Source organism: Lissotriton vulgaris, chromosome 7, assembly GCF_964263255.1.
Source record: "Lissotriton vulgaris chromosome 7, aLisVul1.2, whole genome shotgun sequence".
Classification (NCBI taxonomy): Eukaryota; Metazoa; Chordata; class Amphibia; order Caudata; family Salamandridae; genus Lissotriton; species Lissotriton vulgaris.
Genome location: NC_141695.1, coordinates 1,192,907,584 through 1,192,979,672, shown reverse-complemented (window position 1 = coordinate 1,192,979,672; position 72,089 = coordinate 1,192,907,584). Strand labels below are relative to the sequence as shown.

General features: G+C 45.7%; 1 protein-coding gene across 3 annotated transcripts; it reads right to left on the bottom strand.

Moving 5' to 3' along the window:
- Window positions 1-24,323: 24,323 nt before the first annotated feature.
- Window positions 24,324-42,552, bottom strand: TMEM265 (transmembrane protein 265). 3 transcript variants are annotated; one of them, XM_086931675.1, is made up of 3 exons: window positions 42,395-42,552; window positions 29,999-30,269; window positions 24,324-25,428 (listed from the first exon to the last, which is right to left on the bottom strand). In XM_086931675.1, the coding sequence occupies exons 2-3, from the start codon at window positions 30,209-30,211 to the stop codon at window positions 25,276-25,278; spliced, it is 366 nt and encodes a 121-aa protein (XP_086787801.1). In that variant the 5' UTR covers window positions 30,212-30,269; window positions 42,395-42,552; the 3' UTR covers window positions 24,324-25,275. The 3 variants fall into 3 exon arrangements, with proteins under 3 accessions (XP_086787801.1, XP_086787800.1, XP_086787802.1); XM_086931674.1 differs by lacking the exon at window positions 42,395-42,552 and adding an exon at window positions 41,413-42,114; XM_086931676.1 differs by lacking the exon at window positions 42,395-42,552 and adding an exon at window positions 40,761-40,984.
- Between the last annotated feature and the right edge of the window lie 29,537 nt (window positions 42,553-72,089).

Here is a 72,089-nt window from a genome sequence, read left to right as displayed (position 1 = left end):
AATATCTTCCTCCAAAACCATTTTTATAGCTTTGGGGACCTTCGAGTAGTCTGCATTGTCACACTTGTAGCACTGCCATGTCTAGTAGTTATGTATGTATTGTCAGTGGCAGCGCTGGCAGTTGCAATGGGTGGTGCAAGCTGGGGTGGCCTCCTGACTAGGGAACAATGAAATAATATCGAGAGACCATCAAGAATATCGTTGACAAAATATCGACTGACAAAATATCGAGTTTCTATCTACAAACAGGTAAGTACAAAAATATCGAGTTAAAAATATCGTTTACAAAAATATAGTTTTAAAAAATATCGACTTTACTAAAAACAATGTTAAATTAAATTAATATTAAAAATTAATTACTAAAATACCTTAAAAATACTTAAATTAACTTAAATTAACTTATAATAATTAAATAATTAATGAAAGTATAAAAAAAAATTGTTATTCATATTTCTTAAAACATATATATATATATAGTAACAAAATATAATTAAATAATAGCCAATATTATTAACGTACAATAACAAAAGTGTAAAAATTACTATTTCCACTCCAAAGAGTGCAAACATAGGGTAAGCGTTGGATAGCGTAGCGGTTAAAATTACTATTCCCACTCCCATGGGTGCAACAGTAGGGAAAGCGTTGGATAGCGTAGAGGTAAAAATTACTATTCCCACTCCAAAGAGTGCAACAGTAGGGAAAGCGTTGGATAGCGTAGGGGTTAAAATTACTATTCCCACTCCAGTGAGTGCAACAGTAGGAAAAGGATTGGATAGCGTAGGGGTTTAAATTACTATTCCCACTCCAGTGGGTGCAACAGTAGGGAAAGCGTTGGATAGCGTAGGGGTTAAAATTACTATTCCCACTCCAGTGAGTGCAACAGTGGGGAAAGTGTTGGATAGCGTAGGGGTTAAAATTACTATTCCCATTCCAGTGGGTCCAACAGTAGGGAAAGCTTTGGATAGCGTAGGGGTTAAAATTACTATTCCTACTCCAGTGGTTGCAACAGTAGGGAAAGCGTTGGATAGCGTAAGGGTAAAAATTACTATTCCCACCCCAAAGAGTGCAATAGTAGGGAAAGCGTTGTATAGCGTAAGGGTAATAATTACAATTCCCATCCCAAAGTGTGCAACAGTAGAGAAAGCATTGGATAGCGTAGGGGTAAAAATTACTATTCCCACTCCAATGGGTGCAACAGTAGGGAAAGCGTTGGATAGCGTAGGGGTTAAAATTACTATTCCCACTCCAGTGGGTGCAACAGTAGGGAATGCGTTGGATAGCGTAGGGGTTAAAATTACTATTCCCACTCCAGTGGGTGCAACAGTAGGGAAAGCGTTGGATAGCGTAGGGGTTAAAATTACTATTCCCACTCCAGAGGGTGCAACAGTAGGGAAAGTGTTGGATAGCGTGGGGGTAAAAATTACTATTTCCACTCCAGTGGGTGCAACAGTAGGGAAAGTGTTGGATAGCGTAGGGGTTAAAATTACTATTCCCACTCCAAAGAGTGCAACAGTAGGGAAAGCGTTGGATAGCGTAGGGGTAAAAATTACTATTCCCACTCCAGTGGATGCAACAGTAGGGAAAGCGTTGGATAGCGTAGGGGTTAAAATTACTATTCCCACTCCAGAGAATACAACATTAGGGAAAGTAAATATTTCATATATTATTCAAAAATCTAAAAATGAATATCTATTAATAATTAATTAAATATAAATAAAAATGTTATGTAATATAATAATTAATATTTTGAAATTACTAATTAACAATCATTATTTCAATTAATCACCTATTAATACAAATTAATTTAACATTAACAATTAATTATTTAATAATTAAAAATTATTTTACAATTATTTCCAAATAAATACTTTAATTCATTTTATTATTTAATTAATATTAATAAATTACTTCCCACCCTATTCCCCTATAAACCCACAACCCGCTACAGAAATTAAATTAGTAAAATCTACATAATTACCAATTAATCAATTAATTAAAATTAATTAACAATTATAATTACATTAATTAACAAATATAAATTAATTAACAAGTAATTACTAATTACTATCAATAAATACATTTACATATTTAATTATAATTAAATGACTTCCCACCCTATTCCCCTATAAACCCACAGCCCGCTACAGAATTAAATTAGTAAAATTTACATAATTACCAATTAATCAATTATTAATAACTATTTTCCAATTACAATTAAATTAATTAACAATTAATTACTAATTACTATCAATAAATACATTTACATATTTAATTATAATTAAATTACTTACCACCCTATTCCCCTATAAACCCACAATCCGCTACAGAATTAAATTACGCAATAATTATAAAAACAAATTCATTAAATAAAATTATTTATAACATAAATACACACTTTTCACACATATTATAATATAAAAATACACTATAAAAAATTATATATTATTAAAAAATCGATATTTTTAACTATCTATATTATATACTTCGATATTTTAACTATCTATATTTTTAACAGTCGATATTACTTCACTTACCCTAAAAACGATATTTTTGTTATCTATATTCTGTCCTGTCGATATTTTGTCCAGTCTATATTAGAAACTCGATATTATGTCCAATCGATATTTTGGACTTGATATTATGTCTGTGCACCGCATTGACTAATAGAGGTTTCATAATGTACTATAGTGCATTTCCCACTGAGTAAGAACTTTTTTAGTTATTCATTTAAGCTGCACATTATTTAACCAGACTAAGAAATATCTCCCAACTATTGCCTCCGTCTTATACATTTTAAATATTTCCACAGGCTATATCGCACCCCTGTTCAGTTACACAAATTGGGACTCATACCTAACAATAATTGATGCGCTGCTCTTCCCCTGCTGCGGACTTCACGCATCTCGCTTGGTTGTGCCCCAAGGTGTCGGACTTCTGGCTGGAGGTCTGTGCCACCATCTCTGAGATTACCTCCTCTCGGGTTCTCCCCGGCTCACCGTTGTGCCTGTTGGGCTTTGTCAAGTTTTGTCCGGACTCCTCTCGCCGACTGACTGCAATGTTGCTAGTCCTCACGAGGCGTAAGGCGGCCATGTGTCAGCATCGCGGCCATGTGTCAGCATCGCAGACTGGCGCCCAGGTTCGCCCATTGATTTGAAGACGCTTCGAGATGCCAGACCCTACTATCTGAGTTCTGGGACCTGATGCCTGCAAGGTCATGCCCGCCGGACATCTGGGGCCCCCTAGTAACATACTAGGGGGCCCCACAATCGAGCAGAACTGCCTCTCCCGCGCTCCCTGCCGGCACTCTGCCCCTGCCGGTGTTGGACAGTGATTGCCTCCCTCCTGGACCATTTTCCTCCCCTGGCCGGGCCTTTCTTTTCCCTCGCAGGGTTATCACCATCTCCTGTGGCTTTTTTTATTTACGTTATGTCTGCCGTGCTGTACAGGATAATGTTATTGTCGGATTGGAATCTCCATATGTCTATTGTATTTTGTAGATTGCCTGATGTGTAAAATGCTCTGATTTGATGCAATAGTATACTGTGACCATGTTGAAGTAGTCAATAAAGGTTTTTAAAACTTTTTTTTAAAAAGCTGCACATTATTTTATATGTTGCTACCTGACCATGAAAGACCAAAAAAAGTACAAGATATTTTGTTTTTAGCCACACCTTCGACCGCGCCCCCACGCTCACTGACTCTGCCTCCATTGCATGCAGCATCCCAGTACACATGCGTTGTTTAATGCACTTCGACCGCTGCTGGGGATGGACAATGAACAACGAGTGTGCAGTGACACATGCACTTCAGGGTGACCAACCGTCCGTAAATTTCACGGACCATCCATAATTTGGACCTCACGTCCGTTGTTTGGTGAGGATCCTTTTTACGGACGCCTATTGTCTGTCATTTTGGGCATTGCAGGGAACATCACTGTTCCCTGCATGAAGCCTCAGCTTCCTGATGGGGCAGCCTCGCACTCTTCCTGGGAGCACAAGAGCAGCCCCACCCCACCCATTGTCATTTGGTCCGCGGCTGATTGCCACATACAGAATGACAATGGGACAGTTTGGAGTGAGTCTAGAGCAGTGCATTCTGTCAGAAGGAAGGAGTGTGCAAAAACCCAATGCTGCTAGGTGAGAATCCAGTTTATTCAAAGAAGCTGGTGAAACAAGTTGAAAAGACAGGGCTAAAGTTCTATCAGTCTCATTATTTTAGAAAAGTGCATTTTCAATATTATATTCAACGAAGCCATGGTTGCTGCATTTTTATTTTATGCAACTAATAACCATTGACAAAGCCAATAGTTCTGACTTGTTGTAGGTGTAACGTTACTTGTTGTATTATCTATCTGGATGCAATGACAGAAGAGGCAAAATACCAGTCCGGCGGCACACTATGCTAAGCACCGATTTTTTGCTTTTTTTTTTTAAGCCATGGCCTTAATTACATCAAACAGCCCCTTTGGAGACCCCCCCCCCCCCCTCCCACCCTTTGTTTTCATCCCGCTTAAAGCCCTGGAAACAACGCCATGTCACAGTCAACGCATGGCACTGTGCATCATGCATGACTCAGACTCATGACTTCCACTTTTTCAGACTGCCTATGTGCAGGGACATAGTGAACGCTACCCTCACCCCACCTCACCCAACCCCTTGCTTTAGGACCTACAGCAAGGGTGAAATTCTTGATGGGCCTCTTCTGTATGCAACGCTGCAGACAAAGGCTCAGCTCATAATTAATATGAAAAGGTGGGCGAGTGAGTGAGTGAAGAGATGGGATGGCTGGATGGCTGGATGGATTAGTGAAAAGGTGAATGGATGAATGAAAGGGTGAATGGATGAATGAAAGGGTGAATAGATGGATAATGAGCAAAAGGATGGATGGATGAGTGAAAGGGTGGATGATCGGTGAGTAAATGGGTGGATGGATGAGTGAAAGGATGGATGAATGATAGGGTCAATGGATAGATTCATGAGTGGATGAGTAGAAGGATGGGTGGATGGATGGGCGGAATGATGGCTAAGTGTGGGGTCCATGGAGAGAGAAAGGGAGGATGGATGGATGACTGAAAAGGTGAATGGGTGAAGGGATGAGTGACTGGGTGGATGGAGGAGTAAGTGAAAGGATGGCTGGATGGGTGAAAGGGTAAATGGCTGGATGGATGGTTGGGTGGAAGAGTGGATAGATGAGTGTACGGATAGATAGGGTGAAAAGGGTGGATGGATCGATGAGTGAAAGTGTGGATAGCGGGATGGATGAGTGAAATGATGGATGGAAGTATGCATGATGGATAGGTTTGCAAATGGATGAATATGTTTGGATATAGATGGGATTACTTATATACTATTGCGCGACCTCCTTTGATGTGTCTGTAATACGTATCTTTTGTCCCAAAGTTTTGTCTTGAATTTTGACTTCCTGTCCTGAATTTTTTACCTGAATTTTGACCCTTAGTCTTGAATTTTTACATTCACCGTCCTGAATTTGCACCCATGCCAGTTGGTCACCCTAATGCACTCTCCACAACCAAAGATTAAATGGCAAGTTTCCCCCCTTATCCAATCCTGACCATGGTGCAGTCTCTGAGCCCCAACAGCCAGTTAACAAACAATACTCTCCTAACCAAGCCAAGACCAACCGCTCTTTCGCAATTTTTGGATAGGTAACTACTGAAATGCGGGTAAATTGAGAGGTGTTGCTTTCTTTAAAAACCCTCTTCTAGAATGCTTAGGCAAGAATTCTGATCGGGCCAGATGGGTGAATGGCGTGGGAAATGCAAATGATAACAGATGGCAAAAGCACGGATGATTAGGGTTCCAATGGCGTGGTTTTAAAAGCGCGTTTGGGTGGGCTGCTTTCCGTGGTGGATGAGAGTGGTGGTGGTCGTGAGGGTTGGATGGAGAGGTGAGGGCGTGGCAGAGCCTGATAAGAAAATGGTGTGCGCAAATAATGCATTTTTCTTTGGGTGTATTCATAGCAGACGCTGAAAGAAGAAACGATTCTTCAGTAGAACTTTATATAAAATTGTCTGTTTTCATTTTTAACATGGCCTTTCTGTCTTTGTTTAATTATCAGTCTTTGGTAATGAAGGCAGCTGTAAAACATATATTAAGTATTTTTTTTCTAACGTTTTCAGTTTAAAACATGTTCCCATAAGGGAAAAAAATGCTGGCTTTAAGTGATATTTTTGACTTCTGTTCTGGGTGGAACAGTAAAATACTGGGCATGCCGCTATAAATCCGGCCAGGTTTCCACCCTAGTTACAGGGCAGCAGGTAGCTTTGAAGTACACAGCAGATGCAGTTGCACCGGAGTTCAGAGCTGTGACTGGCTCTCTACTAATCGATTACAGTTGTTTCTCACTGCCACACAGGTGGATATGGCCTCCATTTATCTTGCTTACATTAGGCCTGCCGTGCGCTTGCCACATCACTGTTGAGCCAGAGATTATTACAGGTCGCGAGCAGGCTTTATGTGCAGGCGGATGTGTAGAAGTGCACTGGCCGTTGGGGGCTGGGCTGCATAGGCGAGAAGTCAGAACGACAGAGGTACGTCCATTAGAGGGCAACAGGGTGGTGCAGTTACCATGTCAAAATATTACATTCAGTGAGACACTTGGCAATCCATGATTCCAATTCTAAAACGCGGAAAATAGTAACCGACATGGGGTATAAGTGTAACCAGTCCAATGTATCGCCTTTTTTTGCCTCTGTTTGTATGATGAAATGTTCTTTTTCATGCCATATGAACACTGCTGTATATTGAATCACTGGGTCTAGGGCCATTGCCCAATTGCAAAGAGTTTGCAAATTTCTTCACAGATAAGACCAGTAAGATTGAAACAGAACTACGATCGGCCTGCAAACACCTGTCGATCAGCCCACCTACTCCCCTATACCCTCCTAGTAGCGAGTACATGGTCACGGCGTCACCACACCTCCCCAAAAATAACGCCTCCTAGAATCTCTTCCAAACCTTGGATGAATGCACTATACGCAAAACGCTGGCGACTCTGAAAGCTTACGACCACTACAATGACCCATTGCCATCGATCCTTTTCCCGGATGTTAGATCCTCCCTATTAACATTGTGGACTACAATAGTCAATGCTTCACTGCGGCAAGGTGTTATTCCAGATTGCCTAAAAATGGGTCAAGTCACTCCGATTTTAAAGAAACCGACTGTGGATCCCTCGGACCTTCAAAACTTCTGCCCAATCTCCAACATCCCCACCTTCGCAATGCTCCTGGAGAAATGTGTGCTTGCCCAACTCTGCAACCACAACGACCATTTCCAACTCCTGGACCATTGCCAATCTGGTTTCCGCTCGGGCCATAGCACAGAGTCGGCCCTAACCCACATTGTTGATGACGCGTTAAGAATATTGGACCATAATAAGTCGTGCCTACTGATCGTTCTTGACCTTTCTTCAGCATTTGACACTGTCTAACATGATAATCTAATTGACCTCCTGGAACACAGGATGGGATTGTCAGAGCCTGTGCTTAATTGGTTCTCCTCAGCCCTCCTGAATAGATCCCAACGCTTCAAGGTGAACCAATCCCTGTCCCATCCTGCACCGGTTTCGCTGGGGTTTCCCGAAGGTTCAGCACTCACTCCCATGCTCTTTAATCAGTTCATGGAGCCTCTAACAGAAATGCTCAAATCATCCAGCATTCACTATCACATGTATGCGGATGATACTCAACTATACCTGAAGATCGCCTCCCCTGAGGACATTCAGTCCCTTAACTCAGTCATACTGGAAATGCAAAGCTGGCTGACATGTAACCACCTGAAACTAAATGCTCTGAAAACAGAACTCCTCCTTATCTCACCCCATAAGCAATTACCGGGCATTGAAAAATGATTGAATCAGCTTTCGGCTCTTAACTGCAGACCTCACCTCGTTGACTTGGCATCCTCGCTTGGTATCATACTAGACAAGAGTTTGAACATGCAAAAACACATCAGTTCCCTCACCAAAGGAGCGAACTTCCAACTCAGCAACCTTAGGAAGCTCAACCCTTATCTCCAGGCTCATGACCTAAAGGTTGCAGTTCAAGCATTGGTGATCGCAAAGCTGGACTATGGCAGTGCTGCGCTGTATGGCCTGCCTGGAGTGATAACGGCTCCCCTTAGGGTGACCTTCAATGCAGCAGCCAGGCTCGTTACGGGCACACAAAAAATTCAACCATATCTCTCCTGACTTGCTAGCTCTGAAATGGCTCCCCTATGAAGCTCGGATACAGCTGAAAATTGCATGCATGACTCACAAAGCCATCCACCTCAAGACCCCGATGTACCTCGCTCAGAAATTGGAGCTCTCATGGGGTTCAAGAGCCTCTTGAAGTGCCAGCACCCTATTATTCAAACCACAAAAATTCATGAAAAAAGAGACCTATAATCGATCATTTTCAGGTATGTCGCCAAGGATCTGGAACTCTCTCCCCCCGCCCGAAGTCAGGGTGATCCCTTCCTCTGTCCTGTTCAAATCAGAAGTTAAAGGGCTCTTGACGAAAAAATATCTGCTTCAGACCACCTTCCCCACTTGACTCTCGGACATTTGATGCTGCTCTGTGCCCTAGATGCTATGTTCTTGAGACTGTTGGACATTCTAAAAATGTGTACCTGTCGATTTGATGAGTATTTGTGTGTTCCATGTACTCGTCCTTTTGCATAATCTGTAAAGCGCTCTGATACCCTCTGTGGTCATGTTCGCCACTGGCGTAAGGAAAAGTGAGGGGGCCTCCCTGCATGGTTCTTAGAGGGGCCCCCTCCGAGCTCAATTAGGAGCTCTCCGGCCAGAGTGCAGTGCCGAGGGGGCAACTTGGAGCTAGGAGCCCACCGCGCTGCGTGGGCCTGATGTTCGCGCTATATAAAACTTTCAAAATAAATAAAATTGAATGAGATCATGAGCAAAGTTAATAAAAAGATTTTTTTTAAAAGAAGAAGAAAATAGTAACCGACGTCTAGTCAGGATAAAGTCCTTGGGAGAAAGGAAAATATGCTGATACAGGTGTACACCGATGATATCCCTGCAACTTCTAACAATTTCCTGCACTCTCGAGGCAGTGCAAACTTGGGGGGCAAAGGGCACGTTGCAACTGTCTGCAGAGTTGAGATATAGAATTCTGTGAAGAAGGGAGGGGAGCCCAGAGTAGATTCTCACAAGTGGAAGTGGCAAAGGAGGGCGAGAGAGCTCAGGGGGCTATGCCCAATTAGTGCAAGGAAAGAAAGAGAAGGAAATATCTTTGTAGTTAGAAACTCAGGACAGGTGGTAGACTCGGGCTGTCACTGTGCCATTGTGAGAGGCTGGGGGTTAATAAACTGCAAAATGCTAAAAAAACAAATTAAAAAAAACAGATATCACTCCTGGATCCTTCGATCAAAAAGATATACATCTGTGGTTATTTCAAAGCTGTGATTCAGTATAAGCAAGTAAAAGCGGAAAGGAAGTTTTGTTGGGGCAAAGAAAGGGGCCACAGTTTGGGATGTAAGCAGTGGTGGCTGGTACACTGAATAATTGGTGAGCCAAGCACTTCAGTTATTTTACCCAATGACCAGCAGTGCCTTTAGGGTCAGCGCCAAAGCTGTCAGTCATGGCTCGTTATAAACAGTGTTTATAACAAACCACGACTGAGAGGTCTGGCGTTGAGGCTGAAGGAAGTTAGAGTTTACAGTGGAGGTGAGTGGGTCCTAGATATAAAAATACAAATGTAATAACACATTGCATGCGCTGGCTCGCCTCTTCCGGTCTTCGTGCCTCCAGTCTGTCGGCGCTGATCTGAAGCAGTTCTACTCTCCAAATCCAGAAGCTGCTGTCATGCGGTTGATAATGTTAAGCAGCATAAGAGCAGTGCCAGGATTGGTTAATGCAAGCTGCCTCGACGCTCGACGGTCCTGTGCCTGCTCTCCACCCAGCTTTTCTAAGAAAGCTGGGTGGAGAGGTTTAAAGGGCCCATGTCAGGCTGGCTGTTGCAAGGCAGCTAGCCAAAGTGACATGCGCACTCTGAACTGGAGTGAACACCACTCCCTAGTTGCCAGTCAGCAGCCATGGCCCTGCCCCCAAACACGGCTCAGGCTGGGAGTAGTGAAAAATAAAATGGAAATAAATTCATTTTATTTGCTGTGCTTGCAAGGGGGGGCCCTAATGGAGGGACCGCCGCTGGATGTAAGGACCAACAAAAACTCTGCACCAACTTGGAACTATATGTCCAAGAGCAAGTTAGAGTTGTGGGTGGAGACAGACTAGTGGAAAGGCTGAATGGTATTTTCCTAAAGTTTTAACCAAGCATTGTTTAGCTCATTTATTGATAGGCGGTCAACAAGGGGTTGGCCTGAAAACTATGGCTGTGTACCTCAAAGTATGTGTGGTGCTGAGATCTGTGAGGAGGTAGACACATCATGAGATGCCGGCATGTGGTATTGTTGTTTGAGATGACTATTCAGATGCAGTAATGTACTCCAGAGCTATTATGGAAATAATATCTGTATCGCAGTGGATGATGCTTGTATTGTTTAACATAATAAAATGTGGTTATCAAACATCTGTGCGGAAAGATTTAAGCGTTATCATGATGGGGTATCCTCACAGAGGCAGTCCTCTCTGAATGGGCTTCTCCAGTGGTTTGGGACCGAAAGGGGCACAATAGATTATGATTCTGCATGCCCCTCGGATGAGTGAACAGTAACTCACCACTAGATGTACTCCCATTGCTCACCACTGATGAGATAGAGCATGCTGGGCTGACCCAGAGTTTTAGACTATGGGTCCCCACACATTATAGAACTGCTACCCACTTTTTAGAACGACAAACATTTGCGATCCACCAAGCTTTAATGGACATGAGGCAAGGGAAATATGTTATGTAAGTAAAGCATTGTGTGGTGGCCCACTGCCATTTACAGACAGCACGGTTTCCACAGAAATGGCCACTAAATTTAAACAGACATGCAGTTTTACGTATAAAACTATATTGCACACAAATTGATAATGTGTGGATATCGGGTTTCAGTGAATATTGCTACCCTGCGGAAGAATGGGAAGCGAAAGCAAGCAAGTGGGGGGTTACCTAAGAGCAAGAAAGCTAAAGGGGGCACAATAACCAGCACACAATCCCTGGCTATCTCTAAAGCTTCCAGAGTCTGTTCTGTTAATGCTCTAACCGATCCATCCTATCCACCATGGGCGCAGAAAATGATTAGAGACCTTTTGGCTCAATTTAGAGAAATTGTGAAGGAAGAAGTTGACCCCCTATTAGACTGCATATACAAACTAGAAACACTGGGGGGCATAGGCAAGCACACAGGGGGAACAATTCATCACAATCTATGTTGAGGTTCACCGATTTTAGTTGCCAGGTAGATACTTTAGGCTCGACAACCGCAGACAAGCTAGGGACCCAAAGGAGACAAGATCCCACCAGATTATCTGGCTCTAGACGGCCTAACAACCATGCCAGTAATAACGATCGACCTGATGGGCTGACTACGCGCAGGTACTCCGATTGCGAGGTCAGGCATGAAAAGACACCACCCATTGGACAGAGACTGGGTAAAAATACCATCATACAAACAGGGCCCATTGAGAGCAGAGAAGGGCTGGGGGGGTAGTGGATAGCCCAGAAGCAATTATCCAGCCCACCATAAATTTGCCTCCAGCCTCATCCCCCTATGTGGTCATCTTAACAGGGGTACCAGCACTCAAAAGAGGCCAGCGAGAGACACATTTGGATCTCAGGAACAAATGCCTGTTCTGGATGGTAAGGCGTAGACAGTTCCCCTATGACAGGGCAGGGGAACTTATAATGGTTTGTAGAGTTGGTTGGGTGGGAAATAGTCTAAAGACAAAGCAAGGAGACTGTGTAGTCATCAATTTTAATAACCCTCAGACCGTATGCTCGCTAATAAGCCAGAACCACAGTCTACCAGAGCCCCACACAGAGATCCAAGCACTACCACTAGACCACTTTTACCCCTGCTACACTACATTAGCCAGTACCAGCATCTCCTCAGATCCTAAATGGCCAATGAACTACCAGAATAATGGCCGTAGACACTGTACCTTCAGACCCCTATTTTTCAAAGTCCCTTTAAGGAATAGATTTGTGGCCCTTGAGGAAGCGGATTGACATGCAGAGAAATCGGGGAAGAGAATTGTAAGGCCCCCCGTAGAACTTGGGGAGACTGGGCATGTCCAATCAAGACAGCCCTTTGGCCTTGGGCTAGGCACAAACATACCGGCTCTTGACACACAAACTCAGCAGGTAGACGGTGAACCAACTAAGCCAGGGGTGGAGTCAGTCGACCAGCAAACCTTCCCAACTACCAATATTTTAAAACCGAGTGCTATGGTGACAAAACAACTCGCCTGCCCAACTGACACCCTCCCATTTTCCCTACCAGGGGGCACCCAAACCCTCAACTCCCACCCTCCAGAGGTCTCCATTGATAAACGGAACCAGGGCCGAAGCTTAAAGATCCTATCCTGCTCAAAAGCAAACTGCCTTGGGGCTTTTCGTGGACCAATTTGACATCTGTCTGGTCCAGGAAACACGGGCGCGGGAAGACTCTTTTAGGGTGGGGTTTGCGTCGTTTACCATTCCAGCGCCCTCTGGAGGCAGGGTAGACCTTCAGGGGGCTTATGCATCTGGGTCGGTTCACACTTGGTCTGTACAGCCAAACAATTAGATTCCTTGTCCAGCGACATTCTATGTGTAGCACTCAGTTTTCCTACCAAGCTGGAACTGGCCTTTGTTAACATTTATTCTCGTCCTGTGAGCACGAGTAAGGAATCCCCGACTTTCGACCAATTGAATTCCTTCATTTCTGCTTTCCCCCCTAATACAAGGTTGATAGTTGGGGGATAAATTAATTGTCAATTTGAGCCTCTACCAGATATGTCGGTACAATTCCCACTGAGGAGGATGTTCAATGGTTAATCCCAGAACCGCAAATTCCAGCAATCAAAGCTTGGTCCCCGCTGGCAATTCAGATCAATGCATTTACATTAATAGAGACCACTAGAACAGCAAAGGAGGCGTAGGAAATGGACAGATGCGATTCTTTAAAAACTGCTCTGTCCAACAAAAATTTAAAGGAGTTCTGGTGCATAGTGAGGGCAACCCAGCACTACAACCTAATATAGCAGTAGAAGCATAGGAAGTACACTTTCAGGCCCTATATGCTACAAAGAAAGACTTTGTCCCCCACAATAATGTACCCATGGTAGTGGGTAGTGCTGTCCATGAAGAAGCCTCAGAATTCACCCTCCTTGAAGTTGTAAATGCAATAAACAAGCTTGCACCCGGCAAAGCACCAGGCTTGGATAAGATTCCAGGGGATCTTTTCCGGGAAGAACCAGAAATGTGTGGACCTTATCTATAGGTTTTATTCAATACCATCATGAAGGGTTTGCTGATCCCCGAAACTTGGGCAGGGGCAGAAATAGTCTCAGTTTTCAAAAAAGGTTTGCCACTCCTGCCAACAAACAATAGACCGATGAGTTTCATTGATGTCTCACAAAATCTTTTTGCACTGGTAGTCCTTGACCGCCTGCAGGGGTGGATTGAAGAGCATGACATTTTAAGCCCTTACCAAGCAGGATTCAGGAAGAACATCTCCACCATGGACCAAATATTTAGACTTCAACTTGTGTTTTGGAAAACGGTGAGAATAGAGGGTGGCAGCCTCTATTTGATCTTATCTTCGTAGACCTGAAGACGGCTTTTGATTTGGTGCCCAGAATAAAGCTGTGGGGGTGCTCAGAGATATGGGGATTCCCCCTACCTTCTGAACATACTTATGAGATTGCATGAAGGTCATTTCGCCCAGGTAAGGTCTGGGAAAGGAGGTGACGTGACCCCCTGATTTACGGTTGACAGAGGAGTAAGGCAGGGGTGTGTGCTTGGCCCCACCCTGTTTTGCAACTTAGTCAATGCACTGGTTTCCCAACTTACAGAGGTGAAGGATATTGATGCCTCAAAATTGGCAGGTACCAGGGTGCCTGCAATGATGTATGCAGGGAACACCCTTCTACTGTCAAAATCTCTGTTGGGCATTCAGAGGGCTATAGACAGCTTTGCCACTTTCTGCGACAACAGGGGGTTAGAGATTAATACATGGAAGACAAAGTTTATGGTCTTCAATCCTACTAAGACTACCCGCCCTAACCCCAGTCTGGAGGGTATTATGTTGGAAAGGGTGCCGTTGTTTGAATATCAAGGGGTTACCCTGATGGAAAATATGGATGGGGCCCACAAATTGCCAAAGCCAAGCTCAGGCTAGCCCAGACCACTGGAGGAATTGCAAAATGATTGTGAAATTCATCCTCCAAACCTGCTGGGCCTATAGTGGAGATCTATAAGGTGCAGGCCAGGACTGCGGCAATGTATGGGGCGGAACTTTGGGGGCATTCCTGTTCTGGCACAGTGAGTAAAGTAGAAAATAATTTTATGAGGCAGATCTTGGGCCTCCCCACTAGTACCCTCCTCATTCCCCTGTGGCTGGACTTAGGTATTAGACTTATCGGTGAGGAGATGGGCCTCAGACAGCTAACTTTTTGGCGCAGATTGTGGGTGACCCCGGAACTGGCAGCTTACACAGCGGAATTAAAAGAGATATTGAGTTTTCCTGCAGTTGCAAAAATCTTCTAGTTTGCACAAATAAAAGAAGAATGCAATAGGGTGGGAAAACCAAAACTGTGGAGCAATCGAGAGGAGGCATGCCCCGTAATCTCACGCATAGAAGTGGTAAAAGCCTACCGACTGACCAAGCTAGCCTCAGTACAGGGGTGTTCTTCCACAGGCCAGTTGATTCTCCAATTCTTGCTCCTGAAAGATGACTACAGAATAGAATCCTTCTTGGATGACATCCAGCCATTTTTTGCAAGGAAACTTTATGTCCAGTTTCGACTGGGCACCTTGCCCCTCTGTGTCTTTTCATATAAACGGTCAAACTCTGCTCAGCGAGAGTGCCCAGCTTGTCATTGGGAGGAAGAGTCGGAGCTACATGTTTTTTTCTTTTGCCCTGGCTACAAGCCAGCAAGGAAGCGTTGGCTCTGCCAAATCTGTAGGAACCTAGGATTTGTTCACTGTGCAGAGGCATTTAGAGTTCTAAAGTCTGACACTCAAAAGCCCATTGTTTTTGCAGTTACACGAATTTTGATTTCAATGTGGCGTAGGCGCTAGTCCTTTGTAAAATCGTTAGTCCAGCCGTAAACAGCATATTATCCATAATCTCTCTAGGGCTCCAACTTTGTTTTATTGTTTTAACCTAAAGATGAAACTAGCTTTTATTCTTTTAACAAATGTACACATTCTCTATTTATTTGTAGTTTACGATGCATTTTTATCCAATCACCAATGTATGAGTAATCATAAGGTTTCTAATGCTGCTCAAAACGAATTAACTGCTTCTGTATTGACTTTATTGAAACTTTTTACACAGAGTTGTATCTATTGGCTGCCTTTTGCACAGTAAACAGATCGCACATGCACTTTATTGAGCCTATTGGATTTGGAACAGTATTGAATTCCAGGGCTGGATGTCATTTTACCATTTTACCTTTTTATTCTTCTATTTTAATGAATTGTAAGCTGTCTATTTTGTATACTTTTATCATGGTCGCAAAAGACCGAAATAAAGTTTTCTGACTGAATCTTTATCATTTGTGTACCAAGTACAATGTCTTGATTTGTTTTGATCCTATTAAAATATTCGTTTCCATCACTCTTCAGAATTACAAAACCATGTGCTTAATGTTTGCTTTCCTAACTGCTGAATGTGTGCAGTTCATTTGCAGGTATTTATATTTCGTTGTGTGTTGCAACAAATTACACCCTACACTCTTTCCCTTCACACACCTGTACACCAGCAAGACTGTGGCATAATTCGCTTTACTTTTCTTTCTCTGACTGCAAAGTAAGGTGAATTCGTGTTAATAAAAGCAGCACTTTGTCAAAGACTTAGCCTGACATGTGACCTCTGTTTATGAAGTGTAGCAAATGTGACAACTTAAATACAGAATTTAATTTGTTCTTTATTTATTGTTTGAACTTCGTGACCCACCAAAATTCGGCACAGGGCCCACCACTGTGTCGGGACCCGCAGTTTGGGAAACACAGTTCTAGACTCTTTATTTACACACAGACTTTCATAGAATGTGCTTGCCTACCCATTCATCTCCGTACAGACTTCGCCTCAAAATGAAAGGACTAGGAAGGGGAGGTCTACGAATCGGGGTAATGCAGATTATCAGTAAGTAATTGGAACACTGTGGTTACGCAGGATGGGAGAGGATGTAGCGTAATTAAATTGGGGATGGTTGATCAGAAGAGAAGTGTGGCTCATAGTGTGTTGAGGGATACGCGATCTTGGATTTGACAAGAACTGAAATGTTGGATTTAGCTCCCACACGGTCCTGTTTTGCAGGGAGTGGCACATCACGGTCATAATCAGATTACTGAATTTGACAGAAAGGAGCAGATTAGGGGCCTCCTTAAGAGGGCGGCAGGCAGGTGGGTAAATAAAAGACCACTCTATGTTTTTCTTTTGCCAAATTTGCTTCTGCTGCCATATCAGGCTCTGTTTCTCTGAAAACTGAGAATGCTAGCCAGTCTACCATTCTATTGGGGTATCGTGAGCCGACCAGGGAGTTTGATTTTTGAAAATAAAAATTCAGTGTCCTCAACACACTAGAAGTTTCTCCCAGTGAGTAGTCAGCATTGTTAATTTATCTAGGCTTGATATGGTACTGGACAGTAAATGAAATGACTGACAGTGCGTTTGAAATCTCTCGCTAGTGAGGGCAGGCCTTCTGGCGCAATAGCAGCGGGCGGCACTAAACTGTGCTTTCGACATTGGACCCTGCGCTTGAGTAGCGCCGCTGGAAATGTAGTGCATCCCCAGGCTCGAAATGAGTTGGGGGAACTATTAGGTCAGCAAAAAGCATACCCCCCAATGTTCACTTACCTCCTGTTATGAGCAGCCTCTAAATGAGGTCCTGCATCTGGAGTGAACAGTCTGGCCAGCTAAGAGGAGCGTAGAGCTTTGGGGTTGGACAGCTTGTGCTGCTTCCTTAGCTTGGACAGAATTTCGGTCTAGACAGCGTCTAGTATAGGTTTTGTGTTTGAATGATTGTGTTGTTTCTTGTAAAAGTTTGTATTTTATGTGGCATACCTTTGACTGTCATGTGGATGTACTAAGCAAGAGTGTCTTCAGGCATTTATCTAACTTAGATGAATTCCTTCTTCCTTTTTCTTGGTACTCCCTAATGTAAAACCTGTATTTGAGAACATGAATTCCTGCATTGGCGGTCGCGGCAAATGAGTGGGAAAGAAAACGATCTTATGACTGGACTGCATGGTTTTTGTAAAAGCATGTTAACATTCTCTGCTGCACGCCTATTTGCTGTAATGTACAATGGGGCAGATCTACAAGAAAGTGCTGCAGCGCGGCACCGCACACACTTTGGCTGCCCCAAGCTGCGGCACTTTCAGAGCTCAGGAATGCGACATATCTACAATGATATGTCGCATTCCTGTGCTCTCCCCTGTGCTGGTGCAGAGACAGCTGCCATGCGCCGGCGCAGGCACCCTTGCACCATGGTGCAAGGATGCCTGCGCCATGGGGAGATTGCTTTTGTTCAGGAAGGGGCCCCTTCCTGCACAAAAGCAATCACCACAGGCATTTTCCTCTTTCAATACATGCTGTAGAATGCAGCTCGCATTGAAAAAGGAAAAAACGAGGAGAAATGATAACATTTCTCCTCGTTTCGCTTGGCTACGCCAGCGAAGCAAACTGACGCATTTCCAGGTTTACGATTTCTCGTAAATCTGGAAATGCATCAGTGGACATGGGTGTTGCGTGGGAACACCCACAGCAACACCCATGTCCCGCCCCTAACACGCAAAGTGTTGCGTGAACACGGATGATATTTACAAGCACAGGTTAAGTCTCGCAGGGTAACTTTACCTGTGCTTGTAAATATCCCTTAGCAGGCTGCGCCACCGGTGCGTCACGCAACATGATGCACCAGCGGCGCACGGGGCTTTTAAATCTGCCCCAATAAGTTTTACCAGCCCCACCTAAGGGGCATTGCCAGGACTTTCTCCACCAATCCGGAGAGACAGTGAAGATCCATCGTCATCGTTGTCCTCAACCAATGAAGCTCCTAGTCTCTTGCTGGTGTTCCTGGTTACTGTGACATTTGTGACGTGAAACTATTTATTACACCAATGGCCCTTTTTTGAGAGCCTGGTATCCTGAAAAGCACCAGGGCCCATGAGTAGGCAGAGAATCCGTAGTCAATTTAGGTCAAAACGTCCAGAAACCATCCCCATACAGATTTTCCAGTCTCAACCATTCATATAATCAGAGAGAGAAGAACTAAAACGGAAACAAGCAGTGATCAGGTCCAGACACTGAGAGAAGGTGCATTTTTAATTCTATAGTGTTTTTTTCTGCCCCCCAAGCACCAAAACACTCGAGAAAAAAGTGCTAATTCTACCAGGGTGCACTGACCTCACCCGCACCAGCACCACACACCTGATAATATATCATACAAGTGGGACCATCACCCATGGAGTAATGGTACAGGGTCACTATATGGCATGCGTTAGATTCCATGGAAAAATATTTCAACCACAACATCGACCTAAGCACTCCATCACAAGGTAACTCTAGGGAGGAAAATGCAGAGGTAAGACTAATACTTGGACCATGACGGTGTAGCGGTAGGTGACATGACAGATCCAATACTTTTGTTGACCGAAATCTCCGACCTTGGTAGGTTCATGCAACCCCCAATTACACACCATGTTAACAACATTCATGTGCTAACGCCACTCATGCACTAACACCCCATACATGTGCTTATCGGGGTGAGCTTCAGCTGGGTCCTATTAGGCAGTCCCTGCCTTGTGAATTTTAAAGAGAGACTGCTGTCTGAGTACTAAATTGTTGTTGTATGACTTTACAAGACTCTCACTAGAGTGCCTGAGGGGTGTACCCACATTTATAAACATAGAAAAACACCCAGTGAGGAATCACATAAGCTAAAAAATTACTTTGTGCACCAAAATCCCCAGGAAAGTATTAATATAGAGTGGACTGTAGTGTGCATCATAACACATAGCACGCATCCGCGTCAGGTCAGTTACATGGTACATGGAAGTCCTTCATGTAGGACAAGGATTGCTGATACTAGCAGGTGGTTAGTAGACAGCTTTTTAAACTAGTCTTGAAGACAGAGAGGCACTTGGCCAGATACATCTTGGGTGGGGGATTGCACTATTTACAGACCACTCCACAGTAGTTATGTTATACATAATGCACCAGGTGCCCTGGCAGTGTTGTCAGGGGAAGACTTTCCAGCTGGTGGTAGCGAGTGCTGTTGGATGCTGTAAGGGCCTTGCCCACAATAGGTATGGTAAAGCAGAAGACCAACTAAGCAGGGAAATAAAAAAGGGAGAAAAGCAGGCAGTAACTACCGAAGGAAACCTGGCAAGGAGACATAATAACGTACTGAAGAAACTTACAATAGCACCACCAGTTGTCACTCCAGGTGTGGTAACAGCTAACAACCGCAAACACCACACCCGCCAATACTGCATCATCCACTTTACGTATACTCTAACCCACACTCTGCCAACAGTGCTGACCCTCTACAAAAACACAGAAGTTGAAATCAATCATAAGCTTGCATCACTCACATACTTGAGATACATACATGCCAACAGCACACATGCACTAACCCCACATGCAGGTCACCCCCACATCTATGCTAATGGTATATGTGCACAAATGAAAGGTATGTTAACATCACAGGCTCCAAAACACATTTACCCAAGCACAAGTATGCAACTACCACTTCCCAGGCTAAGACTCAGCCAGAAAATAAGGCAGGGCAGAAAAATTAAAGTGGCTCCTGTTAGCGAACCAGATAGCTAAAAAAGTGGGCCATGTTTACAAAGTGAGTCAGTTTTGAACTTGTAAAGACACGCTGTGCAGCTGTTTTGCAAGGTATGAGAGACTGCATGCATCTGTGCTTGCTGCAGGCAATATTTATGGTAATTCTCATTTGTACTGTTCCTAGAACTGCAAACAGACTTTCATATAAAGTGATTATCCTATTGTTCTTCCTACTCTGTAATCTAATTTTATTATTAGAATTTTGTGATTATGGGAACATCAAAAGTATCGATAACTTTTTATAATAAACAGATTAGATTTATGGCACCTGAAATGCCTTTTGCTGGTGAACCGATCAGGCCTACAGCTGTTAGAACTGGGTGGTCTCCGTTGTATTGAGCTACTGTTTTCCCACAAGGCAACCATCAGGCATACAGTCATAAAATTACAAAAGTATACACAAATACAGTTGGCAAATCACCTCTCCAAAGAGGGTCTTCCAAGGATTCTCACAATGCACATCTTCTATACCCACGGTATGGTAAAGGAGATAACCAAACACCAGTATCTTTGCGTACAACGGTAATCTGTGAGATTCCATGTAACGAAATACCTATCTGTTGGCTTTAATACAGAGTAATAACAATCCTTTATTAAACCCCTATTGGCTTTTCACAAACAATATGTCTGACTCACTCCTTTATCATAACTTTTCATAATAAACAATTAGACTTATAACCTTAATCATTGGCTTGTCGCCACAGCCAATTCAGGTGTACTGTGCTGGGCATAAGCTTTTCCACAAGGCAACCTTCAGGTATACTGCATTAAAATTACAACTGTATACACACTTTCTGTTTTCAAAACTATTTAAAATCCCTACTAATAGAGCCTAATATTGTTTGCCATAGTGCAACTCTATCTCCATGGTTACTCAGGTGAGTCACCAACACCAAACTCCTTGTGTACTAAGGTATAATCTGCAAAATAAATTCTGAGTAACAAAATACCCAACTAAAGGCTTTTGCAAATAAAAATCCTCTCTTAAAAGCATGTTGCCTTTGATTTCACAATTTGTAAGACAGACCTACTTGCTTAGTCATAACTTTTCATTATAAACAGATCACACCTAATGAATGTGACATAACCTTTACCAGTAAGCCGATAAGGCATATAACCTTGGCAGTATAACCAACACAGGCCGACTGTAGAGTGTATAAACTGGCAGCCATCATGCATACGGTTATAAAATGTAAAATGTGTCCAATATTACAGTTTGCAAACCAATATAAACCCCTCTCAATAGGGTCTAAAAAGAAACATAACAGTGAAAACTGTCTCTTAAAAGGGTTGTCATAGAAGGTACTCATGACTAAAACCCCTCACCAACTAGAGTAATATGTGAGATTGCATGTAAAAAATACATGCTGCAGTCTCTAGCGCAATATAATAACAATCCTTGGTTAAAAACCTATTTCCTTTAACACATGCCTGTCACAATAAGTAATTCCGGCCTACCTGCTTTCTCATAATGTTTCCTAATAAACTAATCAAACCTATGGGATCTGGCATTACTCGTCCCAATGAACCAATAAGGCCTTGAGGCTTTACTTTTGGCTTTTGGCTTGACCCAACAGCAGCACCGGCCTATTCAAATGCACATGAACTGGCAACTATCATGCATACAGTTATACAATTAGAAATATGTAGAAAAATACAGTTTTAAAAACAATATACAACCCCTTTCAATAGGGCCTAAAAAGAATGATTATAGTAAAATTCCCCAGGGTTGGTCAGAGTGTGTGGCCAGTTCTAAAACCTTTGCCCACTATGGTAATCTGTGAGATTATATGTAACAAATACCTATCTTCAGCCTGTAACAATATGATAACCCACTGTTAAGGCCAGCTGGTTTTAACATATGCTTTTCACAATAAATGAGCTGGGCCTACTGCCTTTGCCATGCCTTTTCATAATAGCAGATCAAACTAATTCCAACGGATATAACTTTTCCCAGCGCACCAATCCGGCCCACAGCTTGTCACCATCTCCCAATCAGGCCTGCTGTTTTAAGTGTAAGGTTCCCCGCAAGGCAAACATTAAGCAAACAAAGTTATATAAAATTACAGTTAGCTAAGCAAAATACTATCTCTCCTTAGAAAGCATAAGAAGAATTCTCAGAGAGCAAATTTTCTATATCCACGGTTTGTTACAAGTCAACACCAAACCCCCTGCCTACTACTGTAACCTGTGAGATTCCATGTAACAAAACCTTTTCTCCAGGCTTTCATACAGAGTAATAACAACCCATCCATAAATGGATTGATGCTACTGTATGCCTTGCGCTGTAAATACGTCACTCCCACAGACTTTATCATAACATTCCATAATAAATAGATCAGGCCTTTTGCCATTATTATAGGCTTGCCAGCAACACCAACTCAGTCCTGCCATTTTGGCTATAAGCTTTTCTACAGTCCCAAAAGTGCAATACAAGCACTCTTTTCGCTGGAAGAACAAAACGTTTGCTCAATCTAATGCTGCACTTAGAGAAACCAACATATGGGTGAAGATAAGCGCTTCTGTCGCTAGTACTCTGAAAGCTCATTCTAACCCTTCTAGCACTGCCTGATTTCCCTATAAACTAGTCCAACCCCCTGCCACTTCAAGGACAAAACTGCATGCCACACACACTGTTTTGCCTATTAGGGGTGGGTGTACAGCTGAACGCTGGAGTAAGAGCCAGATGCCTGGCTCAGTTCGAGGTCCTCTTGGACCCTCAAGCCCGAAGTAAGCTGAACCTTCATGTTGCGTCTGCCATGCCACCCACGCTCTAAGCTGATGCATCAGGAATTAAAAACAAAACATTAACCTTTGATGTAAAACAGGAAAGAAAGAGATACCTGTCTAGTGGCTAAATTGCACAACACGAAACCAGAAAACCTGGCCTCGATCCCACTGTCCCTGCTTGAATAAATTGTGTGATCCTAGGCACATATTATTTTACAGTGTCTTCTTTTTCTTAATAATTTTACACAAGAGCACCATAAATCCAGGAGTCCTGTATGTAGTCTGTACGTAAGACTTTTGTGTCTGATTTAAAAAAAAAACTATAAATATGGTCAATTTATAATAAGAATCTAAGCTACATGACAACTGACTTGTCTTTTACTTCACTTAGCTTTGTGATCAGGTCGGGGAGAAATTAAAATGTTTAAACCTGAATTTAGAAACAATCACTTTTAATAAATTCCTCTCAGTGGAGTGATATAGACTGATGTACTAAGGTGAAAGGCGTCGGCATGTTGAAGAAATACAGAAGAAACTATCATATTTTATATGATGTTTCTTGCATGATTTACATGCCAAATATTTTCAAGGCTCTTCCCGTCAAACGGCTCTTAGAGGCAGCTGGCTCTGGTTTGGCTCCCTGTGATAATTTGCTGGTTCACTCACCTCTTTGGTCTCCTGACTGATAGAGCTGAGTGAGCCACTGAAAGCTCCAGCCAGACTTGAGCTTGAATCATGGCTCTGTGTCAGCTCAAACTCCGGTTAGAACCTTGAGCTCATAACGAGCCGGGCTTCATGCAGCTTCTGCCTCCCTCCCCTCTACTTGAGATGTGGTGTTACAGTCAGAGCTGCTAACTTTGGAACTAGGGAATGAGGTTTGAGTCTCAGGGTGGGCTAAACATTCTGTGATTCTGGGCAAATAGTTAAAAAAATTAATGGGACCTTATGCAATGTAATTGGTGCTCACGTAAACAGGGCCGAACTGGCTGTAGCGGGCACCGGGCATTTCCCCAGTGGGCCGCCAGGGTGGGGGCCGGTTTGGACTCCTGGGGGGACGTTTTTGTTACTGGGTGCCGGTTTTGCAGTATAGCTGCAATATCACCACCGCCTGTAAAAAAGCAGCTTCTGTGAGAAGGGAGTGGTGCCTTCCACTAGCACCCCCCAAACTCCTCCCTCCGGCCGAGCTGTGCCAGGGCCGGTTTCGGTTCCCAGTCCAGCCCTGCAGGTAAAGCGCTCCAATACTTTCGGGTCAAAGTCACGGTATATAAAAACTGCAGAAAAATGCACAAAGAGGTCAAAACAAAGCATTAACATAAAACAAAGAAAGACAAATAGTTACCTATTTACTGTCTGTGTACAAAGTGAAACCAGAAAACCTGCATAACTATCACTCACACCGCCCCCCCTCCCTCAGCCCATGGCTCTTGTAGGTGGCTCAGCAAGCCCCAACGTGCCGCGCACATTTTTAACGTAAACCGGAAATGAGTTAAATATTATCCAAGCTTATTCCGAACGAACAGTGCCAGCTTGCCCAGCGACCTTTGAGCCAGACACTGATTTCAGAGAAATGCACGCTTTACTGCGTTCTTTCGAATAAAATGAGGCAAAGCACAGCTGTTCAAATTAAACAAAATAAATATATTAAAAACTGTACACTGTAAACTGAAAAAGAACCACTGAGTGAGCAAGTACATGAGCAGGTATCCCACGATACAAGGAGCTATTCACCCTCCTGTGAGCTACATTTGGTCGCTAGCAGTTCTTATTTTGGAAGCGGAGGGTAATCTATTTGGTAAACTTTTACCACTTGTGGTGTTTGCCTTTCATGTTTTTTTTGCACTTCACTCCATACAGTCAATTTCGTTTTAGTAATTTCCTTCAAAATCCCCACATTTGCCTCCAAATGTGACTGGAGTGTTCTGTGCCGACTGCTTGGGGCACATCTGGATATCGCGCACCAACAACGACAAAACGACAGATAGTGGGTCCAGAGTCAGTCTCCTCGGAGTCTATTGGTCTTGTGTAAAATGGAATAGAGAGGAGTGTGTGGTCATGTTTAAGCCTGTTGTTGGTTCAGACTATGTATAGGCCTTGATTCCAAAGAGTGGTATGTAACCCTTTGTGGGACTGGGGGCAGTTGGGGTACTGGGCATGAAATGGTTTGAAAGTGCATCTGGTTTGAGGTAGTCACTTCAGGCTCCGATGGCCAATCGTTCAAAGAAATCAGTTCTGCAAAAGTTTGGTCCTCCTCGGAGTCCTGGCACTTCAGGTCCCGCTCTATTGCCAACGCATCCAAGCAAGCATGGGCTCTGTTAAGCATGGATAGCATCCACCAGCCCAGGCAAAAATACTGCAAGGCATCAACAGCCAACTGACTGCCAGGAGTAAAAAGTCACTGCTGAGAACCTAGTTTGCTTAAACAGCCAAGGGAGGTCTGGAGGCTTTTCTGGCATGGAAGGGTTTGGAGCCATCAGTGGTGTAGTGAGATCAGTGGTACTCCACGGTAACACACCAGGACCTCCGCTGGCACCCACAAAGGAAGTGCTGATCAGCAATCATGGCACCAATCTCACTCGGCCTGCGCAACGACATAGGAGAGGAAGCCAAGAAAGAGCGGCAGAAAGATCAATGCGCCCACCCATAGGCTGATGCTGAGGATTGACAACCGACGGGATTTACGCCTCATGGTCCTAGCTGCTTCCAGATCACCGGTCCCCTCTGCCTGAAACAAAAAAAAATTAATAAGAAATTTGAGATCTTACAATGAACCCCCACAGCAAACAACAAAGAAAACTGTATAATAACATCAAGGATTCGCTCGCACAGCACCAAATGAATAAGCAGGTCTGCTGACAACCTGTGCAAGATTGGAAACCAAAATCTGTCATGTCAGAACTGTTATTTCATTTGAATACCCAGATATTTGAGAAAATATTGGAGTGACGCGCTTTCATTCTGGTTAATGGGCTGAGAAAACTGCCTATTGTGTGTCACCTTAATGAAACTCTCAAGCAAGCTGGCTGTGTGTGATATTTAGACACTTATGTACGGCCGCATCCAAAATGCAACCAAACCCAACAATGACTCAATGGAAAACAAAGTACAGCTCTACACACACAGTATGTATACTCAATAATATTGGTCCTCACTCTTGTGGACTTTCGTTGTCCTGGTGGCCCATTCGCACTAGTGAAGTAAGCACTCTCCCTCCCTGATCAGGAAAGGGCGTCTCAACCCTCCAAGAGGGCTGTTACATCCTAGAAGTGTCCTACACCTACTCTAGGTTGCAAACGCGGAGTAGGATTTTTTTCCCCTAATGTCATCTCGGTTCTGCCTATAATTTGGGCTTGGCCAACGATGCAACCCTGAGAAAAACAAGAGGCGAGGACAGATCCCAACCACTCATTCAGGGCAAGAAAGTCAGGACCCATGATTGCTGCTCCGGTCTCAGAGATCAGCTCTCCACTTGCCTGACACACTCCTTGAATGTGTCTCCAGTCAAAAACAAAAACACAATACATCTTCAGCTCTTGTATCATCCTTGATTTCTGGAGGTGAAAGCTCCAAACCAGTGGCGTAGCTTGGTCAGTAAGCCTGGGTGGGTGTGAGCTTCAGATATTGCGACAGTCAGACTATAATATCATGATAATTATATATGAAAAGCAGCGCTTGAGGGGTGCTTAAGACCCAAGGAAAAGGGAAAAGAGTGAGGATTGTGAGGGGTTCTTTAAACAGTACATAAGTGTTTTTGCCTGAGTGAGTATTTAAAAATTCCAGTTGAAACATCTTACCATACCAGACTGAAAGCTTCTGTACCCAACTATTTATTAAATAATACATTGTTTAGGGGGGTGTAACACCCCAAACACCCTCCCCAGGCCCGGACTGGCCGTTGCGGGCACCGGTCAATCCCCCGGTGCGCCGCATGGGTGGGGGGCCGCTTTGGGGCCCCTGGGGGCCGTTTTTGTTACAGGTCCGGTTTTTCAGCATAGCTGCAAAATCGGCCCTGTAACAAAATCGGCCGAAAACTGGCCCTGGCAACGAGCTCAGCCGCACCCCCGGACCCAATCGAGGGGGGAGGGGGGGGGGGGGGGGGCGAGCACTTTGCCAGGGCCCGTTTTGGTACCCAGTCCGGCCTGAACCTCCCTGAAGCTACGGCCCTGCTCCAAACACGTGGCTTGTCTGGTGCTCATCATACAATGCACATGCTACTGTTCTGAAGCACTACCACCCACTCATAGTTGTAGGAAGTGGGGCTTCCAGTCACAGCAACAACAAAAAAATAAAAGCAAAAGTTAGTTGAGGTGCTAGGCTGAAGCTCCTGGTGTATATAATTTATTTCTAAGAGCATAATAGAAGGCAGAGTAGATATGAGATTTGTAAGAGGCTCCAGTAGGCACAGGGACTTCAGGGAAGGATGGGATAGAGTCGGGGAGACATGAAAAGGGAAAACAGAGCATGTTTCACTTTCAACATACTTCTATTAAGCTTCCAAATCTGAAAGTCATAATTTAAACATAATGCAATCTGTTGAGGTATTTGACTTCTGCTCTAATATTTGGCCCCTTTCTGGAGTTTAAACCATAAAAAGACTTATCTGAGGGATTGCATCGGGATTCTGGGGTGACCTGTCCTTGTTTTGAATGAATCCACGCATCTGAACAGTTTCGCACAGCGATTCTCATCAAGTTAGACAGAAGCCCGTTTTTTGGGAGGTCCAGGTGTGCCTATTGTCTTTCACATCAAGGGGCAACTTCTCTCTCGAGGGTCACAGATGAGCTTGTTCCTTCGAGCACTAAGGCGGTGTCTGTCTCAGGGGTTCAAGGGTGACTGCGACCTCACTGGGCTAACAGTGACTCAGTATCTGGGGGTCAAGGGCCACCTTGATCTGAGAGGATCTAGTGTGAATATTGTCACATGGAATGGCTTGAAAATGCTTCTCGTGGGAATAGTGAAAACTGCATGTTTTTGAAGGGATAAACCCACGCATTCCCACAGAGACAGGTGAACCCGCCCACTCTCGCATGTTCAGGGGTGCAGCCAAGCCCACAGAGGCAGGAGTTCACCCGAGTTCACAGCACATGTACCCAAGCATACAGGGTCGGGTGAAGCCGTCTCTATCTAGTCAGCAGTGAAACTGTTCTCAAGGGCTCAGGTGAAAACCCGTGCTCACAAGGTCAAGAGTGAATTTGTCTTCGTGGGGTTAAAGGAGAAGTTCTTCCTGTAGGCTCGGACTTGAGGCTTCAAGATACTGCCACCCATAGATCAGCGTATTTAACAACAAGGGGTGGTGATGGACAGAGTTTCTGAATTAAGCAGAATACTCTCACCCAGTCAAGAGATCAGGGCTAGATCCAACACCGTTTTTTAGCTCAGTGCACCATCCCAGCTCAGAACCTGGCTATATGCAAATTAGTCTGTTCCTGTCCCAGTGCATGATGGGAACAGGGCAAACCAAACTACCAAGCCAATTCTTACACTGGGAAGGAAACAAGCTACCGGGGACCGGTTTCTGGCATTTCAGCCGTCGTCGACCCCCTTTTCTGAATCGTTTTTGGCCACTATAGGTGTGGCAGGGTATACTCAGACATGAGTCCCTTTCTCACTGCTCCATCAGGATTCAAGCAAGCCGGGCCGAAGACGGCTGAAATGCCAGAAACCGGTCCCCGGTAGCTTGTCTCCTCTCTGGTGAAGAATTGGCTTGGTAGTTTAGTCTGCCCTGTTCCCATGATGCACTGGGCCAGGGACAGACTGATTTGCATATAGCCAGGTTCTGAGCTGGGATGGGGCAGTGAGATAAATAACGGTGATGGATCAAGCCCTGATCTTTGGACTGGGTAAGAGTGGTCTGCTTAATTCAGACACTCTGTTCATCACCACCCCCTTTTCTGAATCGTTTTTGGCCACTATAGGTGTGGCAGGGTATACTCAGACATGAGTCCCTTTCTCACTGCTCCATCAGGATTCAAGCAAGCCGGGCCGAAGACGGCTGAAATGCCAGAAACCGGTCCCCGGTAGCTTGTCTCCTCTCTGGTGAAGAATTGGCTTGGTAGTTTAGTCTGCCCTGTTCCCATGATGCACTGGGCCAGGGACAGACTGATTTGCATATAGCCAGGTTCTGAGCTGGGATGGGGCAGTGAGATAAATAACGGTGATGGATCAAGCCCTGATCTTTGGACTGGGTAAGAGTGGTCTGCTTAATTCAGACACTCTGTTCATCACCACCCCCTTTTCTGAATCGTTTTTGGCCACTATAGGTGTGGCAGGGTATACTCAGACATGAGTCCCTTTCTCACTGCTCCATCAGGATTCAAGCAAGCCGGGCCGAAGACGGCTGAAATGCCAGAAACCGGTCCCCGGTAGCTTGTCTCCTCTCTGGTGAAGAATTGGCTTGGTAGTTTAGTCTGCCCTGTTCCCATGATGCACTGGGCCAGGGACAGACTGATTTGCATATAGCCAGGTTCTGAGCTGGGATGGGGCAGTGAGATAAATAACGGTGATGGATCAAGCCCTGATCTTTGGACTGGGTAAGAGTGGTCTGCTTAATTCAGACACTCTGTTCATCACCACCCCCTTTTCTGAATCGTTTTTGGCCACTATAGGTGTGGCAGGGTATACTCAGACATGAGTCCCTTTCTCACTGCTCCATCAGGATTCAAGCAAGCCGGGCCGAAGACGGCTGAAATGCCAGAAACCGGTCCCCGGTAGCTTGTCTCCTCTCTGGTGAAGAATTGGCTTGGTAGTTTAGTCTGCCCTGTTCCCATGATGCACTGGGCCAGGGACAGACTGATTTGCATATAGCCAGGTTCTGAGCTGGGATGGGGCAGTGAGATAAATAACGGTGATGGATCAAGCCCTGATCTTTGGACTGGGTAAGAGTGGTCTGCTTAATTCAGACACTCTGTTCATCACCACCCCCTTTTCTGAATCGTTTTTGGCCACTATAGGTGTGGCAGGGTATACTCAGACATGAGTCCCTTTCTCACTGCTCCATCAGGATTCAAGCAAGCCGGGCCGAAGACGGCTGAAATGCCAGAAACCGGTCCCCGGTAGCTTGTCTCCTCTCTGGTGAAGAATTGGCGTGGTAGTTTAGTCTGCCCTGTTCCCATGATGCACTGGGCCAGGGACAGACTGATTTGCATATAGCCAGGTTCTGAGCTGGGATGGGGCAGTGAGATAAATAACGGTGATGGATCAAGCCCTGATCTTTGGACTGGGTAAGAGTGGTCTGCTTAATTCAGACACTCTGTTCATCACCAGCCCTTTTCTGAACCATAGATCAGCGAGCTTACCTTCATGGCATAGATGAGGGCTACAATGCCTATGCAGGAGAAACCACAGATGATGCTGGTGATGGCAAGGTTGCGCGGACCATGCTTGGTGCAATGCGGCGGCTCCTGGGATCCGGTGGCATCTGGGGACCCAGGGGAGATCAGGACCTTTTCCTCCTCAGTGGGGAGAGGTGCTGCATGACCATTTCCTGGTAGGGTGACGTTGGAGTCCATCACTGCGGCAATAGGGTGGTGCTTCCTGCAACCGGAGTGGCACAAACCTGGGGTAGAACTGTAGAAATTAAAGAGTGTGAGATGTCAAATTAGCTTAAAGAGGACCATCAAGGAGAGGATGAATTATACAGGGGAACATCAGAAACCACACAGGACAAGAACTACGCACTGGAGTAGTAGAGATGATGCTTATTAGAGTAGACGTAAGAAGAGCCCAGCCTCCACCATTAGCCACAGTTACTCCTAAAGTTTACTAGCAGCACTTATCTACTGACCATACTCAGGTTACTGAGAAAAAAGCATAATGTGATGAGCAAAATGTTTGAATTCATCTCAACCAATGATAATCACTCAGGGCCACTTACAAGTCCATCGTTTTTGTGCCTCAATGCCATCCCAGAGAGAGACCAGATATATGCAAATTAGACTTGATCTGTTCCAATCGAACAGTAGATCTTGCACTATTAGGCCAGATCGCCTCTAAATGGGAACACATACAACCCCCGACTGGATGCGGCCTAGCTGCACCTCAGCTGAGAGGAACAGCTTGAGTCTAATGGCACAGTGAGCAAGAGACCAACGTCTAGGCCCACCTGTCACACTTAGGTAATCTCAGTGAGAAAAACAAAAAGAAGTGATGGGAGGAATGTCTGGCTTTTGTCTAGAGTGGCATTGAGGACAACAACAAAAACCTGGACTGAAAACATGCCGAGTTATTGCCAGTAGCATTTCACTGCTTACCCGTTTTTAAGTCAGTCCCAAGGTTACTGGTTTTGCACCGTAACACCAAACCTCACATTCATCTTAGTATCAATATTTCAGGGCCTCTCCCCTACATGTACAACCTCCCTGTTCATGGTGCTCTAGGACCATTCGGGGGTCACCGAGAGGCATCTGGTGGTCTTCAAGAAAGTAGAATTGCCTTCCTGTCCATATCTCATGGTTTATGATTCTCACATGACTATCTGGATACAATGTCGTTTTGCCATTTTTGCAGCCGTGCATTGCTGTATTCATCTGTAAAATGTCTTGTTAAAACCATAAAAAGCACCAAAACATTCAAACTCCCTTCCTGATACCAACCAAAAGGGGGCTACAGAGGGATGATAACAATAGTTATGTCGAGCCTACCAGACAGTGTAAGCAGTACAGTTGTGAAAAGCTATTGTGAACTTCCAGTGGGCTACCAGGCCATCTATGCTTATCATTGGCAGGGTCGTAGCTTGGTCAGTAAGACTGGAGGGCGCGAGCTTCAGATTTTCCAACAATCACGCTGGCATATAATGTTAAAAAAAACATTGCACGACAAGGAGGATGTATGAGAGGGCAGTGAAAAAGAAGAGGAATGTAGATTGGCCGGAGTATTAAGTGCGAGAAAACACAATGTTTTGTAAAACAAATAACATTTTTGTGGACTTTGAAAACAGAGAGGGAGAGTGTGTGTGTGTTTTTTTTTATGTGTGCATGTAAAAATTCCTGGTGAAATCTGACAGACACTTCACCATACCCGACTGAAAGCAACTGTACCCAATTATTTATCAGAAAATACATTTATTAGGGGGTGTAACACCCCAAACCCTCCCCCCCCTGAACTTACCCCCATGGCAATTGGTTGACTTTGTCACTCTAGCTAGCTTCTTAATCAATGGCGTGTTTTGTGCATTTTGTGTATGTACCTTTTCTGGAGCATAGCCTCTTTACTTGTGTTTTTACACTGCTCAATTTAAGAGAACTACTTTTTTCTTTTAGGTTAAGCACTCAATAACAGTGCTTGTATTTTGTAGTTCTCTCCTTTGTGAGCGTTTCTCTCCCCCCTCAATCCCCTGTTGTGCTCCGTGGTTCTCTCTCCTTCCTATGCTTCTGCCCAATCCATATTCCTTGCTTCCACGTGTGGGTCCCATGCAAAGCCTCTCCTTCCCTGTGAGTTCCGTGTTGCTTTCTCAATTGTTTGCTTCTACCCGAAGGAAAAAGTCTTGGATCCCATGCGCTCCTTGTGATCCCCCCACCTCCCATAAAACTCCGTGTTGATTTTGCCTTGGTCTGCTTGTGCTAGCACATTAAAGTTCACGTTTCGTGGATGCTCAATTACTGCGTCACATGTGCTCATCAGCAATGTTGCATTGTATCGGGCACAAGAAGTTGTCTCCAGGAGATTGCTGTAGTTAAAATAGACATAGCATGATGGTTCCTGATTCACGTTCTTTAGAAGTGAAATTATTTAACCCAAATGTTTGAACAAGCACTGGCAAAACCAATAGCTCTTGCTTTTTCGATAGTTAGAGCTATTGGCGTTGTAAATGACAATGTATTTTTCCCCCATGTGTTATGGAATGGAGTGGATATATGTGGTGTGGAGTGGAATTATGTGGGTTGGATTAGAATTGTCATTTGTGGAAATGTGTGGCGTGGAATTGTGTGGTGTGGAGTGGAATCATATGGCATGGTGTGCAGTGGAATTATATGGATAGTAATTATGTGATATAGAGTGTACTGGATTATGTGGAATGAGATTGTCATGGAGTGGAATTATGTCGAATGGTATGTTGCGGAGTGGTATATAGTGGAGTTTAATTATGTAGTGTGCTGTTGAATTTTGTGGCATGGTGTGGAATTCTGTGGTGTGGTTTGGATGTATGTGGTATGTTGTGTAATTGTGTTGTTGACTTGAATTATGTGATTTATTGTTTAATTTTGTGGTGTGGAATGGAAATGTGTGGAGTTGAATTATGTGGCGTGGAACTGTGTGGTATTGAGTGAAATTATGCTGATTGGAATTATGAGGCATGGTGTGAAATATATTTGTGTTGATTGTTGCTATGTGACAGAGTGGTTTAATGTGGGGTGTATTTATGCGGTATTGAGTAGAGTGTAATTATGTGTAGTTGAATCATGTTGCATTGAGTGGTATTATGTGGAGTACAATTATGTTGGTTGGTGTTGAATTGTGTGGGTGGGGAATTGTGTGGTGTTGTGTGTCACACTAAACATCCAGGTATGCCACAAGGTACCCAGGCGAGTGGAGAAATTTTCTTTACTCCGCATCTACTTCAGACTATTCAGATAGGATTCATATTAATGAAGATTAACGGATTTGTCCAAGATTATACAATGTAGTCAAGTGAGAGTCAGGTTTAAAACCCAAGTCAACTGGATCCACAGTCAACAATTAAAGCTCTAGATCTTTTCTAAGAAATTGAACGTATATTTGGTTAGTAACAAATTTCTTGTGAAGTCTGTTTATTTCCAAAATTCAGATCTTTTTATTAGGTTTTATGAGACAAGCAAGCAAACAATAAAACAAAAAATCTAAACACGGCAGACCAACTTGATACATCTTTATTTTACCACTAGAACAGATCCTTATATCACTGATGGGTGATGCTGACATCAAGTATAGCTTATTTTTCTATATCATTCTCTTTCATCTTGGTATAATGTCTCCTACACCCACAAGGCCATATCCACGGTAGTCAACAGCTACTTGAGGGGGGGAGAACAGAATTACCAGCTGCACTAAATCTGAACATGTCCAACCATGCATGCATACCAAAGCCAACCAGCATTGTAGCTGGCGAGCCCCAGAATGAAGAAGCATGCCGGTGTGCTTTTTAAGGTATCAGCCAGCTGGAATATGGTTTCATAGGCTACATTCTTATTTAAAGTGCACAATTGTCGTTTGTTCTGAATTTGTGAGGGCTTACAGTAATCCTTTGTCTCTTAAAAGGCGGAGATCCACTCCTATAAATAGGTTTCAGTTTTCAGATTTCACAAGTTCCTAATTGGGTTTGCTGCTTAATAAAGGGGCATTATTACAAGTTAAAAAAAAGCAGAGTGAAAAAATCTACGGTATGTGTGCGTTTAATAACATACATTTAAATACTCACTGCCTCTGCAGCAATGCTTCAGTGATCACCTCTCCTATACCTCGCCCTACCTCCCAAACTAAATGGCTTGTGATAGAGGTGCACACATGCACAGTTTCACAACGAGAGACTTTATGCCTGAAAACTTTTAGCGGGGCGTGATTGAGGGCTGTTTGGCATGAGCATTGATTACCTGTAATATTTATTTTCATCAACCATCCAAATATCAGAATAATCCCAGTGCCAATCAAAAAAACAAAAGCCAGAGACATGCATATATAAACAAAGTAACAATGTGTTTGCAAAAAAAAAATGCTGTTAATGCCGTGTGTGTTTCTAAACTAAAAATTTCGTCAGTGGAGTGCGTTTGATTCAGAAAGACAAAATACACAACATTACAAAAACCAGAGCTGAGGCAATTGAGCTAACCTGTGTGTTTATAAACTAAAAATATAGTATATGGTTGGAAAATAAAAATACCGTCAGCTGAGAGCGTTTGCTTCAGAAATCCAACAAACAGAACATTCTGAATAACATGAGCTGAGGCAATCAACAAAATTTGTGCGCTGGAACTAACATAAATGGCCAGAAGGGAAAGACTACATGTAATAGGGACAGGCTCCATGGGAGGTAATAAAACAACAAAAGAAGGAACAAATATAAACCATTCACCACAATAAAGTAAGGATTTGCTAAGGGCACACAAAGGAACAAATGAAACGCCATGGGCGTGCTCTAAGCCAGCAAAGTAGATACAGCATATCTCGAAGACCTAAAAACTGAGCACAAATGTTCTAGTACCATTTTACAACATGATGTTTCTCATAAGCAAGATTAAAGTCCACATTTTAATGTATTGTATTCCGTTTTCATGAATTACATACAAATACTCAAAGTATAAAATAATTGCTATTTACGTTGCATGCACTACAAATAAACGTGATTCAAGTCGCCCACTAACAATTACCAATGATATTTTCACCCAACTTAATGGCTGTTTCTTATTTTTCTAAAGTTGAAGGGTGAAATGCTGAGTTAGCTGCCGTTCTTGGTCGAGACGTGGGTGGGAGGCGGGAGTTGTACCAAAATGTTCATGGGCCTTGTGACTTCCTAGGCCCGACCACTGCCTGCACATGCGTATGTGTGTCTACGCTGACTGGTGGCAGTGGGTTCTTTCAGATGTCATAACAGTCAGTTAATGGCTTAATTTGCCTGTGTTTTCTAGGAAGCTCGGTCTCAATGGGTTGTGTTGGAGAATGATGTGCAGTGTGCCCTGGGGAAGAGTGCTTTTGTGAACAGTCTGAGAAGGGGTGGAAAATAATTGTGTTTTTGACTTTGCAAAATTATGAACATGAAAACATCGTAGATAGTATAAGGAATAGTGATACTTGAGATTAAGAATATTTTATTAACACTGTGACATAATTTCTATGTGTGATAGATAAAAGGTGTTACAAAGTTTAATTATTCTCATCTAAACCTTCCCCTGCCCCTTTTCCTGACTCCTACAGAACTATATCCAGAACTCCTCTGCCCGTGTTCCTGATTCCTACATGAACTATATCCAAAGCTCTCTGTGTGTTCCTTACTCCTACAGAAATATTTTCAAAACTCACTGTCTGATCCTTACTCCTTCAGAACTATATCCAGAGCTCCTCTGCCCGTGTTCCTGACTCCTACATGAACTATATCCAAAGATCCCTCTGCCTGTGTTCCTTACTCCTACTGAGCTATACACAAAGCTCTCTCTGTGTGTTCCTTACTCCTACAGAAATATAGCCAAAGCTCCCTCTGCTCCGTTTTTTACTCCTATAGAACTATTTTCGAAGCTCCCTCTACCCCTGTTCCTTACTCCTTCAGAACTATATCCAAGGCTCCCTCTGTGTGTTTCTTACTCCTACAGAACTAAAGCCTAAGCTCCCTCTGCCTGTGTTCCTTACTCCTGAAGAACTGTTTCCAAAGCTCCATTTGCCTATGTGTCTTACACCTACAGAGCTTAATACAAAGCTCCCTCTGCCAGTTCTCTTTATTGCTACGCAACTATAGCCAAAGCCCTCTGCCTGTGTTCCTTACTCCTACAGAACTATACCCAAAATTCCCTCTCCGTGTTCCTTACGCCTACAGAACTATACCCAAAGCTCCCTCCATCTGTATTCCTTACTCCTACAGAAGGAACTATATCTAAAGCTCCCTCTCTGTGTTTCCTACTCCTACAGAACTATACCAAAAGCTTCCTCTAAGCGTTTCCTACTCCTACAGAACTATACCCAAAGCTCCCTCTGCCCGTGTTCCTTACTTTCGTCCTGTTGTTCCCTCCGCTGTGTTCCATGCTCTCCTGTCTGTCCCTATTCCTCACGTGTTACTTCATCTCCATTGTCCTTCGCCTCCTCACGGCTACACTTGAAACCAAAAGAAGCCCTGGGAATAGTCTGCTTTAGAAGCGGGTGATTGCACCAGAGAAGTTGGGGGGTTTATGGGCACCTCTTCTAAAAAAAAAACTGAACTTTCACCAATATTCAACCAAAACCATAGGTTGTTCAACCTGTTCTAAAAGGGAAGGAATGGAAAACATCAGCAGCCGGGATTGTAACCAGGAACAATAACCTATTCTACGCCGTAATTTATGTAAATGTAAACAAAAGTGGGCGCTCGATACGAAACACTCGACGCCAGACTGACAGACGTTTGTGTTGACGGTGAAACGGTCCCTTCCGGTAAAGAATGAGGAAAAGCTACCCAAAAATGGTCAAAAATACGACACCCCTTCCATGTACTATCTTTGAACACGGCGCCTGTCGCGCCATCGCCTATCACCATTTATCTTCCAAAAAATATGATGTCGCTAGAAGTGACGCATGATACCTGAGGTACCGCCGCTATCCGCCCGGGTACTTCCGTTCCCTCAGTAACGTCCTAAGCGTGACGGGTGTGACGTGGGTCCCTCGAGCTCTCTGTGCCTCACGCACGAGACCTAACTGGTCTGCGGCAAGCCATTGTGGCAGCCATGTGTTCCACCTGGCATTTCCAATGGTGCTGGAACAATTTTCAGAGCGTGGATGCTGCCACATCATCACTGAAGTAAGGGGGGTTGTGAATACCCCTCCCAAGATCACACATACACACCTAGTGTAGCCAATAAGCCACCTCAATTTAGAAGGAGAGGCAATGAGTTAGTATGTAGCTGGTGGTGAACTTTGAAGCTCGAAAATGTCACTAAAGCATCGTGTAGTCGCGCACCGTCACCTACAGACACCATATTTTCCATGAAATGGTAACAAAATTGGCACAGGCATGCAGTTTTACTGTTGAAGGTATATACTGCACACACGATAATGTGTGGAAATCAGGTATCAACAACTATTTTCAGTCGTACATCACCGTCTTGATTTGTTTCAAACCCATTAAAAACTTTGTTTCTATCACACTTCGGAATTACAAAAAAATGTGCTTCGAGTTAAAAGAGTAAGCAGCAATTTGTCAGAAGACGTTCTCTGATGTTTGACCTCTGGCTTTGGAACGTGAGAAGATAAAAACTAAATCTGAAGGCCTCTTTATTGATCATTCACCTTCTGAACTCCATCATGTCTAGTTTGGGGGTGCTGCCGCACCCCAAGCAGCCTTCCAGAGCATTTCCCTGGAGGACCCTCTCCTTTGGAGGCCTCTTCATGAAGGCCCGCTGCCGAAGTTGTCACCTCTGTTATTTTCTCCAGCTCTCTGGGCTTTATGGCAGCAGGAACAATAAGCAGAGAGCAGGGAAGGGAAGCGATGAAGGGGAAGAGAGGGGAAGAAGAGCAGAGAGTCCAGATGGATGAGAAGAGAGGAGGGAGCAAGCTGATTTGAACATTTTGCAAGGGTTGCTTTTTGCTGCCATTACGGGTCTGGCCCCGCCCAGCCTAGCCATGGTGCAGTCAGTGCTTAATTTGTAAGAAAATATAAATGGGCCGGTACTGTCCGGTATGGAGCAGCTACACTTTTCTGTTTTGAGAGGGAGAGTAACTGCACTTCTTAAAAGAAAAATAATACTTTTAATTGGAGAGTACCTGCACTTCTCAGAAACGAGCAGATACTCTAGTACAGAGTACCTACCTGCACTTCTATTTTTCCATTTCAAGTACTGGTCTGGAGGGCACTGCAGCTTGCACCATACATTGCCCCTGCCATGCAGCCAATGACAGAATCAACGCATCTGCTAATCCTCACACTCCTACAAGTATTGTATTTTGTATTGTAATTCCATTTATACAGCGCTTACTACCCCTGACGAGGCGTCAAAGCGTTTTTTCGGCGAGTAGCATGCTACTCCGTGACCCATAGAGGCTTAGTGTTGAATTAGTATAGTGAAACATGCAAGTACATTTTAAGTGGTGGATAGGTTAGTTAGTTAGTTGGATTTGGAATGATAGTAGAAGGCTAGAGGAGGAAAAAAGGTTTGTATTTATATAGCGCTTGTTACCCCTGATGGGGTGTTGAAGCACGCTATTCAGGAAGCCCATAAAGGATTAGCGGTGAATTAATATGGTGAAATATGAAAGTAATTTCAGTGGTGGATATTAGTCATTTGGAGTGAGAAGGATAGCGGAGCAATAAAAGGGGAAAAAGAGGTTTGCATTCATATAAGCACTTGTTACCCCTGATGGATGTTGAAACGCTTTTTTGGCAAGCAGCACGCCACTCCGGAACCCATAAAGGATTAGTGTTGAAAATTAGTACAGTAAAATATGAAGTAATTTGAGTAGTTGATATGTTATTCAGTTATTTGAGTAGAGACTGGTAGGTGGCCGGATAGTGAGGGGAAAGAGGTTTGTATTTATATAGCGCTTGCTACCCCTGATGGGGTTTTAAAGCGCAAGTAGCACGCTACTCTGGAACCTATCAGGATTAGTGTTGAAGTGTGACGATTTGGACTATTTCAGGCCCCCAGGCGCTATAAGACTGGTTGGGCGGCAGGTACTAGTCATTTATTTTTAAAGCATATTTAAATATTATTTAACTATTGTTGTGGCCATCTCTAAATACGCCAGACAGCTCCACCTTGTGGCAGACTGTCACAAGCGCTGGTGTTGGCAAGTACAGGTGCCAATCACTGGCTCAAATTAAGCACTGATGGTGCTTTATTACTAGGTAACATGGGTGTGCGTGGGGGGGCAAGGAGGGGCGCTTGCCCCCCCCTGGGGTGCCCCTCCTTGCCCTCCCTGCAGACGCCCATGACCATCACTACGAGGCACCATATGCAGAGTGGAGATGCAGGGGCTCTAAGAAGGGGTGAAAACACAGCAAAGCCTCATTAACAATTAAATGGTCTTTTAAAGACCTGTGAAGTACTTGGGCTGTGTGTGTGCCCCGGAAGCTGTCACAGCCCGGCTGACACACATGAGGGGGGCTGCAGTAGCCTTTTGAGTGCAATGGGCTTTGTGCACCTGGCTTTAAACACTCTTGGTGCTAAAATCTGTTAATTTGTTTGCTGCTAGTGTAGTATCCGATGGCAGCTTTGTCTCCTTTGGGTCTTTTGATCCTTTCCCTATTGATTTGTGCTTTTATTTTTTCCTCATTCTTTCTCTGCTTTCGTTTGGTTTCCTTCTTTTCCTGTCTTACTCTGCTTCTTTCTTATTTTCTTTTTTTTTTGCTCTCTTGACTTTTTCTTTCTCTGTCTCTCTCTTCCTTTTCTCTTACTCTCCTTGTTTTCTCACACATTCTCTAGCTCTCTTTCTCTTTTTATATTTCTAACCTTTTCCCTTTCCCTGTTTTGAGAGCAAAGGGACAACTCTTATCCTTAGGGACCCCAAATGTGAACCTTTTGCAATACAGTTCCTGTGCTATTAATGCTATATGCTCACTGTTGCCTGACTGGGCTACCCAAGTGTTTAAGTGTTTACTGTTTGTCAAAAATACTGGATCTTTGAAATATTTATCGACCCTGATCAGGGAGTAGTGCTAAAATCGGGGTAGTCCTCTACTTACAGCTGGATATTAGAGTGTGAGATTTTACATTTTGAGTCTTTCATCTAGCAGGGAACCATAGAGTTATTGCATTAAGTGAAATCAGGATCCCGGGAATTTGCCTGTCCTGTTAAGTTATCACACGTAGGCATGAGTTAGTTGGTGATAATTCTAATAGACCTGTGCAATAACTCTCTCAGATCCATTTCAGTTCTGTTGAGTTGGGAGCATACAATCATCACACCTATCATGAACAAGCATTGGCATAGCCAATAGGTCTCGCCTTTGGGACCTGCTGCATAACTAAATACTTATAAAGTCCCAAAGGCGAGACCTATTGGCTATGCCAAAGCTTGTTTTTCTCAGCTTGGCCTGAGCATTACCCGATCCTGATTTTTTGCCATTTTAGCCCCACCACTATTGATTAACATTAGCCACGCCCCTTCATTTGCCAGGTTACCCCCCCCCCCCCACGAAAAATTTCTGCGGACGCCCATGCTAGGGCAGAGTGGACTCTGGCGTCACAGCAGTATAGTTCCGCTGTCTTGTGTTGGGGTTAGCCGAGTAAAAGAAATCTCAGCGCCAAGATACACTCCCCGAAATACACTCCCGGGTGTGGTGTGAGCTTTAAATGTACACTTAACATAACTGCCCATAAGCAGTTCTAGTAGTTCTTAAACAGCGCCAAGAACACTGCCCGCGCCCGGTATTCTTCACACAAGATATATTTTGAAAGCAGAACTACTCACCTTATGGGTCTCAAGGCGCTGGGGTCACATGGTGCTCAGCTGAGCTGCCACAGGAGCCGTGGATAAACCGTGAACCCTGTGCTCCGAAGTTAGCTTCTCTGGCCGCTGCACCACACCTCTCCACTTCTCAAAAACGTGGGATATTGTATTAAATGCCCTTTGAGGGCTGTCTGTTAAACTCACTGCTTGGTGTCAATTGGTCTGGAAAACTAGGCTGTAAAATGTACTATTGGGTCCGATAGTCCCGAAAATGTTCGTGGAAAGGTATCCCCTTCCGAACTCCTCCAGAAAGAGTTTGTTTTTGGCTTTCCCTCATGGTAGCCTTGCGGTAGAGCCTAGCGGAATTGCTTTATGCAGCAGCGACGGTATAACACCCCCCTAAGCCTCCTGCGCGCAGGAGAGTCGACACTCCCAGCGACCCCGTTCGGTTTTCTCTCCCCAGGGACAGGCATGTCAGCTGGTTAAATCCTGCTGTGGGGAAAAGTGAGAGTCCAATGCGCTGGCAGCACTTTCATAACGTCACTGGCATTTACAAAGAATATGTTTGGGGGGGTAACGCTCATAAGGTAGAGCTGTAATGCCAGGGGTGCTGAACCTCAACATATTTTGCATGGCACCGCTCACCATTTTGTGTTATATAGCTGTCTCTTACCTCAAATGCGGCTGGTTTGGGGGTCCGAGCCCCAGTATTCTGCCACGAGACGGCCTTCTGGGGGCTGCCCTGTGTGTACAGGTGGTCCCTCAGAGGAGGGCTCTGGCTGCCAGGGTCCAGCGTAGCATCTCCAGCAGCACGAGGGTGGGCAGGGGGTCTTGCAAGGCTCTTCACGGCGCTCTAGTAGCCCCTCAAAGACTCTGCTGGTCCGGGTGCGCTCCTCACACTGCCCGCCGGTGCCCGCTCCTCGCGCGGTGCCAGTCTCTCCTGCCCGACGGTGCTTCTCTCTCGGAGGCCCGCGCTCTCTGTGCGCTCTCGGTCTCACCTGGGTTCTTTTGGGGTGTGTTCTCCGCCTCTCACCGCAGTCCGTGATGTCAGGCTGACTCAGGCAGGCTCTATGTGCGGAATGTGTGCGCCTCCCGGGCGGGCCAGGTATGCGGTGACGGCCTCGGCACCTCCCTGGGAGGAGGGCGACCGAGATCCACACACACGCGCCGCATGGTGCAGCAGATGGCGGCCCCATCCTGGCAGAGGACTGGCACACGCCCGCAGGCCTCTCTCAATTGCCCCCTAGTGGTTTGGGGCTTTTTGGCCCAACGAGGCACGTCAAACCACATAATTAAAGAGGAGTCCCTTAAATAAAAGCTCATCCTTTCGTGTGGGTTGCAGGGAGTGGTCCAAGCACAGTGGAACGGAGCCCTGCCCTCTTTCCCCACCACTACAAACCTCCATTAGCCCGATAAAAATAGAGACCAACCACATCAGGAGCACCCTGGGGTCCCAGAGCTCTGGATGAACCCAGGAGGGTAAGGTTGGCCCCTGCAGGGCACGGGGCTCCTTCCAGACCCCCTATCGAACCAGGCCCAGCCCTGTGACTCCCACATGCTGCAGAGGGGCGCGTGTCTCTGCGTGGTTGAACCCCGGCCTCGCTGGCACTCCACCATGGAGTTTGCACTTCGGAGCGGGCTGCGTACGCGCTCACCTGGGAATGCGGACCTGGATGCCTTCCGTCTCCTCCCTCCACCTCTTCCCATTTTAGGTGAATTCCAGGGCCAGAAATGTCACCGCGACTCTCTGTGCCAACGCCCATCTGGGCCCTGGCAGGCGTGACGCCCGCGCCTGGCACCGCGCCGGAAACCGGTCTCACCGCGAGCAGCTATTCTTATCCAGCAGCCCCGGCGAGAGCAGAAACCGACTGAGCGCCGTTTGACATTGACCCCCAGGCCTGAAATATTTCTGCATCGGGCGAGTTTCAGCCAGCCGCCTTTGACCCCGAAGCACGGAGTTAACTAAACAGCGTGTCCACGATTCCTTAGCAAAGTTACATTATCACTTATTGGTTCATTGTTGTAATATAATCTGCGAAACAATCAGTTTTGTTTCAGATGAAATTTAGGGTTGGTTAGTGGTGCAGCTAGAGACAAATTTCGGGGGGGGGAGGGGGCGGGGGATAATTCTTCCAGCAATCGTCAGAGTGGAGATGCAGAGCAGGTGTTAAGAAGGGGTGAAAAACAACAAAGCCTCGTTAACAAGTAAAGTCCTGTGAAGTCCTCAAAAACGGTCTGTAAGTGTGCCCAGGAAGCCTTCTCTGCACCGGGTGACACACAGAGGGGGTAGTAGTACCTGCCGTGCTTGAAACTCAAGCCTCAATGCTTGGTAGGGTCACAGCCGAGGCTGGGAGTGAGGGTAGTGAGTGATCCTTCAGAGAGCAAGGAAGCAAAATCGTGTTTGAGTGGACGGCTTTCTTTCCCAGGGTGGGACAGTCTCAGCTCTCCCAACACTTTTCTGTTTCTGAACAAGTCACTGCTTCCGACAGGCCAAGAGGAGACTCGCTGATATGAAATTAACTCCAAACTAATGCCAAATAGCACAACACCAACCACAGTCTGTGCTCACAAAACGACACATCTGACGTTCATTGAAAGAGTAGACACACCTCCCAATCCACTTATAAACAAGCATTTACAATGCAACGGTTTCGCCTTTGCAAAAGTTAGAGCTATTGGCATTGTAAATGACAACATTTTTATTTATGTGTTGGTTTTGAAAACAGATAAATAAATGGCATTGTCATTTACAATGCCAATAGCTTAATCTCTCGCAAATTCAAGACCTATTGCATTTGCGCGCACACACACACACGCACACACGCACACACACACACACAGCCACACACACACACACATACACACACACACAGAGCCATACACACAGATCCACACACAGATCCACACACACACATAGAGCCACATACAACATACTTATCTACAATAATTAATTAACAGTACTGACGGTGCAGCGCGGTAGCTAACAACTTCATGCTCCGTTGGAAATGGATTGCCCCACCATGTTTGAGCAGAGTGCAACAAATATAATTGCGTACTTTAATCGACAGCTCAACATTTCCTGTCTTTATGTATGTGTAGTGTATTGGTATCCTATGTATGGAATATTCACACAGAGCATGTGTTACTTCAGAATTTTCCACCCGGATCTGTCTTGCAGACCAGACCTGTAATAGTTTGGCATGCCCTGTGATGGAGATCAAAGGATTTTGTGTCAATAAGAGTTGAAATGTTAACAGTCAAGAGCAAAAAACATATTCACACACACTTCATGTTTGTCGGTACGGGGCGTGGGGGCCGAGAACAGCAGGCCGACTGGGGGGCGAGGGGCAGGTGGCTGAGCCCCGGAAGGTTGGAGGGCAGGACCGGGCGGCTGGGAGAGCTGAATCAAGCAGCAGTCGGCCGCCGAGGGAGGAATACAATAAGACTAAAGTGGGGCAAGGGTGACGGAGCAGGGATCTATGACAGAATTTCGACAGACAGAATTTCGACCTACACAAATATCGGCGTAATTATATCGATAGCAAAAATATCGACGCCCTATGTACAACATGGTAAGTACCAAAATATCGAAAATTTAATATCGATGTAAAAAATATCGTTGTTAAATATATCGATTTTTTATTTATTTAAAATAACATTAAAAAAACGGTAAATAATACATAATAATTACTTAAACATATTTAAATATATGTAATAATTGTTAAAAAAATAATAATACATATTTAATAAAAGAAATAAAATAATAAATCATATATAATATATAATTACTTAACAATAATTAGTATTCCCACTCCAGTGGGTGTAACAGTAGGGCAAACTGACCCTGAACACTAAAAATACCCCTTTACCCAAAAACCTAAAACTGACCCTGAACCCTAAAAATACCCCTTTACCCATAAACTGAAAACTGACCCTGAACCCTAAAAATACCCCCTTACCCAAAAACTGAAAACTGACCCTGAACCCTAAAAATACCCCTTTACCCAAAAACTGAAAACTGACCCTGAACCCTAAAAATACCCCTTTACCCAAAAACTGAAAACTGACCCTGAACCCTAAAAATACCCCTTTACCCAAAAACTGAAAACTGACCCTGAACCCTAAAAATACCCCTTTACCCAAAAACTGAAAACTGACCCTGAACCCTAAAAATACCCCTTTACCCATAAACTGAAAACTGACCCTGAACCCTAAAAATACCCCTTTACCTAAAAACTGAAAACTGACCCTGAACCCTAAAAATACCCCTTTACCCAAAAACTGAAAACTGACCCTGAACCCTAAAAATACCCCTTTACCCAAAAACTGAAAACTGACCCTGAACCCTAAAAATTCCCCTTTACCCAAAAACTGAAAACTGACCCTGAACCCTAAAAATACCCCTTTACCCAAAAACTGAAAACTGACCCTGAACCCTAAAAATACCCCTTTACCCAAAAACTGAAAACTGACCCTGAACCCTAAAAATACCCCTTTACCTAAAATTAATTAATATTACAAATAAATTACTTCCCACCCTATTCCCCTATAAACCCACAACCCGCTCCAGTAGTAAAACATATAATTTAGTTAAAAATACACATAAATTATCAATTAATTAATCAATTAATCAATTAAATTAAATCATTGCCAATTAATATTTAATTGCAAAATAAATTAATAATTGAAAAATAATTATTTAATTACAAATAAATTACTTCCCACCCTATTCCCCTATAAACCCACAACCCGCTGTGGTAGTAAAACATAATTTAGTTAAAAATATACATAAATTATCAATTAATTAATCAATTAATCAATTTAAATAAATAATTGCCAATTAATATTTAATTGCAAAATAAATTAATAATTGAAAAATTAATTATTTAATTACAAATAAATTACTTCCCACCCTATTCCCCTATAAACCCACAACCCGCTGTGGTAGTAAAACATATTATTTACTCTTATATATTTTTAAATTATAAAAACATATTAAACACATATTATAACAATTAATTTTAATACTTAACTTATATTTCTAACACATATTAGTAAATCGAAATTACTTACATCGATATATATGCTATCGATATTAGTAATTTCGATATTACTTACCTTAGGGTCGATATTCTGGCCATCGATATTCTGGACATCGATATTCTGTCCCATCGATATTAGCAACTCGATATAAGTGTAGGTCGAAATTAAAAACTCGATATTTTGACTGTTTACCGACGGAGCAGTAGCCCTGTAGGGCGGATGGGGGAGGGGTAGCATGGAGAGCCACGCTGAGCTCAACGTATCCTGTCTTTATGTATGTGCAGTGTATTGGTATCCTATGTATGGAATATTCACACAGAGCATGTGTTACTTCAGAATTTTCCACCCAGATCTGTCTAGCGCAAACATGACCCAATATTATTGATATCGACAAGGAGAATAACAATTCGGTCAGTAATATGATATGGCAATAATGTTTTGATTATGATCGTACGAATACTAGCATTATTAACATTATTAATGTTAACAGCACATTTATAAGCATAATATGCCCCCAGAAGTGCTACTCACATGTACCTTCTCCATGGAGAGTTCCTGCTCGCTGTCCTGGTTCTCCCTGTCGCTTTCTTCCTCTTCGGAGCTCCTCCCGCAGCTTGGGGAGCTGCAGCTTTCTCTCTGCATCCAGGAGGCGGGGAAGGGCTGAGGATCCACAGAGAGTGGTAACAAGGGTGCCAGGACTCGGAGGAACTCATCGGACTGGGCCCAGCCAAGGGACAAGGACACTAAAGATACTGCCATGATTCTGCAGTTGAGGGGGCACAGGGGGAGATGAGGGAGTGCTCCTTAAGCCACCGATCTGCTCTCCCAAGGGATCACTAATGTCAACACGGGCCTGCTATCTTAGTTACTGCGTAGTCCCTTAGAAACTGGCGTGTGGAGGTGTTACAGAAGCATGGTTGCCATCTTGAAATAGGGAACTCTTACTCATTTCAACTAAACAGTGTAAACAAAGTGACATATTTAAATTTTTTTAAACCATAATTGCTAACAAAACGGTCAGTAACCATTATTTCCACCGGAAAGACCAGTGGTCGTATGGGGTATTTTCAGTCTTTGCATTGCGTTTTGCACTCATCTTCATTTAAATGTATTTGCTATGAAGTGAGTTTCCGCCGAAAACTAAAACAATACCGAAATATGTTCACTTCATTTTTCTTAAATACACATAATAAGCAAGAAGCAAGAATATTTTCTTGACACCACCCTCTCAAATGCGCATAGAACCGTTTCAAACTGATCGCCTAATTTACTTTCCGATTATTCAATTTTCACAGTTCCAGTATTGTAGAGTTGTGGGGGCACTGAAGCGCTTGATTACAGGGCACACAACGTCTATGCCGGCGGCTAACCACAGAGAGCATGTAGTGTGCAATGGTCTTGTCACTGGTCAGGCTTGACGGAACATGCACGGCCATTGCTTGGAATACAATCTTGCATACCGGCGCACAGTACCAGCGTGGAGCTTTTCAGGGGCTTGCTCCAACCTTCGCATGCCTGAGACCTTGTACCCCTGGCTGGGGGTGCTGCTATCACGAAATACCCCCTCCCCCGCCACTAGCTGTACTCAGATGGAGCACAGGCAACCGCAACAGCTGACACAATCCAAATGGTGGAGGGGGTAGAGGCGTGGCTATCAATGGAGCAGCAGGTGCAGTGACACCAGACCTCGCTGCAATCTGATTAATGCAAACATGGCGGGAGGGGGTGGGACGCATGTTCTCCCGAGGCCCCACCGCAACCTCATGGATATACTGCAGATGTAGAGTCGGTGGGCGAACAATATAGTTATATAGGAAAGTTCACAAGCTGAACTATTGTAGGCATGGAGTACCTACGATAAACCATACGTGCTATACTGCAGATCTGAACAGCAACAGGGTGAGATGGTGGAGTTCCAGTCATGCAACAGACGTAGTAGAGTAACGGTAAATCAGCGCTATGCCAACCCATCTAGGTGTTCGCGCTACACTGCAGGAACGCTACTGCAAGGTACAAGGATTTTAGAAATAGAGGCGTTTTATTGGAAAGGCGCTACAGCGAGGCGAAATAGGTTTTGCAAGTCCAGTCGCCCTACAACCAGACAGTAGGAAAAACAAGAAAACGTTGGTGTCTGCTTGTACTTTTCCAGCATGCACAGCCTGCTTGTTATCATGTGTAAATACAGCGAGGCACTGAACTGCCAGAGTGCCGTGGTGTGTCATAGCAACAGCTGCAACCACTTCTTTAAAACAAGCACTCACCCTGGGGATCTTGGCGGTTCTTCCTTGTGCCCCACGTGTGCTTGATGGCAGCCTCATGGCCGCTGTGAGCTTCCTCTCAGTGGTTGCAGGGTCCGGACCTGCCCCTTTCGTGATATCATCATGGGGACACCCTTGACATCACGGAGGGGCGTGCCCGGTCCTTGCAAACGGCGAGGAAACTCACGGCTGGGGATTCCTGCACACCGGCTGTGCGGCTATGGTGATAGCAGCGCCAAGGGCTGCCAATAAATAACAAGCACTCGATTCTGCCCCACAACGGCAAAGGCACGGACAACGGGAGGGAGGGCGGAGGATAAAGAAGGCACAACAGACACAATTGTGGGCGTGTTTTCGCCTTCTCCCCTTCCCATTGGCTGGAAGGTAAAATTTCAGCCAATGGGAAGAGGAGAGGGCGTGACTTAAAAAAAGACACGGAAACGCCCCCGAATTGCGTCGAGGCGGGCCCTGAACTCAGTGACGCTCCTCTCCTCCAATGGCTGGCCAGCATTTACGAGGCCAGCCAATGGAGAAGAGGGCGTGTTCAGGCCCCCATACTACCAACAAAAGATTTCGGCTCCGCCCACCCACTGCTTACGCAGTGGGACGGTAGCCGAAACCTAAAAATAACCCTTACCAGAGCATGATCCTTTGCTATCACAATCCTGCAGTTGGACAGAGACCATTGCTATTCCCTGTTACAATGCAGCCAGCACTTCACATGCTCAAACACTGCAATACCATCACTCATTGCACATATTACCATCTTTATAAAATAAAAATAAAATATCCTGTCCACCCCTTCTATTTTACACTCAGTCACTCAATCAATGTCCAAGCAGTAGCAGCCACGTTTCACAGATGAGTTGACAGTGCTTGTGGATGAAATCCTCAGAGTCGAGCCTAGTCCAACAGACTTCCATCAGTCAGAAAAAATAGATGCGGGACGGGATCGTCAACAAGGTGAATGCAGTATCCCCACCCCGAGCACAATGGAGGACATCAAAAAGAGGTGGTACAATGTAAGTTGGAGGGTTAAGCGTTTGGCCAGCAAAAACCACCAGCCGTGCAACAGACTGGTGGTGGCCCTCCTGTGACACCTGTGCACTTTACTGCCTTAGAAGGTGCATGCCATCATTCCTCAGGAGAGCTTGTTTGGAATCTCTGAAGGACTGAAGTCTGGTAAGTAAGAACTAAATATTCGTCACAAGTTATCAATGACATCTCAGCAGACATCATTCTAATGGTCCAAGTTAGCTAAATATTTATTGTACTAAACAAAGTAATAGTCAAAGAATATGTGATTTGCAACTAATGCTGTTGACCTGGGTACCTGCAATGAAGATCAAAAGTCACAAAAACGTTTAGATTCACACATCTAGCTGTATTTTGAAATTGTATACCCTGCAAGTCAGCATGGTTGCAACTACAAAATCAGTACACATCCCAAAACATGGCCCATAACATCAGTAGATACTCACCATGTATGTAATGCTAACCACTACATCAAGTAATCCGAGCTAAAAAAAAGAACAGGACTACACATGCCATAAGCCACTTACACCCCACTTAAGAACACCAGGCACCTGTGTCAGCTATCTTGTTATCACACTTCCCCTCACTTTCAGGAAAACAGAGGCCCAGTTGGGCTGGGTGTGAAGACTGTTTGTAGGATAGGGCCTGATGGGAGTTGTGGCCAAATCAAACTACAGGCACCTCTGTCAGCCATCTTGCTATCACACTTCCCCCTCACTGTCAGGTAACCCTGTGTTTGCACTAGTGGCAATTGTTTTTCATGCAAAACCAAGCAGTATTTAGTCCAAAACTCACAAGACAAGAACCATTTAGAGGCTTTTTAATTACTTATCTTGTTCATCTGTCAACATAGTAGGTTCATGTTATGTATACCATCCTGGACACCACATACATCTAGCGTATCACTGTGCAACTTGCGGTCAAATGTTACAGGGTGGAGACAGTCATGTTGTCATGTCTGTGTTCCACATACAATAACATAGACAAACCATGCACAAAGTACAAGTTCTTCTAGATGCTGATGTGCACTGAAGTATGGAACACAAAGATGTCTTACAATACTCATTTGATGCGAAAAGCGTCTGTAGACTGAGTTGTGGTAGAGTAGGTTCCATCTGGAAGTGTAGTATCCTGAACATCAAACACACCCCCTCCCTTTCCACCTGCACATCACACACTGGCTCACTGTCGATTAAAAAACAGTGGCTTGGTGTATTTTGACCTGTACACGCAACTGGCACGCATATTGACTGAGAAAACCGTAAGATACAAAAACAGTTGTTAGTTTTTTTTTTTTTTTTTTAAATACTTTATTGTGCAAAAATAGCATTACACGTATGGGCCTACAACCACAGGGGCCGGCCGCTAGAACATGTGAGGCATTTATGCAAATTCACAAAGCAGCGACCGCTCTCCAGTGGTCCGACTTAACACAGGATACCCTTTCGGCAACACAGGATGTAGGCAGGATATAGAAATTTTTAATTTTTTAGAAATAGAACGAAAATGGAAAACAAAGGAAAGAGACTCAAGGCGAGAGGCGTTATAGACAATGTCAAGCTCCGATGGGGGGGACCCACAGTACCAAATAACGAATCAGGAGGGCATGAAAGATAATCAGGGGGGGGAGGCAGTGGGGAAGTCAGACAATAGGAGAGAAGGAATAAATCGTTCCAGGAACCTCCGGATCAGGGGGAAAGTGGAATGTCCAAAGTGTCTTCGAAGGGGTGTGTGCAAATGTTCCCTCGGTAGGCGTTCCACTGACCCCAAATTTTGCTCCACGCCCTAGGCTTGCCCCTAGCCAAATATACCGTCTTCTCTCTAAACATGCACCAGTCCATATTCTCCTTCCATACCGACACAGTGGGAGGCCGTGGGGAACCCCACAACTGCGCAATATCTCTTTTTGCAATCATGTTCCCCAGTGCCGCCCACCGGGCCTGAGCAATGTTGTAATCATCGGCTCCCACACATTCAACAGACATCTACGAGCCTCAGGCTGCAGAGCAACCCCGGTTACACACTCCATGACCGCATGCACCCGCTGCCAACACGCCGCCACCGCTCGGCACTCCCAGAGGATGTGGAGAAAGGTAGCACTCATACCACATCCACGCTTACACAACCCATCCAAGCAAAAACCCATCGCAACCAAACGAGGACCCGTAACATACACACGATAAAGAATCTTGAGCTGGACGAGACAGAGACGGGCAGGAATGGTGACCTCTTTTGGGGAGGATAAGGCAGCCTGCCAGTCCTCGTTGTCCAACTCCAACCCGTCTCCGGTCCAAACCTCTATGAGACCTACAAGGAGATCTGCCCGATTGTTAATTAGTGTCTTATAGATCAAGGAGATCGTACTATCGGGCAGATAACCGTCAAGTATACGGTCCTCCAGTGGGGAGGATTCAGGAACCGGAACACCAGCTGTTAAGACAGACAGCAAAGCGTGGCGAACCTGCACATATCTGAAGAACTCCCGATCCCCCAACTCATACTCACTTTGAAGTATCGCAAAGGTCTTCACCGCGCCTTTCACCCAAAGATCACCCACTCTGCTGATACCAATCATGTCCCAGTTCTCAAAACCTTTCGTTGTCCAGAGGCATCCCAATTGTTCAGATGCATACAATGGGGTCGCTCATGTCAATCGATCATTCCATCCCATGGCCGCATTTGCATCTTTCCACACTCGCACCGCAATCTTAGTGGGTCCCGTTAGGTTCCTCCCCGCAGTCCGAGAGTAGAGTGCTCTATTGAAGTTACCGCCGGGCAACTGATGTTTGTCCATCTCGAATGCAGGAGCCGGACCGGGTTCATACGTAGCATGGTTGATGGCGGACAACTGGGAGGCCTAGTAATACCTCCTGATGTCCGGTAGTGCGCCCCCGTCATACCAGGGGAGAGTGAGCTTTGCAAGAGCGATGCGAGCACGACCGTCCCAAACGAGCCTCCTCTGCAAACCTTCCACTTCCCGAAAGTACGCCGCCGGAATAACGTCAAAAGAATTTTGAAGCGCATAGAGAAAGTGAGGCAGAGACATCATTTTAAAGAGTGCAGCTCGACCAAGTGGCGACAACGGCAGTCTACGCCACCGAGCCACGACCAACTTTAGTCGTCGGAGAGGAGGGAGGAGATTGTGCTCGTAGCGGGCAACCGGGTCCAACGATATATAGACTCCCAAGTACTTGAAGCCCGATTGCGAGATTTGAATGGGAAACCTACTCGGTAAAGGGGGAAGGCCGCCCGAGATGACATACATGCACGATTTGGACCAATTGATAATCAGGCCGGAGTTCTTGCCAAAAGAAGTGAGAACATCGAACAGGACGTTAAGGAATTTATGAGGGGAGGTAAGGTATAAAAGGATATCGTCTGCGTACAACGAAACACGATCTTCAAAATCGGGGGACCACTGGATGCCCTTTATCGACGGCTCCCATCGGAGCCAGGCTGCGAGCGGTTCGAAAGCAAGAGCAAAAAGCAAGGGGGACAGCGGGCATCCTTGCCTCGTACCCCTACCGAGAGCAAAGGACTGGGATACTCTGCCATTGACGACGACCTGAGCTAACGGATCGGAATATAAAAGTCTAACCCAACTGATAAAGTCCGCATCGAAACCAAACTTCGCCAGAGTGGCCCAAAGATATGGCCATTCAATCGTGTCAAAGGCCATCGTGGCGTCCAGGGAAGCCAAGATGGCCGGCTCCGAAAGAGACTCCGCCCTAGTGAGAACACCGTGTAGGCGCCGCAAGTTAAGAGCAGTGTTCCGGTGCGAAATGAAACCAGATTGATCCGGGTGGATCAGGTCACAAATTACAGTGAGTAAACGATTGGCAAGGACCTTGGCGAGGATCTTAGGCTCGGCATTCAGTAGGGAAATAGGCCTATACGACGCACAGCGATCACGAGACTTGCCCTCCTTAGGAATCACAACTATAGTAGCCAAACGCTGGTCACAAGGGAGGGCGCCGAGCTCACGTGACTCCCTGAACATTGCGCGAAGGTAGGGCGCAACTTTGTCCGGGCGCAGTTTATACAGTTCGATAGGCAGGCCATTAGGGCCCATGGCCTTGCCAGAACGGAGGGAACGGATTGCGGTAGCAATCTCTTCGAACGACAACGGGGCCTCCATGCGCTCTCGGTCCTCCTCAGACAGACAAGGCAAAGCAATGTCCCTCAGCAGCAAACGAGAGTCATCTTCATCTCTGTCGGACACCGGGGAGTATACCACACGAAAATAATCGGCAAAACATTCCATAATCTCGCCAGGGTCAGTCACGCACACACCATCCGAAGTCTGAATCACAGGGACCACACGATTCGCTCTTTCCTTTTTATCAAGCCAAGCGATCAATTTACCCGCCTTATCACCAACATCGTACAATCTACCCTGCTGTTCCCTGAACATTGTCTTGGCAGCATCCGTAACATGGGATTTATAATCAAACTGCTTCAAACTAAGGGCGCGGAGTTTCTCCCGGGTGACGCCTAATTCCAGATCAGCCTCCAACTCAAGTATTTCTGCCTCCAGACTCTCAACCTCCACATTTCCGGCCTTTTTGGTCTCAGCTATTAAGGATAGGGCCTCACCATGAATGACAGTTTTGAAGGCCTCCCACAGGGACACAGAGGACAAAACAGACCCCTCATTTTCCAGGAAGTAGTAATCTAAGGACTTTATCAGGCTGCTACGGGTCTTGGGGTTGCGCAAGTACCATGGATTGATAGGGGCGATCCGCCCTGCAGCGTGTATCCCCGTATCAAAACTAAGCCACAAAGGAGAATGATCAGAAATGCCTCGGGCCAAATGTCTGATCTCCCTGACATAGGAAGACTGGACAGCGGGCATAAGGATATAGTCGAGCCTGGATAGACTCCCATGAGCCCCGGAGTGAAAAGTGTACTGACATTGCGTCAGATGCATTAACCTCCAGCAGTCCACTAGACCAAAAGTGTCTATGAACCCACCAAGCCAAGATTGGGAAGTGGGAAGTGTCCTGGGAGGGTGGCGATCCAAACTGCCTGAAAGCACAGAATTAAAATCCCCGCCCATGAGGAGAAGACTGTCAGGGAGGTCCAGCAACATCCGGCCAACATCCGAGAAAGTAGAGGTCTGGAGACCCAGGGGAACGTATACTGTAACCAAGGAAAGAGTCTTACCCTCCCACCTACCAGTGACGGCGGCGTAGCGCTCTCTGTCATCAAGGATAACATTATCTATCTCTATAGGGAGAGAAGACCGGATCAAAATACCAACCCCTCTGGAACCAGTGGTGAACCCCGAGTGAGCAACAAGTCGGTAACCCCACCTGTTTAAAGCATGACACACGTTTCCCACCAAATGCGTCTCCTGTAAGAGTGCCACATCAGGAGACAAACGACGCAAATATTGCAGTACAACACCCCGTTTTATACGATCCCCCAATCCATTGACGTTCCATGATACCAACCTCAACCCACTACCCCCCATCCCCACAAGTAATGCATAGGTCACCCCACAAAGAGTCGGACACCTGAAGCAAGGAAAAAACCAATATGTCGCCTTGAGAGAAAAAAACACACACCCAAACACCCCATCCCACCCCCCAACCAACTCCAGTTACAACTTCCCCCTGCCTGCACCCCTGCAGTAGACTAAGAAGCCACCCCAACATGCAGTGTTGTGCCTGTCGCCCTAACAACCCCATTCTACAAAAAGACCCCGGAGGAGGAAAGAGGCCTGTCGCCACCCGCCACCCAGACGTGGACAGCAATGAAACATACTAGAAAAAGAAATAGAACCCAGCTGAGAAATGTCTAATGTTCGGAGGTCAGGGACCAAAAAGTCACTTCTGCGTAGGCTCACCACCTTCGGCACCGCCAGGGTGCTCCCTCCGATCACCTCGGCCAGGCAGGGAGTCCAGCCAGTCACTAACATTGTCCGGCCGATCGAAAAAGAAGGTCCGCTCCTCATACTCCACTCGAAGCCTTGTAGGGAAAAGCATCGCATACTTCAAACCAAGGTCCCGAAGACATTGTTTTACCCCCTGAAAAGCCATCCTTTGTCTCTGGACATGTTGAGTAAAATTCGGGAAAAATTTGACAGAGGAGTTCTCAAATTTTACCAGGCCATGCACTCTCGATGCCTGCAGGATAGCATCTCGGTCTCTGAAGTGGAAGAGTTTTGCGATGATGGGCCGCGGAGGAGCGCCCGGCTTGGGCTTACCACCCGGCACACGGTGTGCACGCTCCACTGCAAAAAACTTGCTGAGTCCAGAGGGAGAAAGATGGTTCAGGACGAGAACCTCGACCAGGAGGTCGACCGAGTGAGGCTCTGGATTCTCTGCCACACCTATGACGCGAATGTTGTTGCGTCGCGCCCTATTCTCAAAATCCTCCAGCCAATGAAACATCGAGTCATTGGCCGATTTCAGATTGCCAAATTCTGTTTGAAGTTCCGACACATCGGCCGTGAGGCTGGAAGTCTTCAGATCCAATGACTTCACTTTCTCATTGGTCTTGGACAGGTCGGCCCTGATCAAGGTGACATCGATGACGACCGTGTCGATTTTACGAGCCAGAGCCTCATATTGCTGACCGATGGTCTCCTTCATATTGGAAATGGCGCCATGATGTCCTGCAGGGACAGATCAACAGGAGCGGATGGGTCCTCTTTGGCATCCTCCGGGGTACGACTGGAGAGTCTGGGGGATCCTTTAGGCTGAGTGTATCGATCTATAACATTTGTCTGGACCAGTCCCCCACGAAGAGGTGTCTTTGTCTTTCGCTTCTCAGCGTCACCCCTGCCAGCCATGTTGGAAGATGCACCCCGGAGGGGCCCGCGAGACCTGGTGAAAATGGCCGCCGACAGGCCGGGCACCAACAGACCACAAAAGCCGGCTCGTACGGCCAAAACAAAATCGCAAAAGTGATCCAAACGGCTGTGAAGTTAAAGTAGTGGTTGCATTAGATGGAGGCTGGAATGGCCCCAAGCCGAGGGATACGGTCTCACAATCAAACCGTGTCGGGATCCAGAAACAAAACCGAAAGTGGTGATGGGGCTACAAAGGAGACACCACTGCCGTTGTTGTTCGACTCCGTCCCGGATCCACAAGTCGCCCAGTCCCCGGCTCCCCTCCAGGTGGGCCCAAGAAGTTCAGATCAAAGCAGTTTCGGTTGCCCGAGTCCGATTTAAGTTCTGAAAAGAGTTATGAACTCAGCCGAGGTTCATCTCAAAGAATCCGTCCAAGAAATCAGGATAAATTCAGGATAGATTGCGAAGGGTGGCGAGGGTCCGGGGAGCCCTGTGCTCACGCGACCATCTTGGATGCGCGCTAAGCTCCTCCCCGTTGTTGGTTTTTACTGTTGTAATTAGCCTACCAATAAGTGTGTCCTGCTCCTCTCAAGGTTAGTTCATCATTGGAAGTGTGGGAGGTAGAGTTAGAAGCTCCTTTCACACACAGTATAGTGCATCCAGGCATGGTGTGTCACAAACCCTATACATTGCCTAAACTCTTTTGCACTGACCGAAACATTTTTCGAAGGTTGCGATAGGCGGTTCCATACCGATTCAGACACGGCCACAAGCTGTAACTTGTTATGGTGACAGTTGCGGCTCACTATTTGAGTACGCCTCTAGTGTACACCGGCATGGTACACTTCCATTCGTTATGTTTTACACATACCCGCAGACGGCAGATTTTTTGAATGGTGCTATATGCGGAGTGTCATACAGCAAATTTATGTATTTATTTATTTTTGAGATTTATAAAGTGCTCAAATACACGAGGGTGTCTCAGCGCTGAGGACACAACATCTGCTAAATGAGCGAAGTTATTGATTGTATAGCCAGGTTTTAGTCATTTTTCCTGAAATTTAGCGAAGACTGACAAGGTCTTATATGTAGTGGAAGGGAGTTCCAAAGTTTCATGGCAGAAACAACAAAGCGCTTGTCACCCCAAGTGGCCGCCTTGACACGAGGGACCTTCATCAACAATACATTGGCCGAGCGAATAGCTCTATTAGGAGTGTAAATAGCTAGTTCTTTTGAAAGACATTGAGGCCCAGAGTTGCACGTGGCTTTAAAGGCAATGAACAATGTCTTGAATTTAATTCGATTCCTCAGCGATAGCCAGTGATACTGTCTAAGAACATGAGAGATTGGCATAAACTTGGGTGTTCAAGACAGCATCCTGGCTGCGGCATTCTGAATCGCTTGTAACTTTTGTATGACCTTGTTTTGTGCGTTTACAAATAGCCCATTACAATAGTCTATCGAAGACAAGACCAGAGTGCCGACCACATTTTTACCAGCATTTAAGGGAAGAAAAGGCAAGATGTTTTTTAATCATTCGTAGTTTGTAAAAGGCGGCTGATACAACTGAGTTGGCATGCTGTGCAAGGTCAATTTGTCGTCAAATATGATGCCCACATTTCTCACTTTAGTTACTGGTGTCAGAGGGGGGCCCAAAATGGTAGGCCACGAAACCCGAGACCAAGCTGGAGATAGATTGCCTATAGTCATGACCTCTGTTTTATCAGAATTCAGCTTAAGGCAATTGCTGGCCATCCAGTTACTGATAGCCAGCATGCCCTTTTGGAATTCAGCTGCCACCCTTTCACCATTGTTGTTTATTGCCAACAGCAGTTGGGTGTCATCGGCATATGATGTTAGGCCCATCCCGTGTGATTTGATGATTCTCGCCAAGTCTGACACATAGATGTTAAACAGCGTCGGACTTAGCGACGATCCCTGTGGGACACCACACGGGAGGGCTAGTTGGGCAGAGTGAACGGTGTCACACAACTGTTAGAGAAAGGGGTCCAAGGGAAAGTTTAAAAACCTCATCCAATCACATTCCCCACTCAGACAGTAAATACACAAATGAGTGATTGTGGGTCTCTGAAAAATAACTGTTGAACAATGCCTAAAGCTCCAGAAAGACAAAACCAAAATTAATCAAGTGCCACAGGATACCACCACATTTGTGAAAGTACCCATCAGTTTTCGATCGGTTCCTCCCTGGTCATCATTTGGGACTTCTCACATCGAGAAGAGCAATCCTGCAACCACTTGATGTTGATTAAAGTGGTTACCCTGATGTGTTTTTATGGTGTAAGGCAAATAACCGTGAAAGCTGAGAAAGCAGTGCATAAAAGAAAAATAATGGTGTGATAATAGTGAAGGGATATAAAATTGGAGAACTAGGAGAGAAAGACTTTATTAGGTAGCTCCTACGTTTCCAACGCTAAAAATGTGCTGAGATATAGTAGGAAAACAAATAACTACTATTAATATTATACGGTCAACATGTTTCTGCAGACTATGGACCCATCTAGGTGCCCTGCTGCATTCTTCAGGACCACGTCTAGCTACTGCTTGTGCCCCCAGAAACTGGAGGTGTGTTTAGAATGCAAATATGAAAAGAATTGTTTACATTACATCTCTTGCAAGTGAACCGATTGTCCCTTGACAGCTACTGGTCCTCCTTACTAGAAGACAAAAAGTGAAGACAGACAGGCACAGGCAACATATAGAAAAGATAAATGAATTTCAAGCCCAAAAACGCATTGTGGTTCGAGCACATTATGGGTATGTTAACTACATATCCCTGTCGATATTATATTATTTACATTACCGATTTCTATGTAGGCCAGCCCCGGCTTACCTTTTAGGTAGGAGGCACACTCTACACCTCACCTGGCTGCGGCTCAGGTAGGTGGAGCACCGCCCTATAAGTGATAAAAACACATACACATAGAACACTTAGTCACACCGCACACAGTGTTGGTCACATGGAGTTAATAGTATAATATTACTGGGTTACTAGATTTTAGTAAAAAAAAGTTAAAAAAGGGTTTTCCCTTGGCTGACACACTAATATTTTCTTGCCCATTCGCATGTATTTCTACTGGGCCACATGCATTGCAATCTATCCACACATTTGTTGTATAGTTTAAAACATTTATTCTTAAAAAGTCTTTTACTTTGGTACAACATTTTTAGACAGTTTTAAAAAAGATTTTTTGTAATCACAAAACACATTCACAATATAGCATTTGAAAATTCATTAACACAGTATCATACACTTAAATGATTAAAAAGCGCAATAGTAAATATTTTGCACTAGGTTATAAAAAGGAGAAAATCACATGAAGGGAGAGACATACAAAAGACATAAACAATTAGTCATAAAGGTTACACATCTGAGACCCTAATATTGTCAGAATCTAAGCCTAGGCCCGTTATTTTCTGGACTCCAGAGTAGATTGGTTCTCTTGATTGTGTATATGCTGCGTCGACGCGTTTCGATGGCTATTTATTGATACTCTGCCATCTTTTTTCAAGACTGTATGATTAGTCTCTCCTAAAGTCTGGGCACTGGATGGTTGCCACTGTCAGGAATTCTCCTGGGAATAAACAATACACTGTCAGAATTTATACATAGAGATCATTCTCACTTCATAAGTTCTAAACTTTCATGTTCACTACAATCATAATGACGGTATTATGTTTAGGGAACAAGTCACCTAGATTTTATCATTAGGATATGTACTGTACATCCTTCACTCTCATGTTTTTCAAGCGTTTCTATGGGGCCCCTTGTTACTACTATGCCTCCATATCTTCAGGTAACCGCCCAGATGATCTATTCATACATGATAAATGAGGACCATTCTCTTATTATCCAGCCTCTTTTTTTGATGTAGCATTTATCTATATATGATTATTGGGATGGGGGAGGTTATGACCAATGTTATGGGTTACAAAGTGTGCCTTGAGAACATAGTTCTTCTTCATCGTGATCTGTTAAGCTACCCTTTTCTATGGGCTTCTTAGACCTACTTACAATCTAACTCATCTCCGGTGAAGGTTCCCACACCATTTGTTATATAGGAGAGCCATTTTTCTATTTTTACCTGTTCACATGACAGTTACACTTTTGAGTGGTTTGTTCGCGACCTCAAAAATCCGGACATATATTTCCTCAAAACTGCATTCTTTATGGGGAAAAGATTAATTCCCTAATATTACTTGACTGGATAAATCTAGGTCATAAGAAATGTCTAAAAGGATACTTTATGATAGATATGATGATTCCTCGAGTCCGCCTGTCTCTTAGTTTCTTTCGGTTCATATAACTTGTTGTCTGAAACATACATTTCATGTTTTACTATCTGGGGTACTGCTCTGTTTAGTTTCTTGCGGTCTGAATTATTTTTATTTACTTCTTACCAATTGTCTTTGTATGATGTTGTTATTAATTGGTCTGTTTTCTGACGGACTCTAGTTCTTTACTCTGGGTTCCCCGTCCTGATCAAAAGCCCACGACTCCTCTCTGAAATATACATTTAAAGGGCATTGTTATGTAAGCCTGTCCTGCAGTTGGGCTGGCATTATGGCCCAGATAACTACACAGTCTAACCCCCGCATCTTACCGTGTTAAATCGGGTGAACCTCCTAATGGAGAGTGGTTCAGCTAACAGCCTTCTCAGGCAGTCCTCAATCTACAAAAGTTTTAGATAAAGTGCAGGGACTTTTTAATAGTCATACTTCCCGCATTTTTAAATATTTGTTAGGGTCGGGGTGGACACATGCTAATGGTTTATCTGAGATTAAAAGGGGCGTCTGCACAGGTCATTTCACTGTTGATACCTTCATTTTTTGGCATATTTCACTTTCTAAAACATAGTTTCTAGCCTGTTTTCTCATGCGTGGCCACCAATATCTCTGTTTTAATAATGATACTGTGGCGGAAACACCTGCATGTGCAGAGGCGGGCCCTTCATGTGCTGCTAAAACTAGTCCTAACCTATGTTCCATGTTTGGAATTGCCCTATCCCCCACTCCAGGGATTACAGCAAAAGGAATATTGTTTGCGTCCGTTTTGTATGAGTACTTTACTGGAAAGCCTTTCGGGAGTGTCTTACGACTGTTTTTTACTGAAGCACTGACAGCTTGCATTATTTCGCTGTCTATTTTTGTTTTTGACCGGGTGATGGCAGCTACGGAAGCCGTTTACACAGCTGCCTTTGCGGCTTCATCGGCCATTGAATTCCCTGCAACGTGAACGCCATCACGTTGATGACTCAGTGTATGTATCACGTGAGTCTTTTGTAGTTCATTCTGTAAAAGAACTACTTGTTCCCAAAGCAATTTATGCTTGAATGTGCTACCTTTAGCATCCTTGAAACAGTTTTGAACCCAGTTCTGCAAGTATTCATTGTAAGACTGGACGCAGTAATACGAATCGCCCACTATTAGTGTGGGGAATTCGCGATCAGCATTTTCAAGCGCCATCTTAAAAGCCTGTAGTTCAGCTCGCTGAGCTGTACAGTCTCCGAGTGATTGAGTTTTAGTGACTAAAGGTCTGAATTTTCCTTCGTGCCAACGACCTTTAACCATCGCTCACGCAGCACTATAAGCTTGTTTACCCCCAACTGCGGGCTCTGCTGAACCGTCTGTATAAATTATACAGCCGTAATGTTCCAGAGGCAGGATTTCAGTCGGCAGAGGACATTCAAATTCGTATTGGAGGAACTCTTGAGATTTTAAGTTAGGATCAAATTCGTATACTACGTCTGATGCAGCAAGAGAATTAACCCATTGTATCCATCTCGGATGTAAAGCTTTAGCATTCGTAATGCTGGCTCTTGTCACTGCCTATAGGGCAGGTACAGGTGTAACGATTATTATACGTTTACCCTGTGCGAGGGCTCTTTTTTTTGCTACCGCAGTTTGAATCGCAGTCAGAATTTTTTCAGTAGAACTGAATTTCATTTCAGCTTATGTGTATAAGTGTGATTTGTAAGCTATTGGTACCGTTTCTACCACATTAGAGGTCAGGTACGTAAATCTGCATCTTCCTGGGAGGACTCGGATTACAAGGTTGCGTTCGTTTACGTATGTTTGCAGTTTTGTTTTAGTTAACATGTCTGTTTGTATTGAACGTAAAATGTCTGTGTGAATCTGTGTCCAATTAATTGGTTTGAAATCAGGTTTTATTATTTCGTAGAGAGGTTTAACCCTCTCTGCGTAGTTTAGAATGTAAGTTCTTCCGAAATTCAGGAAACCCCAAATTGATTGTAAGTTTTTCAGCGTTTTTGGAGCTTGGAGCACTACACACTTCTCTAAGAAGTTGTCTGCTAGGCTTTTGCCTTCCCTTGATAACTCATATCCCAGAAATAGGACAGTGAGGTGGGCAATTTTTGATTTTTTAAAGTTGAATTTGTACCCTTCAGATGCGAACCCAAGTATGATGGTTGTGAGAAGTTGGCCCGATATGCAGTGTTCACTATTCTAGTGACCACTATGTATCGTTCCAAACGACCCTTATGGTGATTGGTTGTAAGTCAACCTTAGACCAGCTATCCTAGTACCGTGGATACGAGCAGTCTTCGGGCTAAACTCTAGAGGGCGTGTTAAGCCAGCTATTATACCATCACATACCCCTTGAACACCAAGTGAAAGGACACCACACAAGTGTTATGAAAATAAACAGGATATTTATTAGAATCATAACAGCCCTGTACTATTTATGAGGACAGGGTACTAAGCACAGAACAAAACTCTTAGGAAAATACTTCAAGTGCACAATCAATGCAAGTGCCCGAGGCACGGAAAGTTTAGTGGTCTCGGGCGGACCCGATAAGGCAAGTCGGAAGCGAGGGACTCAGGACCCTTAAGTAAGGAGGCTATGCGGGCACCGAAATGCCGGAGTTACCTAGCCACAAGGGCTGCGGCTGCACAAGTCTTACAGGCGTCGGGGGTCTTCGCTGACGAGCCAGGAGCCGGAAGGAAGGAGTTGCTGGCCGGCGACCAGTGAAGAATAGTTCGTAGAGATCCAAGCCTGGATCAGAGATCGATGATACCTGAAAGCAGAGGGGACCAAGTTCGTACTACTAGCCAGTAGACAGAGGGTACCAGGGAGGCACCGGATGGCCGTCACCTCGACTAGGTGAGTGGGCGACGCTAGGCTCTGCGGTCTCACGGACCAGGAGGCGTTGTCGGCGACCAGGATGGAGGTGCGAGCTGTCCCACGAAGGTTGATGCTGTCGGCGTCGCTGGGCCCAGGATTGGGGCAACAAGCCTTGGCAGATTTCAGGGCCACGTGGTGGGCCTAAAATGGCATCTTGAGTGGACCAGGAGGGTCCGGGGTGCTCCTCTCGGAAAAGGGGAGCAAAGGCCGGTCTGGAGCAACCAGACCAGCAGCGTTGGTTGTCGGATGTCGTCAAGGAGATCACAAGCCAGCGGCTAGTGATCGGACAACGTGCTGAGCCGCGAGCAGAAGGGCACCACGCAGATCGTGGAGATGCTGGGAGGCTGCACTTCGGTGCTGGAGCTGCTCAGGATCGGGGCTTCTCGGACCCCAGAGCATTCACCAGAGGATTCCTTCGGTGGTCGTGCTGGATTAAGAAAGCGTGCAGGTTTTGATGATGGCCGGTCCCTCGAGGTCTCGTCGCACCCACAGATCTCAGCTGAGCTGACGATGTGGGTAGAGGTCAGAGGTGCCAGGGAAGCCGGTTCTCGTCGAGCTGGGTCGTCGGATTCCTGAGGAAGGACTTGCAGCAAACCGCAGAGTTCTTAGATGGTGCCTGCGGATGCAGGCTGACTACTCCTTAGCCACAAGGGAAAAATCTTGAGAAGAGTCTCGAATGTCCTTTCGTAGAAAGTAGTTCTTGATTCAAAGATGATCTAATTTGGAAGGGTCCCCGCTCCGGCCTTTATCCTAAAGAAAGGGGTGGGTACATGACTAGGTCCTGCCCTAGGGGTGGGACCAGGAAGGGGGGTAGTTACACCCCTCTCCCCCTGCTGGACTTTCCCCAGGTCAGGGGCTGCGCGCCCCTGGAACTGGTTCTAGCCGGCAGATGCGTAGTGAGCACCGGGGTGCCACTCCGCAGTCACCTTCTTGCAAAGCCCTACCTACCCAGAATACACAAACCCTGTCTGGGACGGTGCGAACACCGCCCCTGACAGGAAACACTTTGTCCAAGCTCTCCTCGCTGGAAGGACTCCCAGCAGCAGGAGGTCAGACTCGTGTCTGTGGTGGCAGCGTCCATTTTGTGGAGCTGAGGCTTCAGTTAACTTTAACCGGGGTTCACAGTTACGTACATGTCGTGTCCCTCTAGAAGGGCGGAATGCAAACCTCGTCGCCAGAGTTGGTGAGGGGGCAGCATCCCGATTCGTATGACACCTTACTCAACATGTCTTGATAACGCGATACCGAAGTTACCGATGTGATACGCGTTATCATGGAACAGCCATTGGGTCTTGGTTCCGCAAGCTGCAACCGGGCTCGGCTCGTGCCAGAGCCCAATTCACACGGTTCCATGCACTCTGCCTTCAGGATTGTCAAGGCCTGCCATAGGAGTGACTGATAGGAACTCGGGTGTCCATTTTAAGGTTAGGTATAGGGATACTATACCTACAGCAACGGGCGAGTACGCCACGTGGCCCCAGCTGTCAAGCAGCCAGTTGTGTCAGATTTAGGTGGCCAGCCAGGGGTGGCATAATACATGCTTCAGCCCCTGGTAGGCCCTGGGTACACCGATGCCCTGAGTTACAGGGTCTGACAGGGTGGCCCAGTTCCAATTGGGTAATGTACCTAGGGTACACACAGCAATTTAGCGAGAGAACAGCGAGGCTGTGGGTCTGATTGGCAGGCCCACAGCCCGAGAAAGTCGTAAACCAGTGAAACAAAAGCAAAAAGTCCGGGTGATCATAGGATTGCAGACCCTACTCTCGTACATGACCCCCCCCCCCAAACGTTGGGACAATAAGCTAACCTTGACCAGGTGAGTCTTCTTGTTCTAAGTGGAAATACCTGGAGAGCCCATCTGCATTGCCATGATCAGTGCCAGGTCTATGCTCCACTGTGAAGTCCATCCCATGTAGGGTAATGGACCACCTAAGCAGTTTGGGGTTTTCACCCTTCATCTGATTTAGCCATAGGAGGGGCTTATGGTCGGTCTGAATCTTGAAATGAGTGCCAAACAAGTATGGCCTCAGTTTCTTCAGGGCCCACACCACAGCGAAGGCCTCCCTCTCTATAGCTGACCAATTTTTCTCTCTGGGGGTCAGCCGTCTGCTTATAAAAGCAATGGGCTGGTCATTACCATCAAAATTCAGTTGAGATAGAACAGCTCCCACACCAAACTCAGAAGCATCTGTTTGGACAATGAATGGTTTGGAGTAGTCTGGACTCTTGAGGATAGGTGCCGTGCACATGGCCTGTTTTAGGTCATCGAATGCTTTTTGACAGCTCGCTGTCCACTGAACCTTTTTTGGCATTTTCTTACTCGTCAGTTCATTGAGCGGAGTCACAATCGATCCGTAATTCCTGACGAACTTCCGGTAGTAACCAGTCAGGCCCAAGAAAGCTCGAACCTGACTCTGGGTGGTTGGAGGAGCCCAGTCCCTGATTGACTGTATCTTGCTCTCCAGTGGTTGAACTTGGCCTCCACCGACAAGGTGGCCCAAGTACACAACCTGTGTCTGCCCTATCTGGCACTTGGTAGCCTTGATAGTGAGACCTGCTGCTTGCAGAGCCTCTAACACTTTCCGCAGGTGGACCAGGTGATCCTCCCAGGTGGAGCTAAAGACAGCGATATCGTCAAGATACGCCGCACAGAAGTCATCCAGCCCAGTGAGAACGTGATTCACCAACCGTTGGAAGGTGGCAGGTGCATTTTTCAAACCAAAGGGCATCACCACGAACTGATAATGCCCACCAGGGGTAGAAAATGCGGTCTTAGGCTTGGCGTCCTCAGCTAACCTGATTTGCCAATACCCAGCTGTCAGGTCAAACGTACTTAAGTAGTTGGCCGAAGCCAATCTATCGATAAGCTCGTCTGCCCTTGGTATTGGGTGGGCATCAGTCTTAGTGACTGCATTGAGACCCCTGTAGTCTACGCAGAACCTCATCTCTTTCTTACCGCCCGGGGTGTGAGGTTTCGGCACTAGAACTACGGGACTAGCCCAAGGGCTATCCGAGGGTTCAATGACTCCCAGCTCCAACATTTTCTGCACTTCACTCTTGATGCAGTCTCTAACGTGATCGGGCTGCCTGTAGATTTTACTCTTGACGGGCAAGCTGTCACCAGTGTCAACCTCATGGGTGCACCAATTGGTCTGACTGGGTGTTAGAGAGAACATATGCCGGAAGGATTGAAGAACTTGTTTACAATCCTCCTGTTGATGTTCGGAGAGGCTGCCACAAAAGACAACACCGTCTACCGATCCATCGTCAGGATTCTGAGTGAGCAGGTCGGGGAGAGGGTCACTCTCCTCCTCCTGTCCCTCATCTATGGCCATGAGCAAACTCATGTCCTTCCTGTCGACATATGCTTTGAGCCTGTTGACATGGAGCACCCTGTGGGGGCTCCGGGGAGTTCCAAGGTCTACCAGGTAGGTGACCTCTCCCTTTTTCTCCAGGATGGTGTAGGGCCCGGACCATTTGTCCTTGAGTGCTGCTGGGGCCACTGGCTCCAACACCCACACCTTCTGTCCGGGCTGGTAAACAGTCAAGACAGCCTTTTGGTCATGCCAAGCTTTTTGGAGTTCTTGGCTGGCCTTAAGGTTTTCGGATGCCTTCTCCATGTACTCAGCCATCAGCGAGCGGAAGCCAAGCACATAGTCCACTATGCTGGTTGCAGGCTTTTTGAGAGGTCTCTCCCATCCTTCCTTCACCAAACACAGGGGTCCTCTTACAGGATGCCCGTACAAAAGTTCAAAAGGGCTGTAGCCAACCCCCTTCTGTGGGACTTCTCTGTAAGCGAATAAAAGGCAGGGGATCAGGACGTCCCATCGACGCCGAAGCTTTTCAGGTAGTCCATGAATCATCCCTTTCAGGGTCCTGTTGAATCTCTCAACAAGCCCATTGCATTGTGGGTGATAGGGTGTAGTGAACTTGTAGTTAACACCACATTCCTTCCACATAGCAGTTAAGTAGCTCGACATGAAGTTTGCACCTCTGTCGGAGACGACCTCCTTAGGGAAGCACACTCTGGAGAATACTCCAACTAGGGCTCTTGCCACCACAGGGGCTGTAGTGGTCCTAAGGGGAATAGCTTCAGGATACCTGGTGGCATGATCCACTACCACCAGTATAAACTTGTGCCCTGATGCTGTTGGTGGTTACATGGGACCGACGATGTCAACCCCCACCCGTTCAAAGGGCACCCCCACCACAGGCATTGGTATAAGGGGGGCCTTTGTCGTGCCACCTGACTTACCACTGGCTTGGCAAGTGACACAGGAGCGGCACAACTCCTTGGTATCTTCGTTCATGTGAGGCCAATGAAAGTGCGAGACAAGCCTGTCCCACGTCTTCGTCTGGCCTAAGTGTCCAGCTAAGGGAATCTTGTGGGCCAAGGTAAGGAGGAAACCACGCTGAGACAAGGGGATAACCAGCCTCCTGGTCAGGCCAGGCTTGGGGTCTCTTGCCTCAGTGTACAGGAGTCCATCTTCCCAGTATACCTTGTGGGTACCTGTGGCGTTCCCAGCAGCCTCAGCAACAGCCTGCTGTCTGAGGGGTTCAAGGGAAGGGCAGTCTAACTGATCCTTCCCCAGGTCTTCTCGTGTGGGTCCCCCTGAGCCCAGAAACTCAACTTGATCAAGTTCGAGTTCTTTAGGTTCAGTTTCCCGCAATTCCTGGAGGTCAGCCTCCTCTGAGACTTGATCCTCGACCTGGGGCAAGGGGGAAGGCGAGGCCTTAACCCGACTGCTCTTCTTCTTGGAAGGTGTCTGGTCCGTTGTTCCAGGATCCAGCACCTGTTCAGTGGGGCATCGTCTGACCTGTGACCTGGTCACAGCAAACACGTGTGCTGGCAAGCCTAACATCTCCATGTGAGTCAGTTGCTCCACTTCTGACCATTGCGATGACTCCAAATCATTGCCCAACAAACAATCCACTGGGAGGTCTGAACTAACAACAACCTTTTTCTGGCCTTTACCCCTCCCCAGGAGAACGCAACAATCGCCAAACTATGACTGGTAGTGACGTTGCTGGCATTGGTCACCAGGAAATCTGTACCTGGCATGATCTGTCCAGGGTCCACAAAGTTAGGCGTCACCATGGTGACGCTGGCACCCGTGTCCCTATACGATTTAGAAAAGGGGGTGGTGATGAACAGAGTGTCTGAGTTAAACAGACCACTCTTACCCAGTCCAAAGATCAGGGCTTGATCCATCACCGTTATTTATCTCACTGCCCCATCCCAGCTCAGAACCTGGCTATATGCAAATCAGTCTGTCCCTGGCCCAGTGCATCATGGGAACAGGGCAGACTAAACTACCAAGCCAATTCTTAACCAGAAAGGAGACAAGCTACCGGGGACCGGTTTCTGGCGTTTCAGCCTTCTTCGGCCCGGCTTGCTTGAATCCTGATGGAGCAGTGAGAAAGGGACTCATGTCTGAGTATACCCTGCCACACCTATAGTGGCCAAAAACGATTTAGAAAAGGGGGTGGTGATGAACAGAGTGTCTGAGTTAAACAGACCACTCTTACCCAGTCCAAAGATCAGGGCTTGATCCATCACCGTTATTTATCTCACTGCCCCATCCCAGCTCAGAACCTGGCTATATGCAAATCAGTCTGTCCCTGGCCCAGTGCATCATGGGAACAGGGCAGACTAAACTACCAAGCCAATTCTTAACCAGAAAGGAGACAAGCTACCGGGGACCGGTTTCTGGCATTTCAGCCTTCTTCGGCCCGGCTTGCTTGAATCCTGATGGAGCATTGAGAAAGGGACTCATGTCTGAGTATACCCTGCCACACCTATAGTGGCCAAAAACGATTTAGAAAAGGGGGTGGTGATGAACAGAGTGTCTGAGTTAAACAGACCACTCTTACCCAGTCCAAAGATCAGGGCTTGATCCATCACCGTTATTTATCTCACTGCCCCATCCCAGCTCAGAACCTGGCTATATGCAAATCAGTCTGTCCCTGGCCCAGTGCATCATGGGAACAGGGCAGACTAAACTACCAAGCCAATTCTTAACCAGAAAGGAGACAAGCTACCGGGGACCGGTTTCTGGCATTTCAGCCTTCTTCGGCCCGGCTTGCTTGAATCCTGATGGAGCAGTGAGAAAGGGACTCATGTCTGAGTATACCCTGCCACACCTATAGTGGCCAAAAACGATTTAGAAAAGGGGGTGGTGATGAACAGAGTGTCTGAGTTAAACAGACCACTCTTACCCAGTCCAAAGATCAGGGCTTGATCCATCACCGTTATTTATCTCACTGCCCCATCCCAGCTCAGAACCTGGCTATATGCAAATCAGTCTGTCCCTGGCCCAGTGCATCATGGGAACAGGGCAGACTAAACTACCAAGCCAATTCTTAACCAGAAAGGAGACAAGCTACCGGGGACCGGTTTCTGGCATTTCAGCCTTCTTCGGCCCGGCTTGCTTGAATCCTGATGGAGCAGTGAGAAAGGGACTCATGTCTGAGTATACCCTGCCACACCTATAGTGGCCAAAAACGATTTAGAAAAGGGGGTGGTGATGAACAGAGTGTCTGAGTTAAACAGACCACTCTTACCCAGTCCAAAGATCAGGGCTTGATCCATCACCGTTATTTATCTCACTGCCCCATCCCAGCTCAGAACCTGGCTATATGCAAATCAGTCTGTCCCTGGCCCAGTGCATCATGGGAACAGGGCAGAATAAACTACCAAGCCAATTCTTAACCAGAAAGGAGACAAGCTACCGGGGACGGGTTTCTGGCATTTCAGCCTTCTTCGGCCCGGCTTGCTTGAATCCTGATGGAGCAGTGAGAAAGGGACTCATGTCTGAGTATACCCTTCCACACCTATAGTGGCCAAAAACGATTTAGAAAAGGGGGTGGTGATGAACAGAGTGTCTGAGTTAAACAGACCACTCTTACCCAGTCCAAAAATCAGGGCTTGATCCATCACCGTTATTTATCTCACTGCCCCATCCCAGCTCAGAACCTGGCTATATGCAAATCAGTCTGTCCCTGGCCCAGTGCATCATGGGAACAGGGCAGACTAAACTACCAAGCCAATTCTTAACCAGAAAGGAGACAAGCTACCGGGGACCGGTTTCTGGCATTTCAGCCTTCTTCGGCCCGGCTTGCTTGAATCCTGATGGAGCAGTGAGAAAGGGACTCATGTCTGAGTATACCCTGCCACACCTATAGTGGCCAAAAACGATTTAGAAAAGGGGGTGGTGATGAACAGAGTGTCTGAGTTAAACAGACCACTCTTACCCAGTCCAAAGATCAGGGCTTGATCCATCACCGTTATTTATCTCACTGCCCCATCCCAGCTCAGAACCTGGCTATATGCAAATCAGTCTGAGACTTGATCCTCGACCTGGGGCAAGGGGGAAGGCGAGGCCTTAACCCGACTGCTCTTCTTCTTGGGAGGTGTCTGGTCCGTTGTTCCAGGATCCAGCACCTGTTCAGTGGGGCATCGTCTGACCTGTGACCTGGTCACAGCAAACACGTGTGCTGGCAAGCCTAACATCTCCATGTGAGTCCGTTGCTCCACTTCTGACCATTGCGATGACTCCAAATCATTGCCCAACAAACAATCCACTGGGAGGTCTGAACTAACAACAACCTTTTTCTGGCCATTTACCCCTCCCCAGGAGAATGCAACAATCGCCAAACTATGACTGGTAGTGACGTTGCTGGCATTGGTCACCAGGAAATCTGTACCTGGCATGATCTGTCCAGGGTCCACAAAGTTAGGCGTCACCATGGTGACGCTGGCACCCGTGTCCCTATAGGCCTGAGCCATTCTTCCATTAATTAAAGGCGTCTGTCGGTATTTGCCCAAAGTATTGGGACTGACATCAGGGGATATATCCACATCCCCTGTACAGACAAGGACAGCCTGAGTGAGTGTACCAACTAAGTTGTCACACCCCTCAGAACCCAAGGTTAACCCAACTAGTCCCTTGGGAGGCGCACTACTACTGCTGGCTGTACTAGGGGGCACAGGTGCCTTAGGGGCTGCAGTAGCAGGAGTCTGCCCTCCTTTCTTGGTGCACTCACTAAACCAGTGAGTTTTACTTTTACAGTATTGGCACCACCTTTTCGATTGGCCTTCTTGATTCTTCTTTTTCTGGGAAGCCTGACCCCCCCCTCTTTGGGTTGTTGGGGACCTGTCGAAGACTTCTGGTCATTTTGTTCCCCTTTCGAATCTTTACCCTTCTGGTCTGCTTTCTTCTGACCATCCTGGTTCTGGCCCTGGTTTTGCTTAACCCTTGTTCTGACCCATCTGTCTGCCTTCTTTCCCAATTCTTGGGGAGAGGTCAGATCCGAGTCGACAAGGTGCTGATGCAACAACTGGTTCTGACAATTGTTTAAAATCTGTTCTCGCATGATCAAATTATACAATCCTGTGTACTCAGTAACCTTACTGCCCAGCAACCAGCCCTCCAAAGCCTTAGTGGCACAATCAACGAAATCAGACCAGTCCTGAGACTGAGTTTTCTGGGTATCCCTGAACAGCAACCTGTACTGCTCAGTGGTTAGGCCGAACCCATCAATCAGTGTGTTCTTCAGGACCTGGTAATTGTTAGCGTCCTCTACTATAGTAGTGAGGAGCTTATCTCTACCTTTACCTTCAAAGGAGAGCCACAAGATAGCTGCCCACTGACTCTGGGGGATGCACTGGACAGTGCAGGCCCGCTCCAAAGCAGTAATCCATTTGTGGATGTCGTCCCCTTGCTTAAAGGGGGGCACTATCTTATTCAGGTGCTTAGTGTCTAAACTCCTGGGTTCCCGTAGGGGAATGCTGCCACCAGTGGGAATTGTCCCACTCAATTCTTGCTCTCGAGCAAAGGCGAGTCTTTCTTTGGCTAGGGCAAGTTCTTCCCTCTCGATCCGCAGATTGACTTCCCGCTCCTTCGCTTCGTACACTCTTCTCTGAGGGGATGTCATCCCTCTTCGAGCAGAGCCTCGAGAGCCATTGGTTCGAACGGATCTATTAGAGCCTCTCGACAGAGACCTAACTCGTCCGTTCCCAATGTTAAGCTGGCCCGAGAGAGGCCCCA

Bases quoted from the DNA above. Each gene is read 5' to 3' on its own strand.
- TMEM265 (XM_086931675.1), bottom strand. From the start codon at position 30,211: ATGGACTCCAACGTCACCCTACCAGGAAATGGTCATGCAGCACCTCTC. The intron at 25,429-29,998 runs GTAAGCTCGCTG...TTTTTGTTTCAG, and splicing joins CCCTCATCTATGCCATGAAG to GCAGAGGGGACCGGTGATCT.